The sequence below is a fragment of the Coptis chinensis genome, chromosome 6, assembly GCF_015680905.1.
Source record: "Coptis chinensis isolate HL-2020 chromosome 6, ASM1568090v1, whole genome shotgun sequence".
In the NCBI taxonomy this organism is placed as follows: domain Eukaryota; kingdom Viridiplantae; phylum Streptophyta; class Magnoliopsida; order Ranunculales; family Ranunculaceae; genus Coptis; species Coptis chinensis.
In genome coordinates this window covers 36,723,808-36,795,896 of record NC_141461.1, presented here as the reverse complement: position 1 = coordinate 36,795,896, position 72,089 = coordinate 36,723,808, and the positions used below count along the sequence as shown (strand labels likewise).

Genomic DNA, 72,089 nt, shown 5'->3' with positions numbered 1-72,089 from the left:
TTCAGAAATCAGGTGGTGGCCCACACTTACGATGCATTACCCCCGCAAGCGTGGTCGATTGATTTTTGCGAAATCCACGAAGGCTTAATGTGGAAATCACGCCGGTGACGCTCGTTTAGCCCACAAGGCCATCTCTCAAGGATATTTCGCCCCGGATGCGGTCGATGCTAAAGCATACGCCCTCAAATGTCTCAAATGCCAAACGTTCGGCCACAATATCATCCAACCCGCTCATGAATCGACAAGATAGCGAGCCCGCGGGCCATTTCACATGTGGGGCATGGACATCATGGGACCATTCATTCCACAGGAGAGTCGCGGCTTCCGCTTTGTCCTAGCTGCCACCGACTACTTCACCAAGTGGGTCGAGGCCATTCCTCGCCCCACGTCAAAGAGTCCCATCGTCGAAACTTCATCCGGACTCACATTATCACCAGATTTGGTTTACCACATACACTAGTAATGGACAACGGCCCTCAATTCAAAGGCCGAGCAGTACCAAAAGAGTTCCTAGCCAAGTGGAAGATCATTCATGCGTTCTCTACTCCGCGATGATTTAAAGAGTAACGCCAACTGCGAAGCCGATAACAAAGCAATCTTGGAAAATTTGAAGAAAAAGATTGAAAAGAATAAGAGCCAATGGCCAAACCGGTTGGAAAACATTCTATGGGCTCACCGCACCACGGCTTCGCTCCAAGACCGGGCGAAGTCGCCATTCTCCTTATGTTATGGGCATGGCCGTAATTCCCACCGGTGACCGTCACTACAACTCGAAAACTTGTTGAGTCGGGTATAACGACTCCGTGTTATCCGAGGCGTCGACTGTTGGAAGAAAAGCGAGACTTAGCTGAAAGAGTCGATCTTACCCGGCAAACTCGAAGAACTCCTACAATAAGCGAAGTTCATCCTAGGTTTTTCAACACGGAGACCTAGTGCTCAAAAGACGCGGGACGATTCCAAGTTAGCCCCACATGGGAAGGCCCCTACATCGTGGAACGCGTCGTTGGCAATGGAGCATCTTGGATAAGAACCCAAGAGGGGAAGATGTTGCCTCGACCTTGGAATACTTATCTACCGAAAAAATTTATCGATGGCGTCATTCATGTTGTAAATCTTTTGTTGTCATTAATGTAAGACAAGTTTTTGTCTTCGACCGATACTATCTACTCCAGTTAGTTGTATTGAGTAAACGGGCTACTTAGCCTCTCCATTCTTGTAACGTCGAGGACCTATATTTCTAGGATCGACTAAAAGCAGAACGTATTAAGCGTATTTTCGGAGCTCACGGGCTACATAGCCTCAATTCTTGTAACGCCGAGGACCTATATTTCTAGGATCGACTAAAGCGAGAACGCTCAAATCTCGGAGAGCTCACGGGCTACATAGCCTCTCCAATTCTTGTAACGTCGAGGGACCTATATTTCTAGGATCGACTAAAGCGAGAAGAACATACAAAGCGAAAACTCGGAGCTCGCGGGCTACATAGCCTCTCCAATTCTTGTAACGTCGAGAACCTATATTTCTAGGATCGACTAACGCGAGAACGCTCTCGAGAGCATGACTCTCGGGAGCTCACACACGTGTCAAGGAAGGCTGTCTTTTTCGACTTCGAATACCATTTAACGATTCCTTTCCAACCGCTATGATTACGTCGCGTGCACAACACATAAAAATTTCTTTCCGCCCGTTTCCAACTTCGGCATCCCAAACAACGCCTCTCCATAGCTCGCTTCATGCTTCACCCAAGTATCGCATGAACCCAAACCATTCTATCGAGAGGGGCTGTGTAGGGGAGCAATATCCCCACTAAGGAACATTGCGGGGCGAAGCATTTGCGACCTCAACGCATCGACCTCCAAGACCGATGCGTGGAGCAACTCCTTACAAGTAGGTGTGTTTTGCGGGACGAAGCAAAAAAGCGACCTCAACGCGCACCGACCTCCAAGACCGATCTTCGGCGATCTTACAAGTAGGTGGTACGAACGAAGATACTTCAGTACGAACACTTGGCCAGAGATAGAACGCGCCCCACCAGATGTAATCATTGCCAAAATCTTATTTGCATTTCCCACCACCGGGAAATAGGGACTACCGCACCAACTCCCAATCAGAGTATGACTCACACCAAAACCACTCCAGCACTCATTCACGATCTCTACCCTACATTTGTACACAAAGGGTACACGTGTCTCAAGGATCTCCACCCCGAAATCCTATAAATACCATCATACTGGAACTACGCCGGACTGATTCTTCTCTCCCCAACAAAAGGAAGAACAAGAGAAGATACGTAGGCAGTTCGCTCACAGCGACCTCGGTCCCATCCAAAGTCCAAACCCATCTCGACCTCTTCTACTATAATCAGGAGAAAACCAAAACGCTCCTTTACATTCACCATGATTTTTGTACATTCTCTAGAAACACCTCTTGACAAAGCAACATACATCTGTCCATGACTGAAGACAGGTTTCGGGAGATAAATACCAACATGTTTGATTTTCTGGCCTTGTGCTTTGTTTATAGTCAAAGCAAAGCTCAGCCGTACTGGAAATTGCTTCCTTATCAGCTGAAAAGGCAAGTTTAAATCTTTCAAGGTTTTCAATGGAATGCGAGGTATAAATTCCTTTCTGCCAGCAGCATGTCCGGTTACGATTTCTGCATAAATATGGTTTGCGTCAAATCCCAGACAGACTAACCTGGTCCTATTGCACATTCCATACCCAGGATTTATATTTCTAAGCAACATAATAGGTGCACCAATCTTAAGCCACAACTCATGAGCTGGCAGATCTCCTGGAGAAATATTATTTAACAACTCTTGTTGGTACAAATTGTGAAAATCATCCTCGACCGAATCAAATGAATAAAATACTACTTCCTGTCCGGGTAAGAATTTGAGAACACGATCATTCAATCTATTAACATGGCTATTCAAAGGTGTCAATAAAGTTCTATCCACAATGTAATTCAAATCTCTTGCATTGTCGCATAGATTTGGGAAGACTGCGTCAATCAATCTGTCAATGGAATCTTCATTTTCCCAAGGGATAACCATATCATCGGGAACTCTGATCATATCATTTTCTACGTAGGGTTCTTCAGCATTTCCAGTCTTCAGTAGATAAGCAGAATAAGAAGGATAAGATTTTGCACGCATGTTTTCTTTCAAGCAAAAAATTTTTCACCTAGTTCCATAAGTTTGATCGACTTAACAATGCATGCATTAACTGTTTGTGTCCTTGTACCACGAGGAATTATTGGTAGTGTCTGCCTGAAATCTCCTCCAATAACCTTAACTTTTCCGCCAAAAGGAAGTGTCTGATCGAAGAAGTCAGGAAAAGTTTTGTCTAAAGCTTCAAAAGTGTAGCGATGAGTCATTGTGATTTCATCCCAAATAATAACTCTAGCTTTTTCTATGAGTTTAGCTAAATCTGTTCCTTTACTGATTGAACATATAGAATTAGGTTTTGGAGAAAGTGGAAGTTTGAATCTAGAATGAGCTGTTCTTCCTCCGGGTAATATGGTGGCTGCGATCCCTGATGTTGCTGTTGCAAGAGCAATTCCCCCGTCTTTCCTAATAGAAGCCAGTATTGCACGATACACAGGTATGTCATTCCAGTACCCCCAGGCCCATCGACAAAGAAAATTCCATTTTTTTTTTTCTTCTATGACTTGTAAAATAGCTCTGTAATCACTTAACTGTTCTTGATTCAAGTGATCAATAGACAATAAATCTTCATGTGGCACTACAACAAATAGTTCATTTTGTAAGAGTTCAGAAAAGTCATACTCTAGAAGGAATTCCTTTTTTAAAGGAGGAAGATCATACTTAGATAGTACCCGGTTTTGTAGTACTAAGAGTTTACTTATATCATTGAGAACCTGATTGTGCAATACTTCAACACGTGTAGTGTTCGAACTCGGGTAATCCTAAGACATCGCCATGACAAACCCATCCCACAATCTGCGCACACCTGTTGGTTGACAGTAAACTAAAATAGTAACAAATAAACATCTCAAAGCATATGGCATTTTGACTCTAGAAGCTTCTTCAAGGCATACTCGATAACTATCATCATTTTCTAAGAGTCCAAGTCTTTCAATAGCTTCTTTGAAAGTTTTGCATCTCTCACCATTAACATAAAGCATATCATGGAAAGATGTGGGACCCCTAACATGATTCAGAAGAACCCTGAGGAAAAATGCGTCACCTTCCGAAGGATGAATGGTATATATTCTTCTAATAACTTTCAATGTTAATAATCGACGAACCCAAGTCCTTTCTTTTGCAAGCCACCGGTAATATTCAGGTAGTTCTCTATGTAATAATTGCCTTGCTTCAGGATCATCTCTGTTTAACTTGAAAAATTTTGTTAGCATAGTTCTAGAATTGAGCTCATCTGCAACTACATTGGAGACAGACTGATGACTGTAGTATCGAACCTATTGCCTGTTCGGCAAGTGAATGTGTAGTCTTTCAATAGATGGATAAATCTTACTCAATGCAAATTTATAAATTCTCCACAAAGCCTCAGGTGCACAAATCCATCTTCCATCAACAAAGTGTTGTATCTCATCAAACTCAGGTCCATGATGCACTTCTGGAGATACACAGTCTAGCCCTTTGTAAACATACTTGTAGAGATACTTAACAGATGAAATGCTGCTGCAAACTTCAACATTAATATGACAATTATATTTGCTCAGCAACCAAGGGTTATATGGAACGACCCAACTATTGTTGGCAACTTTTTTAGATCTCCCACCAAGAGGGACAGAATGGCCGTCATAATGCCTTTGATATATTGGGTAGGTATCATTCCCTTGAGTTATAACAAGTGCAAAAGGCTTGGGATAGTTTCTTTTGCATTTTCCAATTTCATACATGGAGTGCTTCTGTATTCTACTCCACATGGACCATGTATCATATGTTCAAGAACAATACGATATAATTCTGGTTCTTCATCTTCATAAGGTATTTCAGCCCTAACTATCTTGTCATAGTCATCAGGCCCCTTCAACTTGTCTTCTTCATTGAAAATAAGCAGCATGTGAGCATGTGGCAACCCCTATTTTCTGGAACTCAATAACATGCACATGAGCGACGACTTTTCCCAGCACACCAACTTCATAGATATCCTTCTTTAATTCCTCTAACTTTTCACGAAAGACACGCGTGGTTAAATGTGAGCTATCCTATGAAGTTTGACCAGGTTTTAGTCTAGAAACAATCTCGTCCCATCCAGGGTTGCACGTCATAGTGAGAAATATGTCAAACTTTCCGTATTTGTGGACCAACGCCATTGACTCCTAGTATCGCTGATACATATCATGCGAACTACCATTGTAAGAAGATGGCAAAACAAATTTTTGACCAACATTTCCTGTAATTGTAAGAAAATGTAAATGTCATGATTGCAGATAAGCAAAGTATGTCAAAACATGTTTATAACTCAATCAATATTACCTGCATTGTTTTCACCAACAAGCAGCACATCTTGAAGTCCTTGATAGATTTTAGCTCTAAGGGTGTCTTGGTTTTTTCTAATCCAACGCAATCTACTACTATCAATTTTTATGTAGTTGTCAACGATGTATTGTTGAAGCAAACAACCACCTCTAAGAAAAAGAGAGTTATCATGCTACCTAATCTACAAATTATATAGATAAATAATTATAACAATATCAAATACAAAATGATATTTTAAAGGCATCAGCAAATTAAGGGAATGCATAAGCAGAGTAAAACATTGGAAAAATAGTAACTCTATTATGGTATAACAAAGCATATTATCTGCAACCGTATACACTAAGATCAAGTATGCTCACGCAACTTTAACAAATAATAAGATAACATAAGATAACAACTTTAACAAATAATAAGATAACAACTTTAACAAATACTAAGATCAAGGGCTCGGGAAACAAAGGTAAAAACAAAAGATGAGTACTATGAGGTTTAAATGATTTGAATAAAGCAAAGGCTCTTAACGCCTTCAAAATTAAAAATAAATTATCTTGCTTCTGTTTCTTGGAAACTAAAGTTAGACAGGATAATTTTTGAGTATAAGCAATGTCTGCTGCCCTTCTTGGAAGTTTGAGCACAATTACACTAGTGATGTTTCTGGGCACATTTGGCTCTCTTGGGATTCTTCAGTCTTAGCTGTTCATAAGATTTTGGAGAGTGCTCAATTCATACATGCTCATGTCACTATTCTTGCTACATCACAAGTCTTTCACCTCACTACTGTGTATGGAAGCAACAACAGAACTGAAAGGTTGATTCTCTGGGAAGACCTTATTAACCTTCATAATTCCTTCTCTGGTCCTTGGTGTGTGGCTGGTGACTTTAACAATGTCCTTTTCTCTCATGAAAGGATTAGCTCAGAGTTGGTCTATCCTAGGGAAACTACTCCCTTTGCAAATTGCCTAAACTCTGTAAGTCTTTATGATCACAAATCTAGTGGTTGTTTTTATACTTGGACTAACAATGGTGATGGTATCTTGAGAAAATGGTCTAAGATTGACAGGTGTCTCATCAATTCTTTGTGGACTTCTATGTTTCCTTCTTCTGGAGTGGAATTCTTACCACAGGGACTATCTGATCATTCACCTATTGTCATTGCTATCTCAAATTCTTACACTTGCAGGCCCCTTTTCAAATTCTGTAATTATTGGCTTGTTAATCCTTCTTTCAAGGAAACTCTCATCAACTGCTGGTTTATTAGTCACGACAACCCATCTTTCATGCTCTTCAAGAAACTTAAGCTTTTAAAGTCTGCCCTCAAGGGTTGGCCTAGGCTCAGTTCCTCAAATCTTCAAAAACTGGTGGAATCTACCAGAGCAAATCTAGAAGATATCCAAATGTAACTGCAATTGAGCTCTCTTGATTCACATCTTTCTAATCTAGAAAGAATAAGAAGAACTGAATTATGTGATCTTATGCTCATGGAAGAATACGATCTTATGCAGAGAACTAACACAGATTGGCTCTCCTTTGGTGATAAATGCAATGCATTCTTTAACAATTCTGTTAAGGAAAAAAAGACCAGGAATAATATATGGTCTATCTTGGACTCACAAGGTGTTCAACAAGATGGTAAATCTAAAGTAGCACTTGCTTTCATCTCCTTCTATAAAGACCTTTTAGGTATATCTACCTCTTCTACTTGCACCCCTCAGATTCTAGAGCAACTCAAACTTCAAGTGATATCTTCTGATATTGCTAACAGATTGATCATGGATATAAATGACTTAGAAATCAAGGAAGCACTGTTCTCTATGGATGACAACAAAACTCCTAGACCTGATGGCTTTAATTCTTTCTTCTTCAAGAAAACTTGGGATATTGTGGGCGAGGATTTCTCTCTTGCAGTTAAGCATATGTTGAACCATAAATCCATTCAAAAAGGTACCAACTCTATACTTCTATGCTTAATTCCAAAAAATCTTGCACCTTCGAGGGTCGATGAATTTAGACCCATAGCTTGTTGTAATATTATATACAAATATGTTGCCAAGATACTAACAAACAGGATTGAGAAGTGTATGCCTCTCTTAATCTCTAGGGGCTCAGTCTGCCTTTGTACTAGGCAGAAATATCCAAGATATCCTCATTCTTGCTCATGAACTTATACGAGGCTATTCTAGAAAACATGGTACTAGGAACTGTGCAATTAAGATTGACATCAAAAAAGCTTTTGATTCAATAAATTAGGAGGCCATGGGTATGATTCTTCAGAGATTTGGCTTCCCTCCTCTCTTTATAGAATGGCTTACTATGTGCTTTACCACTCCATCTTATTCCATCATCATTAATGGTTCTTTTGAAGGATTCTTTGAAGGTAAAAAAGGGCTGAGACAGGGAGACCCTATATCACCATATCTATTTGTCCTTGTAATGGAGGTGCTCTCTGATCTTCTCAATCAAGCTCTCTATGCTAGACATATTCACCCTCATTCAAAATGCAAGAGTATGGGTATATCACACCTATTTTTTGCTAATGATGCACTTCTTTTTTGCAAAGGAGACATGGCTTATATTCTTGCAATTAAAGATATCCTCTTTCAATTCTCCCTTGTTACATGATTAAATATCAACACAACAAAAACTTCTCTGTTGTTTGGCAGCATGTCTCATGAAGTTGGTTTGGACTTGGCAAATGGAATGGGAATCTCCTTTATATGTCCACATCTTACCTACCTAGGGCTTCCTCTAACTTCTTCAAGGTTAGGTATAAGAGATTGTCTTCTTTTGGTGGAGAGATTAACTTCTAGAATTTCAAATTGGAAGAATAAAACCCTATCTAGAGCAGGAAAACTTGAACTAATCTAGTCTGTTCTCTCATCCTTCCAAGTCTACTGGTCTAAAACTTTTGTTCTGCCAAAGAAAGTTTTAGACAATGTATCTAAGATATACAATCGTTTTTTATGGTCGGGTCTTAATATGACAAGAAAAATGCATCATGCCAGTCATGAAGTCTTGAGGTTTGCAAAAGACCAAGGGAGTCTAGGTATGAAAGATGCAAGAACATGGAATAGAGCTCCTTATTGTGGCTTGGTCTTCAGAATTGCTGCGATAGAGAATTCTTTGTAGGCCAAGTGGACATGGAGTCAACAGATTAAGAAGCATTTCTTCTGGACCATGAAAATCCCTACTAGCTGCTTTTGGGTGTGGAGAGGGATACTGAAGTATAGAACCACAACTCGGAAATTTATTTGTTATATCATTACAGATAGATATAACACTTTTTCTGGCATGACCCTTGGTGTTCAACTCAACCATTTTGGGAATCAACTGAAGCTAGAAATATCTTTAATTTTCCAGAAGATGTAATGGTCAGTGAAATTCTTAATCATGGAAACTGGTCCTCTCTTATTACTTCTCTCACTGATAGTTCCTTAAAAAAACTTATCATGGGCACTGAAGTGAATCAATATATATCTTAAAAAAGATGAAGTAATCTGGACACCAAGTATGTCACACCCCGAATTTCGACAGAATTCGGAAAAAACATTATTTGTCCCCGACTCTTCGATCTCCGAGGTGTGACGCACTCTCCACTTCCAAAACCCATAAACAGCTTTTTAAAAATACGGATAATTAAAACCAATAAAATTTCAATTATACATAAGTCCTCTTCATTACAAAAATTCCCAATTAAGATTAGGTTACAAATCTCTTTTCAATAACTCTTTAATTAAAATATACAAATGAGAATACAAAAACATTGTCTAGACTGAAAAGCTATATCACCTCAAAGGAAAAACAAAACGTATCCGGAGATGTAATGCTAATGCAAACCACAAGCTTATGACCAACCTTCTTCAACACTAAACTTGTCAAAACTTATCAACTATGTTCATTGAATGAACACACCCGATAAACAAACATGCAAATCGGTCAAGACATTATAAACAATCTTTGGTGTGAGTAGCCCTAAAATACAAATATACTTATACATATATATACATAATCCATAATGGCAGTTAGTTCCTCCACCGAGGCCTTTAACTTTTAACGACTAATACAACATCCTTAAGTTCAATAATCTAGGCGTGTAGTTCCTCCACCGAGGCTTTTAACTTCCCACTAACCACACAACAAACTATACACATCATAAATAAGGCATGTAGTTCCTCTATCGAAGCTTTTAGGTTCTAACTAAACAAATAACCAACCAAACATATTACCATGGGCTTTCTTTGTGTGTCCCTAAAATCACGTCAGTATCTATGTCTTACCTAGTTTCCCCTAAAAACGCTTGAACATGTACATCCACATGCCTCCCCTTACATAATGAGCCACTCCGTGCGTAACTACTACCCGGCGGGATGCCGCGCAGTAAATCCTCACACGGAAGCCGGATCTATGTAATAATCGCCACTATTCGGCATAAAATATTTGCATCATCGTTCTATTTTTTCTTAACGGAATAATCAAGCCACTTATTATTCGGCTACGCCAGAGGGCCGCCCGAAGGCCATTCAGATTAAGCAAACGCCCGGAAGGGCCAATCACATGAGTTGTGGTAGTCGGGTTCTAGGATTTTTCGTTATGTAATTTATTCAGGTGTCATCGTTAATGACTCATAAACATTCCACTATATCAATGCGGTCAATTACCTTATTGCACTAAGCCATAATATATAGAAACCTCTCAATTATATCTCATAACCAAAATTCATTCTTTCCGCGTGCCAATATATTATTGCACTTACGCCACAATCCAGGTGGGCAAATATTCACCGATACTATATTAGCATCTCACCTATAAAATAATAGAGTGTATATACATTTCTCCAAGATATTGCATTAATATAAATATCCCAGCATATTATCTCATGTCACAATGCTTCAACGTATCACATACATTTTTATTATAACGTATTAGGAATATAATATCTCATAATATCTCAATATCGTCACGTGTCAAAAATACACAACATCAAGGTCAAATCTTTCTTAGATAATGACCACCAAATTATACAAGCTTCCACAGCATTTTATTACTATATGTGTCCATATAATATACACATAAAAGCGTAGACAAATAAAAATCCACAAGTCCACAATCAAAGCCCAATATATATACTTTTTTACACACTACTCACGTTAAATCTAAATTAGATAATGACAAACCAAGTTATACAATCTCAACAATATTTTATTACTATATTTATCCATATAATCAAATATGTGAAAAACTGGAAAAGTCAACATTCCCAGTCAACAGTCAAAGTCAACGGTCAACGGTCAAAGTCAACGGTCAAAGGTCAACACATCATGGTCAAGGTCAAACTCAACATGTCATAGTCAAAGTCAAAGTCAAACTGTCCTGGTCAAAGTCAACAGGTCCTGGTCAAAGTCAATTCATCATTGTCAAAGTCAAACTGTCATTTCCGTGTTCGACAAGTCCAGGGTCATAGCCATGGTTCATGGCTAAGGTCAAAGTCAACCGTCAAAGTCAACGGTCGATGGTCAAAGTCAAACTGTCGTTCCGGATTCGACAAGTTCAGGTCATAGCCATGGTTCATGGCTAAGGTCAAAGTCAACCGTCAAAGTCAACGGTCGATGGTCAAAGTCAAACTGTCGTTTCCGGATTCGACAAGTCCAGGGTCATAGCCATGGTTCATGGCTAAGGTCAAAGTCAACCGTCAAAGTCAACGGTCGATGGTCAAAGTCAAACTGTCGTTTCCGGATTCGACAAGTCCAGGGTCATAGCCATGGTTCATGGCTAAGGTCAAAGTCAACCGTCGAAGTCAACGGTCGATGGTGAAAAGTCAAAGTGCGTTTAAAGGTGTTCGAAAAGGTTCATGGTCCCAGCCATGGTTCATGGCTAAGGTCAAAGTGTGGCTCTCGTGGGCTCATGACCAAGGTGATGGTTCGGACCTAACCGCCAAGCCCAAACCTTATAACCGAAAGTCCAAACATTTAAAGACCCATTAGATCTATTTTAAGTCCAATGGGTCGCCCCAAGCAATATTAGAAACGGCCCAAAACTTATAATTGGCCGCCCAAAAGCAGTTAAGTGGATTGGATTCCAAAAACTTTAATATAAACCGTCCACAAACAAAAAATTTAAAAAGAATTGGTCCAACACAAAACCGATGTGGTCCGCCCACTTAAAAAAAAAATAAGATCGGCCCAAACAAAATAACCAAGGCCCAAAACTAAAAAAAAAAGGAACTGGCCCAAGTAGCTAATTAAAAGGCCCAATCATGGTCAAATGATTCTCCTCCACCACCACCAAAATCGACCGCCACCACCTCTCACACAACCACCAATCTAACCAAGCGGTTTTACTCTAAATCCAAAACCAAACAACATTTGTAAACACAAAAACCCCAAATCCTACAATCCAACCCTCACCAAAACTAGATCTAGGAATCAATCCCGCCGCCATTAATGGCTTCTCCAAGCTTTCACAGCCCCTATTCACCCACTCAAACACACCCCTCTTCAACTAACCTTTGGGGTGTAATCAACACCCAACCCAACCTCCAAGCCCCTCAATTCGCCGACGCCATTGACGTCTCCTCCAAGTTCCAACAGCCCACCCAATCATCAAACCAACCATCCACATCCAATTCAAGATACCCAACACTTCAACAATAGGAGTTTACAACCCAAACAAGGAGTTAAATTATACCAACGATTTACGTGGTCGACGCCATTATCGTCTGTCGAAGCTTCGACAGAGCTCGAAAAGCCCGACATCAACCAACGAATTTCAACCAACAACACGCAAAAACGATCTTCAAACCATACAACAAACAACAACGACAGTCGATCATAGAGGTTTATTGGCGAAGTTATCGATCCGCCATTAAAACCTCCGAGTTCGAAGCGGTTTTACCCAATTAACAAAGTTACGGCGGTTTAATAACAAAATTCAAATTTAACAAAGTTTAATAAAACAGATGTACACGGAAAACGATAAATCTGGTGAAATAGCAAAATAGCTACTCACGACATGAAGAATGAACCGTCAGCTCCACATTTCTAGAAATTCAGCTTCTATCTCTGCCTCCATTTTCATTATTTTATTATTCTCTAAACCCTATTTTCTAGAAAAATGTGTTTATATACTTGGGTCCGAAACCCAACTAACACCGACTCGGGCCCAGAAACCAGGCCCACGTGTCTCAAATCCGGTCCAGCGAATTTTGAAAATAAATAATTAAAATAATTAATTAAATAGATAAAAAACGTATTTTTAAAATACGGGCGTTACAAAGTAGCTCTGGAGACTTCTCTGTAAAATTTGCTTATGCAGTTTTGAGAAAAGTTAGGCCTAAGGTAAAATGGTTCAGAGTAGTATGGGGCAAACTCTCTATTCCTAAGCACTCATTTACCTTGTGGCAACTTCTTTCCAACTGCCTTCCTACTCAAGACAGGTTGATTCTTAAGAAAGTCTTGCATCACTCTGAATGTAGTTTATGTGGCAATTCCCCTGAGCACTCAAAGCATTTGTTTTTTTACTGCCATTACTCTAAACAAGTATGGGCTAATGTCAAAAACAATCTTGGACTCGGTAGTCAATGATAAGATCCCAAAACTATAGTTTTAACCCCTTAATAGTATTACATTTAGACCAATTATGCTTATAATAAATAAGAGTTAGTACTGTTTACGTGCTTTTGTATATTTCAGGTATTGGAGTAAAATATGTGAAGAAATATGTTACTTTTTCAAGAGAAAGGAGCAAAGGTTGGTTGCTAAGAAGTTCTATGATTAAAGCCCAAGTTTCAAGGAGAAAAAGCTTTTTTAAAGTCCAGTCAAAGCTGAAAAGTCAAAGTCAACGCGGGCAAAAATAAAGCATAAAAGTCAATAAAACTTCCGCAGGACGTATCTTTAGACTCCAAAGCCCATGTACGAAATTGTAAACCTAGCCCTCTCCTATATAAAGAGGACTAAGGCAAAACTCTAACTCTCTCACCCTTTAGTTAATTAGCTATAACCAATTAGATAATAAATTAGTTTTCTTCTTTAGTTTTAAACCTAATTATTGTTTTCTAACCTAGACACCATTAATAAAGACAAGATTATTTATATTGTTTCAATTATGTCTTATGTCTTATTCTTTTAATTATGATAGTCTCATGATTCAAAGGGGTTTGATTGAAGCTTTGATGAAGACTTGATGTGTTAATATAGAATAGTTGTACTAAAATATTCCACTCTAGAAGGTAGTTAATTCACCATGAGAATGAGTTTCAATTGCCTCACATTCTATTTATTAGTTGGTAGAGATACCATGAATAATTATGGATTAAAAAAACCTAACCTTTATGTGAAAATAGAAAGATTATGATTGCAACAAATCCATACTAGCATATTAAGAATTAATCAAGGTGGAATCAAATCCCCCTAATCTCTTCTTCTCATTCACATCTTATTATTAAATTGTCATAGTATAATTAGAATATATTAATTAGTTAATTTCACCATATTAGTATAATTAAACAATTGCTTTCATTGATATTTTAGAATTGTTTAAGTTAGGGATAATTATTACTTCTAAGCAACTAGGAGTGGAACGAATTCTGACTCCCGTTATTGCATGATAATTGAGAGTAGAACTTCGATAACAAATAGATTAAACCATGTTTTTACTTCTTCTTAGCATAATTAGTTAAGTAGGAGTAAAAGCGTGTTTTTACGTTTATCAAATGGCGCCGCTGCCATCTTAGTTTTGTTAGATTAGTTTCCCTTTGTGTTTTCAATTCTACCAATATCCCATTTCACCCACCCACCCGATTGTTTGGTTCTAACTGTGGTTGTTTTTTTTTTTAGAAAAATTATTTCGAAACAGTACCTTGAGCATGCCCGCGCCCTTGTGTACTCTAAATTTGAGTGCGCCCACCCTCTTGTTATTGGATTTTTTTTGAACAAGATATCTTGGCGCTTCAGCGCCTGGTTTACTCTATACTGCTTGGCGTGCACGTGCCTTCCAAGAAAGCCCAATTTACAGGTTAGTCACAAGCTCTCGTTGTTCAAGTTATTTTTACTATTCAGTGTTCTGAACTTCTTCAATACACTGAGATCACGTATCAAAGACGCTATTCACACGCGTAGCAAGGAGGCATTCAAGTACTCCTTCTTTCACTCCTCGTCTCTTCTGTCAGAAGAGTTTTAATTCTAGTATATCAGGTTGTTGTTTGACTGCTGTTAGTGTCTCTTTCATATTGGCCTTAGCCTTGCATGAGATTAAGGTCCAATAAGAGCAAACCATCTAACGTTATCTATCGGAAACGTCAACGCACACGCCTATCTAGAATACCACACACTACACCTGCAACAATGGTTGAAGAAACAGAGACTCCTCTCTTTGATTTTTACAAAGCCCTAAATGAAATCCCTAAGTCATGCATCATTATTGCAGACCTAGTGGGGGATTTTCGAATTCCCCCAAATATATTTAATTTGTTACCAGTTTTTCATGGGTTAGACCACAAGAAGCCTTATCAGCATATGTGTAGGATAGAACAAGTTCTTACCATATTTCATCATCCTACCGTAGGTTCGGAACAAATTAAATTAGGGTGTTTCCTTTCACCCTAGCCGATAAGGCGGCATCTTGGTTAATTGCCCAAATGCCTAATTCTGTGGACTCATGGGACAAACTTGTTCAATTGTTCATGTAACAGTTTTACCCACCACTGAAGACAGATGAAATGCCTCAAATTATTCATTTCTTCTGCCAGAATCCTCATGAATCTTTTTCAGAGGTCTGGAATCGTTTCACTGATCTTCTCATTGAATGCCCGCATCATAACCTTGCGAAAGACACGCTTGTTCGTGCCTTTTTCAAAGGGCTTTTATATCATCATAAAGAGGTGCTTGATATAATGAATGGTGGTAGTTTCCTTAGTAAAGAAGCCTCAGAGGCTTATAGGTTTTTAGAAGATCAATATAAGCATAATAATAACTGGGGGGTAATGACATCCCCCGCTCCGCTAATTCTTCTTCCACAGTTAAGCCTGCCAGTATGTTTAAGGTTAAATCTAATCCCGAGCTTAGAACTCTAATCGAATCCCTCATAAAAAAGGTAGAAGCCATTTTTATTCAATATAAGCCTACTCCTGTCATGAACATCAACTCTCTTCCATGTAATTTCTGTTACAGCCTTGAGCATACCGACTCCTATTGTCTTCTTGTCTATGAACAACTATCATAACTACCATCACAGCCGGACAATGTTTGCTCCATTAATAGCTAATCTAACGCACCTTGGAGACAAAATCCCAACTTCGGTTGGTGAAATAATCAACAAGTTACACCTCTGGGGTTTAATAATCAAAATATTAGGCTAACAAATAATTACAACCAAGCTCTACCAAGACAAGGACAAGGACAAGGGAATTATAATAATTACAATAATTATAATAATAACAATAGAGGTATCGTACCGGTTAATAATAACTATCACAACCCACCTAATAAGTGCTCAAAAGGTACAATTTAACCCTCGATTATGTCTCTCGTTTAGCTATCTTAGTGGACTAATATTGTTTGTAAGTTATATTTTATAATTCTACAGGTGAAAGAGAGAGTTTTGTGGGATATTAGAGAAAAAGGGGTAAAATGGAGTAATTCGGAGCATTAAGGATCACATGGGAATCCCGTGGACAATCATGGAGAAAGCCAAGGCCAAAGGATTCGTTGCTAGGACCAAAGCCCACAAAAGAGGATAGAAGGATAGAGCAAAAGAGACAAAATAGACTTCTACGTCTGGGAGGCATGGATCGCGCATCTGCGTCTGGGAGGCATGGATCGCGCATCCAGACGCATTGGTCGCGTCTGAGACGCATGGATCGCGCGTCCAGATGCATTAAACAACATTGTAGCCAATTCCTTCTCAGTTTTGGAGACGAAGTTGGACTCTGAAAGAAGTCTATTTGTATTAGGAAACAAATGGCGGTTTGGAATGCTTCTAGAACTCATTGTAACCCCTATAAATAGAGGACCTAAGTGCCTCATGTTTTTTGCCAATTCACTTATATTCTTGTCTCCATAACTTGAGGCAGAGAGAGATTAATAATAAAAGATTCGGTTTTAACTAGCCTAGTCTTAATAAATTAGTATTTTCTAGTCTTATATTCTACGACTCTTCTTCTTCTCGTTCTTCGTGTTCTTCCTTCTTTATGGAAGGCTAATCTTCTCCTTCAAGGGAGGAGATGAAGCCGTGCTTAAGGTTTAATGATTCTTCCGGGTTCATGGTGTTCTTCAATCTTAGTTAGTTCTTTATGTTTTAGTTATTAGTTCCATTGCCCACACCAGGGGATGGAAGTATAGAATAGGGTTTATGTTTTACAATATTAATATCATGCTAGTGTTCTTTATTTTTCTTCTAGTAGTATAGTTCTTTAGAGTTAAGGAAGTATTCTTTGTGTTGCCTTAGAAGGGGTAGCTCAGGGAGTGGCTGCCTAGGGGAAGTATTCTTTGTGTTTGCCTTAAGTGGTGATTCATTGAATGGCCGTCCTATTAAGAAGTACTCCTTGATGTTGCTCTCGATAATGCATTGAATTGCTGTTCGAGCTTACATAAAAGGAAAGAAAATATTAATAGCATAAACATATGAACAACCTTAAGTAGAGTTAATTATTAACGATGTTTCGTCTAAGAGGGCATCGACACTCGTTCGATTGCCTAATTGTAGTCTACTTATAAGAACAGCCATGAAGTAGAAGGTCATAGATTAAAAGTATTGGTGGATTCTAATCTCTTGAATTCCCTCTCTTATAAATTTTCAATAGTTTAGTTAATTTAGTTTAGTTTAGCATTAGAATCTAAAATCTCTACAATCATAGTTTTTAATCCTTTAAACCCCCTTTCCAGTCCTGTCCTTCACATAACATACACTTAAAAGTGGAACGATACCCTACTCATCCTTTACTTATTAAGGGATAATTGTGTTTTGATACGCTTCTATTTTGTTCAACGACCATCATCCATCTACATCATCCGTCTACATCATCTATCTACATCATCTATCTATATCATCCATATCTCATCTCACACACAAAAGGAGGCAAGGTCACCACCCTTTAATAATCAACATGAGATAGTTCTTGTCACACCACTTGTGGCTACTACACCTTCACAATCGGATCATTTTGAAGCCTACATGCAAGCTAACCAACAGATTTTACAATCCATTAATCATTCCTTACAACAGTTAACCCAAGAGAAAGCCCAACCAAAAGGTGTGTTTTCAGGTCAAGCTATACCAAATCATAAAATGCCAAACACAGCCTTTGAAGTAACCGGTAATACTTGTAATAAAAATTTAAATGTAGGTGAATTAAATTTCATCACCACTCTCCGTTCTGGTAGAGTGGTTGATAACGCCATAACTATGCCCATTAATACACCACTAGTGGTTGTTGAAAATGATAAATTACTAGATACTGATATAGAAACTGAAGATCCTACTCCTGTAGAGGTACCAGTTAAACCACAACCCAAGAGAAAAGAGACCAAGGTTAAAACTCCTATTGATCAATATGCTAAATATAGAGATAAACTACCATTTCCCCATAGACTAGCCATGTTAAACAAGGATACAAATTTTGACGAGAATAGGGAAGTTTTTAAAAATCTAACGATATACCTATCTTTTCTTGAAGCTATTAAAAAATTACCACAACATGTTAAGTTTCTAAAAGATTTATGCACTACTAGGCAGAAAACAAATACATTCCAAAAGACACCTTTTTAACTGAACAGTTTCCAACTCTATCTGAACATAATGGAATCATTAAGTACAAGGACCCTGGTTGTCCTACTGTATAATACACCTTAAGGGATACCCACATGACGACTGCATTATTAGACCTGGGGGCGAGTGTTAACTTACTCCCTTATTATCTATATAAATAAATAGATCTACAAGAGATGCAACCAACTAAAATGACATTGCAATTAGCTGATCGTTCTATTAAGTATCCTAAGAGTGTGGTTGAAAATGTGCTTGTTAAAGTTCAAGATTTTTACTATCCAGCCTATTTCGTTATTCTCGGCACAGAAGTCGCTAACGACTCTATTCCGATCATCTTAGGGTATCTTTTCTTGGCAACTACCAACGCGCTCATAAACTGCCACGATGGTTCGATGTCCATGTCCTTTGGCCATCTTTCTATTGAGGTAAATGTTTTCAAAATGATTCAACAGTTACCCGATACGACTATCGATGAAGAAGTTAGCATGATCGAGAGCTTAGTTCAAGATTATTTCAACAAAATGTTTCCTGATAATCAGATGCACCAATCCCTTTCTTTCGGAAGTTCCGACTCCGACGCTTTCGTCCCCACACTAGTAGATACCCCTCTTATGGATCAAGACAAAGATCACAATTTTGACTCCTTGGATAAGATTGATGACTTTCTCAAAGATGCAGATGAATACCATAATTATGTGGTTGCAACCAATGTAGATGAGGAATTCGACGAGTTCCTAAGAGCCTGTGATGATCCCCCCTCTCAAGAACTACCTAGCGCACCACCTGACCATTACCCACCTTGAGCTAATTCCTCATAAAATCCAATCATTTACCACCGCCTCGATTCCCCTCCCTCCACCTTTTCAAAGGAACCCTGAGAGTACACTTAATCTTTTTGCTTCTCATGTGCTTTATGACTTCCTAAACCCATCTGGTAAGGACATAATATCCAAAAAAGAGCCACCTGACATCTTCATTTTCAGATGTGTGATAATACCAACCCATACCACCAATGAGTTTTATGTTAAACCCACATTCTCATTTTTTCCATTCCTTCCTTTTAAAAATTATCCATATCCCACATATCTTCCACAACCATCCATATTTTCACGATCATTCACTTGGCTACCCTTTCGTTGGAGAAAAAAGAAGACATTGCATGCTAAGTTAGGTTTTAGATCATTCAACATTCACTCTCATTCCGCTATGCCACGTCATATGAAATCTTGGTGCCTAATTCTGTTTAGATTTGCAGTCCGTGTTAATTATTTATGGACAGACCCGCAACTCTTTAGATTGTTGATATATGGAAAACTACATGTGAATACTTGTTTTAGATAAAGTCTTGAGTATCTGACTATAAAAGACTTATTTTATTCTTCGGTGTACTCCTTTTCAATCTTATATTATGGAAGTGCACCATTAAGGTAACCGGACCCTCTCTTTGGAGTGTGTGGCTGAAGTACGGATCCTAAGTCCAAACCCAACATAATTCAAGCTTTCCTCTCTTGCATGTTTTCTCGTTTTTGAGTTATGTTTCTCTATGGAGTGATTACGTCCTTATTTCTTTATTATTTTCTTTTATATTAAGCTTTATTCATAAAAAGTAAAAAATATATATATTTAAATCCGATAAATATTAGTTTAGTAAGTCTCAGGAATCTGACTTTAAAAGACCCACGTTTTAAAACAAATTTTCTAAACCCTGTTTTCAAAAATTTGTTGGGGGGTGGGGTGTTTGGTATTTCCATTCTTGATCACTCAACTTCATATTCTTATTCCATCCTCATCTCGTGTCTAGTTCGTTGGTTGTATTATGTTTAGAAAATTTTCCTGTTTTTAGTAGAATTTTTATTTCGAGTTGTTTAGTTAAGTAGTTAATATTGGATTATGTATTTGGTTGTTATTTAAATTTCAAGTTAGTTTAATTTTTGTTCGAGCATGCTATCTATTTTTCATGAATCCCACCTTCCCGACTTGTTTGGGGGTGGCATTATTTTTTTAGCATTGTATTTTACCCTATCCACTTGCTTTTGGAAATTATTATTGCAAGGTTTTAGAAATATGGTTTATGTGAGCATGTTGCTACTGTGGCATATCTATTGTTGTTTGGTGCAACCTAAATGAATAAAGGAATTGAGATTGCTATTTTGATAGGCTGTTAAAACCATCTAGAATTGCTACTGAGCATATGCTCTCAGCTATTTCTATTTTGGTTTTTAGAAGCTTTTTCTTATTCCATCTTTTTCCTTATCAATTTGGGCACCTTGGGGACCTTTGTTTAAGAAACTTGGGTTATATAAATACATGTGATGCTCTAAACTTCACACAACACCTCTAACTTCATACCACATACAAAGACTGAAGGCCAAGACGCCCTCTCTTGTTTTTATGGCGCCCATGCCCAAGGACCTGGAATGCAGAGTTAAAGTTGAGCACGTCCGCGCCCTTCCATAGGCTATTTTGAGCTCGCGCCCTGACCTCAACACACCTCCTAGTTTTGTTTTCTGGTGTTTTCCACACTCACTTCCAGGAGTTCATTAGTGTATTTGTTTGCTATGAAATCTCCTCAAATCATACCAGAGCAGTCCTTTGAAGAATTGCTCGAGAGCGACACCTATGCATACTGGTTCCGCGACTTGATTGTGCAGGCAGGATGGCAACCTCTAATGGTAAGTGCTGATGAAACTTATTCTCCTACACTTACTGCTTATTTCTATGATCATTGTAAGTTCTTTTATCGACCGGATGTGGAACAAGTGTTCTCTGTCACCATTGATGATGTAACAATTGGACTGTCTATGCCTACTAAAATCCAAAACTCATGGGGTTATATGGCTGATAACATATATATCTACAACTATAAGTATTTGTATGAGACCTATGGGGAGGGGATTTTTCGTATAAAAGACCAAGGGTAATATAACGTAGCCCTTGGTAGCTTGTCCCTTAACATAGGCACTATTATGTTCTTTATCATGTTGAATATCTTAGGGGAATGGCGTTTTTCTTCTGTGAATAACACCACTTGTGACGTCTTCCTTGCTCTAGTTGAGGGACGTATGCTCTATGACCTTCCCCAGACCTTAGTGTCTAGTTTAGAACGAACCCATATTATGAAGCATAAGTACCTAGCTTCTTATGCCTGTTTTAGTTTATCGCATAATGCTATTTTTCTTTCCTAAGTTCTGTACCCGTTTCACGGACTGGGTTGAGGTTGACATTGTGAGACCCACCAATTGCATTATACGCTCTTTCCGTATGATGATTTGGCCGGGGTGGAGGCTACAACTAATTGAGTTGCACCTTACACCCCATCCGACCAAGTGGCGCTTAACAGGTTAGCAAAGGTAGATGATAAATGGGGTGAGGCCTGGCAAATTATCATGGATTGGCAGGATGCAAAGGAACCTCACTTCTTTATAGAAGAGGAGGACAACGCTTAAATGATGGATATGAGGTAAGTTTTACTTTTTGTTAGTGTCTGTTTATGTCTTAAGCAATTTAATTTTTGTTATTCCCATAACGGGTGAAACTCATATAGAGTTGCGTCTGTTTTTCTTTACCTATATTAGTATATTCTAAATTTATTTTGCATGTGTTCTAAAATTTTCACGTGTTTCCATGGTATTTTCTATCCTTCTTATTTCTATACTTTGAGGACAAAGCATGTTTTTGTTTGGAGTGGCATAGAAATACGTATAAATTAAGACACCTATTAGGATATATATAATATGCACTTGCTTTCTAGTAAAAAAAAATAAAAAAATATATAAATAAAAAGTATTTATATTATGCACTTAGGAATATTGGTATTGTTACCTTCTCCATGATGATATTAGTCTAGAAGTTTCACTTTAGCTTTTAAATTAGAATAGCTTTTAGAAACTTAGGTTAATATGTAGGTAATAGGTATTGCATCTTTCCATAGATATATTGCATAAGCATCTATGTTTGTATTGGCAGTAAGTTTCTGAAATCTAGGCTAGAGTACTTATTCTACAAATCCTGTGAGAATATAGCATTAAAGCCTTATATGAGTGAAATATTTGAGTAATGACACAAGGGAGAAGTAAATTCCAAATAGAGAAATCACACGTCCACTTGCTTGATCACTATACCATATCCTAAGCGAGAATTTAGGTCTTTTTTGGATCGATATAGCCAGAAATTCAAACTTATATGAAATTATTTTCTGCTAGTCGCCCCTCTGAGCCTTTATTTAGCCTTTTCATAAACCACAAATCCTTTTACCCTTTTATAAGAAACAAAACAAAATAAAAATCAACCTACCCATTTTTGAATGAGTCTGAGAATAAAGATGAAATGAAGAAAATAAAAGAGAAAGACGTGTGGAAAACCAAGAATTTGTTAGTTGCTTCAAATAAGAAAAGAAAAGAAAGTTTCCATCCAAAGAAAAGAAAAAAAAAATAAATAAAATAAAATAAAAAGTTAGAACTCCAAAAACATAATCAAATGAGTCAAAACCAAAAGAAAAAAAAATGGCTAAGGATGGAAACAAAGTGTAGAAGCAAAGTAAGAACAAGGTTTTCTCTAGTTACATATTTTGAAGACTCTATTATCTCAAACTTATCCTTTTAAATATCTATTTCCTTCCTTCTTAAACCATCACCTAATCCCCGCAAAACCTAATAAAGACCTCTAGCTCAATTAAGAATAGGTTAGTGTGATAGTAAGTGGCAGATGTGTTTGATCAACTTCGGCTTCCTTCTACATCATTAAGTTTGTAAGGTAAAGTGTGCCCATTGCGCACTGGAGTGAGCAAAACTTGAGTGGAAAATTCAGAGTATTTTTGTCTTGACATATTTGTGAGGACTTACTTAAGGACTTATTTTAAAGTTTCAGAAATGGACCTGTTATTGCATTTCATAGCATAGTTCATTATATATATGTTTATCCGTAGATGATTGATTATTATGCACGTATTAGCTTAGGTTTCCAATTGATTATTCTATATTCATTGCTAGTGAGATGTATAGATATCTGAAAATAAATAAGGAAATATTAATTTTATTTCTTATTCGTTGTAGTCTAGATGAAGTTTGTGAGTACCTTCTCTGGAAAACTCTCACGAGGCTATAACTCGTCCACTAGGGAATTCCTAGTGGTTTAAGGTCTTATTGCATATGGTCAATGCAATTGCACTCAGCGAAACAAGATTAGTTAGAACTCTATTTTTGGTCACTTATTTTAATTTCTCATATTTGCATGAGGACAAGCAAAATACTGTTTGGGGGTGGTTTGATTAGAGCCCAAAATTATAGTTTTAACCCCTTAATAATATTATATTTAGACCAATTATGCTTATAATAAATAAAAGTTAGAACTGTTTACGTGTTTTTGTGTATTTTAGATATTGGAGTCAAATATGTGAAGAAATATGTCACTTTTGCAAAAGAAATGAGCAAAGTTTGGTTCCTAAGAAATTCTATGATTAAAGCCCAAGTTTTAAGAAAAAAAAAACATTTTTAAAGCTCAGTCAAAGCTGAAAGGTCAAAGTCAACACGGGCAGAAATAGAGTATAAAATTATGGTCAATGTAATCGCACTCGGTGAAACAAGATTAGTTAGAACTCTATTTTTGGTCACTTATTTTAATTTCTCATATTTGCTTGAGGACAAGCAAAATACTGTTTGGGGGTGGTTTGATAAAAGCCCAAAAATGTAGTTTTAACCCCTTAATAATATTATATTTAAACTAATTATGCTTATAATAAATAAGAATCAGTATTGTTTACGTGCTTTTGTGTATTTCAGGTATTGGAGTCAAATATGTGAAGAAATATATCACTTTTGCAAGAGAAAGGAGCAAAGGTTGGTTGTTAAGAAGTTCTATGATTAAAGCCCAAGTTTCAAAAAAAAAAAACATTTTTAAAGCCCAGTCAAAGCTGAAAAGTCAAAGTCAACACGGGCATAAATAGAGCATAAAAGTCAACAGAATTTCCGTAGGCCGTATCTTTGGACTCAGACCTCGGAATTGGGCCTATTATATGTCAAAATGACTGGCTCGGAAAGAGCTTTCTAATGGTTTAAGTCTTGACCCAATCAGAGGACTAAAAGTGTAATAAAATACTATTGCAGTAATTTCTAATAGAGAAACCCTTTTTGGACTTAAGTAATTAGGTTTTGGGCTTGATTTAATGGCTCAAAATATAGCTCCAAAGCCCATGTATGAAATTGTAAACCTAGCCCTCTCCTATATAAAGAGGACTAAGACAAAACTCTAACTCTCTCACCCTTTAGTTAATTAGCTATAACCAATTAGATAATAAATTAGTTTTCTTTTTTAGTTTTAAACCTAATTATTGTTTTCTAGTCTAGAGATTATTAATAAAGACAAGATTATTTATATTGTTTCAATTATGTCTTATGTCTTATTCTTATTCTTTTAATTATGATAGTCTCATGATTCAAAGGGGTTTGATTGAAGCTTTGATGTAGACTTGATGTGTTAATGTAGAATAGTTGTAGTAAAATATTCCACTCTAGAAGGTAGTTAATTCACCATGAGAATGGGTTTCAATTGCCTCACATACTAATTATTAGTTGGTAGAGATGCCATGAATAATTAGAGAATAAAAAGACCTAACATTTATGTGAAAACAGAAAGATTAGGATTGCAACAAATCTACACTAACATATTAAGAATTAATCAAGGTGGAATCAAATCCCCCTAATCTCTTATTCTCATTCACATCTTATTACTAAATTGTCACAGTATAATTAGAATATATTAATTAGTTAATTTCACCATATTAGTATAATTAAATAATTGCTCTCATTGATATTCTAGAACTGTCTAAGTTAGGGATAATTATTACGTCTAAGCAACTAGGAGTGAAACGAATTCTGACTCCCATTATTGCATGATAATTGAGAGTAGAACTTTGATAACAAACAGATTAAACCATGTTTTTACTTCTTCTAGTATAATTAATTAAGTAGGAGTAAATGCGTGTTTTTACGTTTATCAATCATGTTATGGACTCTACTATTGAATGGTTTTCTATCTTCAGGCTTTGTAGACAAAATTCCACATGTGTAGATATCTATAAAGCTTTTGTTGGAGCTAATGTTCATGAATTATGGTGTGAAAGGAATAGACGAAAGAAGAAGAATCTTACTCTCTCTGCCCAACAGTTAAGCACAAAGATCATGTCCTTAATGAAGACTTATCTTCAGAAAAACTGGACAGAAGTTAAGGATACCTATAATCTCTGAGCTCTTGTAACAAGGTTGGGACTGGAAATCAACTTCAAAACTCATGAACATTTATGGTGCAATTGGAATATAGCTGATGAGGATTCTTACATGCTCAACACAGACGGTTCAGTTCAGGACTCTGGAAATGGTTATGGAGGTATGATCAGAGACTCTATGGGTAATGTTACTCGAGCATATGCAGGTAGCTCAACCAAGCACTCAGTAATCTATCAAGAGATTCAAGCTATAGCAGTTGGCCTTAAACATGCCCAAGATCTTGGCATTGATAAGCTGGAAGTTAACTCTGACTCCCTTGGTGCTATCAACATTTTAAATGGATTAGAGAGAAGTCCTTAGTACTGTTCTAATATGGTAGCGTTTATTAGAACTCTTAAAAGTGCTTTTGTGAAATGTAATTTCAGTCATGTCTTTAGAGAAGGAAATCAGGCAGCAGATTATCTTTCTAAGTTGTATAGATCATCAGATGATGGGGTCATTTACTTTTCGCTTCCTCTTGATCCAAAGTTACACCATATTGTAGAGGAAGACAGAAAAGGAACAATGTACTTGCGAGTTTCTTAATACAGGTTGAGGTCTGCCATAACCTTTAAAAAAAAATTTAAAAAGATAACATAATCACTTAAAGTAAACAAATTGTGAGTGTGTAAAATAAAATTAAGTATGGCAAAGCAATCAGCATGTATGTGATTCCGTATGGATAAAGTAAAATAATTTCTTAGAGGAGGTCAATAGAAGGTTTGCAAAATGTGTAGACTTTAAAATAGTTGTAAAAAAGAGCTTTTGACCTAAAGCATATAAGAATAAAATTCACGGCATGTCACACTGTTTCCATTATTGCTCTTGGTATTAAGATCCCACCCATAGCTCTGGTAACAATAAAGGGTATTGCAAAGGATCATAGTATCCCGTTGTTTCCGGCACTGGGATCAACTATCCATGCATGCCTTGAACAATGATCTCCCTCCCACTATTAATTTCTTCATCAGCTGCGCCAAGTACCACCGCAGCAACTTGGGATGCACTTGGAAGAGAGTACTGCCATTGATGAGGGGATTGATCCTTGATAATCAATCTATATTGTGCTATGTCATCGCGATATCCAATTTGTCTCAGCACTCCAACAAAACAATTAACATCCAATGCACGCTTGATTTTCTGAACAATTTCCAAATTTAGTCCATCATTCTCGGACAGACGATGATGTAATTCATGCTCAGTATCATATATATACATCTGCAGAAATCTAGGTTTGCTTCCTTCAATAGGAGTAAGGCTTCCAATTCTATGGTACACACCACCTTGAGCACGAAATGTATAAACTCCTTGTTCTTCATTGGCCAAATCCTTATCAAATTGCACACCCATCGACGTGAACGAAAAGACATGATTGTAAGAGCGGATTTGACGTCGAAAATCACAACCAATAGGTGTTTGGTCCTCAAAAAGTGCTAAGATTTCTGGTGGGGATGAGATCTGAGTAAGTACGATCTTTCCAGATTTACAACAAAAATCAGATGTCTCTCGACTAAACAAAACGGCCAAGCAAAATCTATAGGTCCTTGTATTTGCCAGATGAAACGCAACAAACGTGCTTGAGTCTCTGAAATTCCTCACACAGTTTCGATGTCTACGCATAAAAGTGTTGGCTGGAGTCTGTTGAACCCGACTATAAGTTTCTGAAATTTGAGAAGTAATATTCTGATCTCGATCTCGCAACTTCACCGACTGCACTTGTCTGTCTTTGTTCGTCTCTCAGATGTCTTCTTCTTGAACGTTTTTTTAACATTTTGTGCATTTATTCTCTCAGCATCCATAAGTAGTCTTCAAACTATGTATCTTTCATGGGATTGTTCTCTCATTTGTTCAATAGAGCAATCCATTTTGTCACATTCAAATTTAATGTAAGTCCAAATTAAAAAAAAAAAATGTAATAACGAATTCATGGAAGTTGTAGAAAATGAATCCATGAATTCATGGAAATCGCAAATATAATCCTAAACATGATCACAAACAGCAAGATGGGGAAAAGAGAAGAAGAGCGCACCCGGAGATAACAATTTTTCAATTGTTTAACCTCTCTTTAAGCTGACAGATGCACCAATGAAGCACCGATGAAGCGACTTAATAGAATGATGAGATGAAGCAGTTTTGTTTTGGGAGAGTTATAAACCGTTTTATTTTAAGAGGTAATTTTTTTTTTTTTAAGCAGATTATTGAAGTGAAAGGGTGCGATGTCGGTTTGGGAGAAGAAGAGTGATTGAACTTTTATTTTTTATTTTTTGGTAATATAGATCAGATAAGCGAATTTGGGAGTAAGTTTTCAAAATATAATGTGTATTTTTTTTAGCCAAACTTGTTGAACAAAAAAAAACAGTTTTTGTGGGGAGTTCGCTTTCTTATTAGAATAAATGTTTATTTGGGCTTATTTCACGGGTTTTAAAATAGAAAACGGGCCCGTAGGACAAAATTGCGTTTTAATTTCGCAAATAATTAAGGCTCCCGGACAAACCGGGTTGACCACTACTGAAAGACGATATTACCCCTATTTAAGTTTTTATCAGTTAAATCAAAATCAAAATGTTGTGGCTATTGGGGAAAACTCCCATGTGATTTTTCAAGCACACTCACATTTTATGTTAGGACTAACATGAAAATTTTAATTTATTTCATGTTGTACACATGTATAGTGGTGTTTGCATGTTTGTTGAACACATGCATATTGGTGTGTGCATGTGTGGTAGTAGTGTTTGCATGTTTGTTACACACATCCATAATGGTGTGTGCATGCATGGTATACACATGCATAGTAGTGTTTGCATGTTTGTTATGCACATGTATACACATATATAGTATTTGCATATGTGTTATACACATGCATAATGATGTTTGCATGTGTGTTATACACATACATAATGGTGTGTGCATGTTGGTATGCACATGTATAGTGGTGTTTGCATGTATATTGTATATATGCATAATGATGTGTGCATGTGTGTTGTACACATGCATAGTGGTATTTGCATGTGTAGCGGACTACTACTCCAAACTTAAAAATATCATCAACGATAACAATATCAAAATTGAGATAAATCACACAATTGATTAACACAAGATTTGAGGATTTGAAAAAGAAATTCAATTGTTGTTCAATTATTTGTTGAACCAGTGCCGAAATCGACCCAATTATTTTTCAATTATCAATAATCTGTAATTGGAAAATGAGAAGAGTGTTTGTCATAAAGAGTGTTATCAGACCCAGTCACCCAGCCGCCGGATGCTTTGACCCGGTCACCAAACCGGGTTGGGTCACATAGTAGATCATTTAAGCAGTTGGCCCAGGCCAAACCCAGTTAACTCGTCTAGTTTTCTAACTTTAGAAATTATAAAATTTTAATTTGTTGGTACTAAGACTTGAACCTAGGGTGACTATTAAACAAGCTAGGATCTCTACCATTATACCACAATAGCTTTTATTGCTAGTTATTAACTATATAAGAAATATAAATAACATCTAATAGTAAACTAGTAAAGAAACATTTTAATTTTGAAAAACATAACCTGTATAGACTCGAACCTTGGTTTATTAGAAAATGAAATGGTTCTAAGACCACCTGGGCCACTAATGAAGTTGTGAAAATGTATGTATTAAGTGAATTATATAATATTTTCAACTTAAGTATTGACCCACTGGTCAAACCGATAACCCAGTGACCCAGTTTCTTTGCCAGGTCAGTATCCGGGCTGGGTCTAATAACTATGCATAAGAGAATAAGATGTTTTCTTATAGCTTAAATCACTAATCACAATACACAAATCAACTAACTCAAAGATGGAAATAACTAGATCTCAAAAAAATTTACAAGTTTCTAGTTGGAGTTTTTTTTTTTGCTAGATGGAGAAGAAGATAAATGTTTTCTCATATCTTAAATCACTAATCACAAGTTCACAACACACAAATCAACTAGCTCAAAGATGGAAACAATTAGATCTCAAAAGTATTTCACAAGTTTCTAGTTTGAGTTTTTTTTTGCTAGATGGAGAAGAAGGTCATAATTGGTATTAATAAAAAATAATTTGCTGATGTCAACCCGAAAATGTCCTTATAGCAAAATTATTAGTGATAGATGCTGATGTTAGCCCGTTTTTGTCCTAAAACCATAATTATTGATCAATCATGCCTAAAACAGAAATTATTGGTCAATTTATGTGTTTGGGCCTAAATTTGTTGTTTTAAAATATATTCTCAGTTGGAAAACCCACCAATTTGGGGATTTTGTTCCTCTTTCTTGGGTCTCTAAAAATCTAACGTGGGCTTGAGTTTTAAAGGCTTGCACTGGTGATGCCCTAATATGATTTTTTTTTCATTGCCCTTAATCTCTGGCTAGCTTGAACCAGCTGCATTATGGCAATCCTACTTCTCATTCCTCAACGCTTCTTCTCATACTTTATTGGCAACATACTAATACTGGTTTTCCTCTTTGCAACCATTCTCTCTTTTTCCATTTTTCATACACCAGTGTTCGTGATTCCGAACGAAACTTTGGAATTCCGCCCAATATTTTGGTTTTTCAAAAAACCGGAATTCCAAATATAGAGTCGAAATTTTGATTATTTCAAAATCAGTCGAAATTTCAAATATAAAGTGGTTGAAATTTGATGAATTTTGGTTTTTGTATTTGTCGGAATTCCGAGAATTCTGAAATCCCGAACTATGCGTACACCACAAATTCGAAACAAAATTCAATATGTGGTACAAACAAAATAAAATGAAATGTATGTAGAGCATAGTTCGGGATTTCAAATCCAAAAACCGAAATTCATTAAATTTCGACCCTATCACATTCGGAATTTTAGATGATTTTGAAATTTTAGATATTTTGATTCTATATTTGGAATTTTGGTATTTTGAAAAACTGAAATATTAGGCGGAATTCCAAAGTTTCGTTGGGAATCACAAACACTGATGTAGACTGTAGAGTACTCATGTACCTTTGACTTGTCCTCGTCACAAAATCCAAACATAGGTGAACTTGAGTCAAATAAATGAGTATCCATATCACAATATTGTCTCGTTCACAGACCCTTCAGTCAGTCCCTTGACTTCCTTCACATGCCTATCTGTCTCATTCATAGTCTTAATCCTCGTTCCTCACTCTGTTTCCACTTGTACTCATACTTAAACTACCATCTTAGCAAAACGCCAATACTAGTTTTCCATTTTTGTGTAACACCAATGGCATGCTCTCTTTCTCTGTATTACAAAAGTACATTCTGTGTAATGCTTCCAAAACTGGTCTCTGATAAAGATAAAAGAAAAGGGCGGGAAGGTGTTGGACTGAAATGGCTGCCTTCTTTTTGGCATTTGGGTTGTGCGTGAGTTCTGCTTCTGTTCTGCTCAAATAATCTTGCAGTTTTCTTGAAATGAGGAGAGTGCGGAAAGAGAAGATGCATGAAGAGACAGAGAGTAGAAATATAAGGCTGGGAAAAGGGAAGTTTAACTTCAATGTGTTGGAGAATTTAGAGGTTCAAGAAAATAAACCTCCATTTTCAGGTAATATGCTACTCATAATCATAACCCTCTTTTTCTTTTGTCAATTAAATTTGCCCCAATGCTTCCTTGAGTATAATAACATTTGAGACATTGACTGATTAGTGTTTGTTCATGTGACTGATTTGGATGTATCTTTTATGGCTTCTTTGCTTGACTAGTCTTCTTTATTTAGATTCATTTGCATTGGGTTTATGCTTTTACTAAAATAAGTTTTTCTGCAATTGCTGCCTTGACTGGTTAAGTCGTGTGAATGTGATTATAGAAGAAGGTGTGGTTTTTTTCCCCTCTATTTGACTATTGTTCAGGAATTAGCTTCTAGAGATGATAGACTTATGGGATTAAATAATTAGGATGATATTTAAAGTTTAGAAAAAGGTTTTTAGTGATGTATGTGAATGTCCATGTATCTTTTTTTTTTTTTTTTCAAATTGTTGTTTTTTGTACCCTTCTTCAAGCCGTTTATATGATAACATATTTCCTCCATGCCTGCTTGAAAGATTTTTTTTTTTTTTGATGAAAAATTCCTTGGAATTTACTTACTTATTTCAACATTACTCAAACCCTTCCAACATGTGTGGGAAGGGGAGGAGAGGATCTATAAATCCTCTGGAAGATTGATAATTACTGCTCTATCCAAATTAATAAGATTGAAAAGCTAAGCAAGCAAAAATATAAGCTACACTGGTACACTCACTCTTTTCATGTCTATTCAGTATTCATGCTTCCGAAATTATAGTTTTGAAGTATGTGTGTAATTTGTAATCCACATCAGTTTCTGTATTAAGTAGTTTGGTCCATATTTTACTGTTATAGTTCTTAACCTTTTACTTGCTTTGTATTCTGTCTGCGTTTGATGCTTTCTCATAATTAAAATGTTTCTCAATCTTCAACCAGCTGTTCTGCAAGTGCCTGCATGTCAAATGGGAACAAACTTGCAAATTGCGTTGACTCCATATGTGTCACAAGCAGGCCCATTCTCTGGTTTTCAAGGCTCTTATAAACGAATCACTGTTCCAAGTGAGAAGGTTTGAGTTTCTTATAAATTTCCATCCCAAATGTAATGGTTGTATATAGCAGCTTATTTTCTACATCTTTTTAGCATGTTACTGGTTGAGGTATATGCTCATATCTTGAAATCTTCTAACAGGCTGGTATGATTATTGGGACGGGTGGAAAAAATATAAGACGCTTTGAAAATATATCAGGAGCAAGGATCCATGTAGTAGATAGGTGTTTGCGTCCTTATCCTGAAACAAGAGAAGTGGACTTGACTGGCACGCCACAACAAGTTAGTAGGGCAGAACAACTTATCAAGGCTTACATTCCACAGGTTCTTTCGCTTTTAAATTGAAATATCATTGATAGTACAGTCGTTTATGGAGAAAGAGAAAATATGATACTGGTGTTTACATGTTGTATGTGGACTTAGGCTCCAACTGATACAACCATTATTACGGTTACTTAGGAAGACTATAATGTGTTTACTAGGTGTCTAAGTAGAACTTTAAATTGAAAGTATCGAAAGGCAATTTTTTTATTATCCTATAGAGTTAACACCTAGACTTGACAGTTGTGATGATAACAGCCTTGAGTCATGCACTTGGCCTGTTAAGGCAGAAGCTTAGTGTACTGTAAACTTGAGACCCAAGCCTCTGCAGATTGAGGCTAGTCTTTTCAAACACTAAATGTTTAGGTGTCATTGTTGCTTCATCATACTTCCTTTTAGTGCTCGGTGGTATCATTAGTTATTCTTGTTGACCAAGTTTTCTATAACATTGCTTGCAAAGTAAAGGAATGCTTGTTTCTAATTTCTTATTCATTTTGCTTTTCTTTAGGATGCGATGGTTAGTAAGAATTTCAGTTGCAATTCTCCTTCTCGTCATGCTGAGAGGTTTATCATGGTTGATGGTTTTAAAGTCAAGGAGAAGTATGCTGAATTATATAGGGCCATTAAAGCAGAAAATGGCGATATTAGACGTCCTTCCATTTTGGATGCTTCAGAGATGGCAGTGGTGTGGCTAATTTCAGACATTCTATTGATTGTTCATGCCATGTGTCAAATGCCTATGCTGCATGTGACTTTGGATGTTTTTGAAGATTGGAACATTAAGATATGTCTTGCTGAGCATTTGGGTTATAACGTTGCATGGCTGCGTGAACATTATGAAAACCTGAAAAAGGAATTTGAAAGAAATAGGATTAGCGATACTAGAGTTTCTGATTTAGAGGTTGAAGATGATAGCTCTGAATCTCTTGACCAAGTAATATCTCTGTTTGAGTTGCGTGTTGAAGATGCGAAAGAAAACTTGTCGGTATTACAATCTGAAAGTGATGCAATATGTGCATGGGTAGAGAAGGAAAAGCAGGAAAAAGACGGTGTGCGACATTTGAGTTTGCTCAATGGGGTCTTTAGGTTTTTGAATTGCTTATTAAGCTCTAAAATTTGTTTCTTCTGTGTTCTTGTTGTTGCTATGTTTATGATGTTGCCCTAGCAATGTGGTGATGTCTGTGCTTGCTAATGGAGCGAGCAGGCAACTTGATTATGAAGCATTATTTTGTTGGGTACCTAGTGTAGTAGCAGGATAGGTTTAGAATTATGGTATGCTTGGGAAGGTATTGGTATAGACATTGTCCTATGAAACAGATGTGGACAAAATTTTTGTGATCCCTTTGTTAAAATGAAAGATGATTTTGATTAGATGATATGAGATGTGTCAATTTGGTTATTTGTATATCGATCCTATCGTTCTTGACTCTATAAAAGCGGGTAAAAATGAGTCAATTTCAGAGTTGTATAGTCTAAAGAGTAAAGAGTAGTCTATTCTAAAACATTTGACCATGCAAAACAACAAAAGGGAAAGTGTGGGCGGGAAGAGAAGATAAGACAACTTGTTGACTAATTAACAGAAACATCCTCAAAACTCTTAAAATATTGCTGGGTTTCTGTACTTGTGAAATTTACATGGGGAAGGTTACATTGAATTGGATCACGTATTCACGTACCTACAGCATTTACTTCTCTTCCTCTATTTCAACTCAAAAAATTTAAGGAGGTTTAAGTCAAATCATGATTGTCATTAAAATTCAAGAAATCGTGGTTGTTCACCTTTTTTGTTAGAAAAAGGTAGAAGCAAGTTATCATTATAACGCGGCAACGCGTTAACTGCGCCGAAACTTGCATTGCCAACTAAGAAGAAACAAGTGGGGAACAGTTTAATTGAAATAATCACTACAGTTGGAATTGAGTATAGTAAACTTTATTCATCACCTTTTCTGTGTTATATATGCCACCTTTTGTTTCAACAGTTTTGTCAAGAAATAAGATTGTATCTTTGAGAGGTTAAAATGAGTCAAGGACTACATTTGCTATACTGGGTATTTGGAATTTTGGTTTGTCTGAATGTTTCTTTGGTGAAAGCAGATGATCCTTATAGATATTATACATGGACTGTTACTTATGGTACACTTGCTCCTCTTGGTATTCCTCAACAGGTTAATTTTCTATGCCATTTTTTGTTAAAATTTGCGTTTTGAGATGTTAGTTTTTCACTTTTTCTTATTTTTGGGAGTTTGTTTGGTTTTGTAGGTTATACTTATCAATGGGCAGTTTCCGGGTCCTCAACTTGAAGTCGTGACGAACGACAATATTATACTGAATCTCATCAATAAACTAGATGAGCCCTTTTTGTTAACTTGGTGAGTTTTTCTATGCTTCTTTACGTGTAGAAATTTTCCAAGTTATCTGTGGGCTTTACATGGCTATAAGCTTTTCACTTTCTGTTTTGAGTCATAGGCTATTACACTGAATAGTTTCTGAACTGATTCAGTATCCTGTATGTATGTTGTCATTCACATTGGAAAGACCACTAAACAATTTAATGTTCTTGGTAATTTGATCTTTTAACTATATGCACTTAAGAACTTTTGCTTATTTAGTTCATTTTGGTGGGAAACTAGGAATGGCATTAAGCAAAGGAAAAATTCATGGCAAGATGGAGTATTGGGGACTAATTGCCCGATTCCTCCAAACTCAAACTACACATACAAATTCCAGACAAAGGATCAGATTGGAACATACACATATTTCCCCTCAACTGCAATGCATAAAGCTGGTGGTGGATATGGAGGTCTGAATGTCTACAAGAGAGCCCCAATTCCACTTCCATACCCTTTTCCTGATGGAGATTTCACTTTACTGATAGGTGATTGGTACAAGACCAGCCATAAGGTAATTAGAGCTTATCAGTTCCCCAAAGTTTGGTTGTTTATTAAATTTTGCATTTTAGCTGCATTACTTAATACAAAATTGTAAGGTTTTGCAGCGGAATAACTATTTGTCTGTTGGTGTATATAAGTTTTGTGATGGCTTCTTGTCGAAATTTCCGGTTTGATTCACTCCCACCCAATATGTTTGATGAAAAGATGCTTTACAATTTCTATCAAGAGTTCTCCATTATTTAGCATGTGGTGGTTTAGGTGAATCAAACAAACCAACTAGGCTCCACAGCATAATCTCTACATAGCTTGAATAGGTTATAAAAACTTACCAGCTAGCTAGGAGGAGAACTGTGTTTTGTCAGAAGACTTATTTTAGTGATACTTATCAATCTCCTTTGTTATTTATTTACGCATTGACTGGATCATAATAGTACTGCAGGTAAGCTTATATTCTAATGCATTTGCTGTTCTCAGGTGCTACAGAAGTCTTTGGATTCAGGGAACGCTCTTCCCTTCCCGGATGCTGTTCTAATTAATGGCCAGACTCATTCTTCATTCAATGGAGACCAAGGTACGCACCATGCTTTAATATTCTTTGAGGTACTTGAATATAATAAATTATCTTGCAACAGTCGAAAATTTAGTTAAGTTCACGTTTAAATTCTGTTTTCCTGTATGATTGATGTTTACTTTTTATTCAGGAAAAACTTACATGTTCAGGATCTCAAATGTGGGTTTGTCAACTTCAATTAACTTTAGAATTCAGGGCCATAAGATGAAGCTGGTTGAAGTTGAAGGTTCACACACCATTCAGAATCTCTATGATTCTCTTGACATACACGTGGGACAATCAGCAGCTGTACTAGTTACCTTAAATCAGCCTCCCAAAGACTACTACATTGTCGCCTCCACACGGTTCACAAAACATGTTCTTACTGCAACATCAGTTTTGCATTACACAAATTCTCACACTCCTGTCTCTGGTCCATTACCAGTTGGTCCGACTTACGAACTACACTGGTCCATGCAACAAGCTAGAACCTTAAGGTACATTTTTCCGAGGACTTCACCATGACAAAGTGAACAAGATAATTTGGATGACATTGAACTTGATGTTCTTAGTACATCTCTGCTTGTGTTTCATTTTAATAGTGTGTTCCAGCCTGTTGCAATTTGGTAGTTTATATTTACTTGAAGAAACTTGTGCATCATTGACCCTAAGTTCTATACTTCAAATGATAATTCTGACTATATTCTTCTTTTACTTTTTCCAAAGATGGAATTTGACAGCAAATGCAGCCCGGCCGAATCCTCAAGGCTCTTTCCACTATGGGAAGATAATACCAACAAGGACTATTGTTTTGGCCAACTCAGCCCCACTGATAAATGGGAAGCAACGTTATGCTGTTAATAGGGTATCCTATGTCAATGCTGATACTCCTCTGAAGCTTGCTGATTATTTCAATATCCCTGGTGTTTACAGTATAAGCAGTGTTCAAGGACCATCTGAAGGTCCTCCTTTAGTAGCTACCTCGGTCATGCCTGCTTTTCACCACGACTTTATTGAGTTTGTCTTTCAAAACAATGAAAAAGAGATCCAGTCTTGGCATCTTGATGGTTATGATTTCTGGATTGTCGGGTAAACCTCTTATCATTTTAATTGTAAATAGGTTTTTACTTACCGATTTCAGTTTGATGATACTCTGTTAATGGATACAGTTATGGTAGCCGTCAGTGGTCAAAATCCTGTAGGAGAAGCTACAATCTAATCGACACTCTAACTAGACACACAGTTCAGGTAACTAAAAATGGAGTTTAGATGGATTTCTTTGGTAACTAAATTGGTCATATACTCATATCTGAAAGACCATTTCTTTCTTGCATATGCTGGTGTTAATGGCTGTTACTTACTATTGAAGTGTATGTTCAACAGGTTTATCCGAATTCATGGACTGCCATATTAGTTTCTTTGGACAACCAAGGTATGTGGAATATACGATCAGCAGCGTGGGCAAGGCAGTACATGGGACAGCAATTTTATCTGAGGGTCTGGGACCGAGTACAAAACCTTGCCAATGAATATGGCATTCCTTCAAATGCTCTCCTTTGTGGAAAAGCCATGGGCAAGCATGCTTAGAAAGATTAACAGTCATGTATTTTTAAATTTTTGTCACGAGAGTGTGACTGCGATATTAAAAAAAAAAAAAACAGAATACTTGAAGAGAGAATGGGAAAGTAATCAAGTGTTGTAGTGTTATTCCCAGTCCTAATGACCATCAAGTACCTTTTTTAGTTGGATGGGTGGTTACATTTCTTAAAGTCCTGGGCAGAGTATATAAAATGGTTCTTGTTGGTTGAAGTTGACTACTCTTTCAAATTTATAACTGGCAAAAGGTTGAATGATTATTAAGAACTATGAGAATAACTTAAGCAAATAAGAGTGGTTGAATTATTATGAGGGTCTCAATGTCAGCATATATAATGCTAATTCTTCACTTGAATCTGTATGCCCCAGTATTTTTCGATTACTTTCAGTGTTTCACCAGAATGCCCTCTCGTAACTCATTAGTCATGCTTGTTTATTTTCAACAGCTTAAGATAAAAAGGAATCAGAAAGGAGCAAATAAAGCATTATTCTGCTCTTCATTATGATTAGCTTGTAATTATCATGTCAACATACAATCATGATGTGCACTGGAGTAGTTGAGACGTTGCCTTTTGTTGAAATCTCTTGTGTATTTCTAAATACTAGTGTGTGTGCAAAGTGGAGGAGATGAACAAAAGGTGTTCTCTCCACTTTAGTGAATAGTAGATAGTCCCACATTAGTTATCTACCACATCGAGGTCAGGGTCGGGATTGGGTTTGGGCTTATTGTTGTAGTAGTGGTTTGACCAATTGCCTAAATTTGTTTTGCTTTTTTCTTGAGCAGCAAGTTTCGGTGTTCTATTAGGAGTTGGTCTCTCTTCCTTATCTGCTTAGGAAACCGACCTAACCTCTATAAAAGGATTGTGAGTCCATAAATGGATGCACTTCAATAGAAACCCATCTCAAATAAACAGAAACTCGCACCTGCCCTATTCTTCTTCTCTTCTTTCTGTAGCCGCCAGAAAGAGTTATATTGCTGTTCTAGAAAGTAGTTTGTTCTAATGCAAAGTTAAACTATTGTACACCATTGAATCCTGTGAGAAAAACGCCACTGCTGCCTTTCTGAACTACTGGAAAGGGTGAAATCTTTCCTTAAGGACGGTTTTAATACGCTTACTTTGGTGGTTCCCTCATTCATCGATGTCCTTGTTCATCGTTCCTTACGTTTCTACTATAGTTACTGTTTACATACAACTATTCTAACAATCTTAAGGAAAGAATTTCGTAGTAGAACAAAGGAGAGTGCTTTAATACGGCAATCAAAAGATAAGTCTTTTACTTTGAGTTATTGTTTGTGTTATTGGGTTATAACTTTAGAATTTTTTTGATAAGTTCATTTTGATAGGGAAACCAATTAAAGATTGAATATTTATTGATCTTCTGTGGTTTATCAAACCCTATATGGTTGTAGACTTTTCTCCTACGTTTGTGGGAGTCAAATATGAGATTTCTATCAAGAAAAACATCAAAGTTCGTCTTTTTGACAGCTGTATCGCTCGTTACGGAAATTGCTGTAACTTTCAGCTCAGAGCTTGGTTTTGCAATCTGCTTTTTGTGTTGGATAGCTGATTCAAAGAGTTTTCCAGTGGTATAAGACTTGATACCCAATTCATCCTGAGCTGGTTCAGAATTATAGTTCTTTTGAACTGTTTTTCTAGAAGGAAGAGAATATGGTAATCCGGTTTTTCAATCAGTTAGGTATCGTATTATTTCACTCTTTGCAATTATTTTGGTTTGATTATATGGTGATATTCTTGCCTTGAGTTGCATGCTAGTTTTTCTTAGGAGGGAAATTGTCACATCCCGAATTTCTAAACAATTACAAAGTGAATATTTGAAATATAAATATCTCAAACATCACTATGTTCAATTGTCTAAAAACCCAGGCTATGACGGGATGGATACAACTCATGCCAAAACCGAAATATCTCCAAAATTTCTCAACCATCACTTTATTAAAAGACTATCTTACGTCCAAAAATCATCAATATAAAACTCTAAGAATAATAGGTCTTCAACATCGTATTCTCATGTCATATGAATATGAAACTACGTTATTACATACTTCCAAAAAGATCAGACCTAATAAAATAAACTCCCGGACTGCTCCAGACACAAATCCAAATCAAACGTTGTGGTTCCACTTTCTTCCACCTATGTTCCCAAGAACACACCCATGTTGCCAAAACAAAGCAAACATAAGTCAGCAAAATGGAATTTGCTGGTATAAGTAGACTAACAACATAAAAACAATTCCATACTTTAATTATCCAAACCACACTTTATATGTACCCATAACTTAATCATTCTCAGCGTGGAAGACAGGTAGTTCCGTCATTTCAACCGGCATAGTTTTTTCCCAAGCAAGACTTCCATTCTATTAACTCATTATAATAACTCATCTTAATAACTTAGTAATTGAATTAAATCTTACCGATATCCACTTCTGTATAAGGGTAGGACAACGTCCCTGCACAAAATATTATTAAGTCCTACCCTTTTGTAAACGGAAGTTAGAAATTCTAAACAACATATGTAGATATCCTATAAGTATTCAACTGCAAGTCCAAGCACACCCGCACCATCAAATCAATTTCTCTTATTAATTAATTAATTACTTTTCTTATACACCCACCCTTTAGTACCTATGTACCTTAGGTCATTCCCGCCACATTCAATGAATACCCGGGTCATTCATGACACAGTCAATGAATACTCAGTTATAACGCTAACGGGCCATTTATGGCACATTCAATAAATGCCCACCTATCACATGACATCTTCAGTCATAAAATCTCATTTCCAAAACTTGAGGCGTGGAGAGATTCAAAAAGGGTGTGGTAAATTTGTTTACGCATTATTGAATTTTATTGTATATATTATCTCAGAGAACGGAGGAGTATCTTGTTTCAGGTATTATTGTTTACGCGTTATTAATTAGATTGATGTCTAAGTGTCATAGCGTCGTATTTCATAAAAGACTGAAATATCACATAGTAGTTAATACACATACACACGTATATATATAAAGGTCTTAGCCTAAAGCCAAGCCCGCTAATAGCCCTAGACTTATCCTACTGGACCTAATCCTAGCAAACAGTCAAAAATCAAACCTGGTTCACTAGTCAAAGGGTTGACTGGTCAATAGCAGTCAACCAGTCTAAACTTATCTAACCGCAAAAACCCAAAGACTAAGGCCCATAGTCTTTAACCTTTCCAAGCCCAACTAAAAACTTAAGACCACATGCCATATTTCGGCCCAAGCCCAACAAAAAAAAAGAAATGAACAGGGCGTTGTCTTCTTCTTCTTCTTCTTCCTCACAGCTCGTCACCTCCATCGATTTGGCCAGCCCAAACCACCAACCTAACTCCAATATAAACCCCACGGTTTCACTCACAAAAACCCCAATTTGCCGATACCCTCACATCTCAATACCCTCACACTTCACAACTCGCGCTCGACCCGCCATTAACGACCCTGTCGAAGCTTAACAGCACCAAACAACAATCAAATCTACCCATCATCCCCCGGCAACAACAACCCATCTATTCTTCACCAGACAACAACCAACAACCAAGAAAAATACCACCACAACCACCATTCAATTCAATCGACAGCAACAAATCAAAGATATAAACTTCATCAGGCATCAATACAAAACAGTTTACACTCACAACAATCAATAAGTTTTGATTCAAGATAAGAACAATTAAATATTTCATTCAATGGAAACTCGATTCCATTCATGGTTAAACAAAAAGATAAAGTCTTCAACTTTCCATCGATATCAGATGACGAGGTTACAGTATATCTGTTCCTCTGCGTTAACAACCTTGTTTTTCTTTGTTGTACCATTTAGTTCAAAACAATAACATGCGTATACAACCAAATTTCCAACCTTTACAGTCGACAGAAATAAAACGATGATTCAGTAGTCAACAAAAATTTAAAAGGACATGTTCAGACTACTCACTGTTTGTAAACCGAACAGCCAGATTTCCGAAAGCGGAAAAACCCCGAAAGACCAAAGTCGACTATCGTGTGAAAAAGACGATCTTCCTCGTTCGAAAATTTTTCTTTTTACTCTCAAATAGCAACCACTCACTGATGTTACTCTCCCTTTCGTCTCTTTTTTTTTTGTGTAAACTCTCTGTGTTTTTCCAAAAACTCTACGTGAGAATCTTCTTTTTATTTTTTATTTAAAATCCCCCACCAAAAAACAATGATGAAAGTTATCTATTTACCTACGGGGCTTTTATCCTTAACTAATTGTTATCATATATTTTGTTTTACCTATTATTATTATTATTATACTAGGAAAAATAAAAGAAAAAGACGGGGTGTTATAGAAATCCCTAAGCTTAAACTTTTTTAATAACCTAGTCAACAAATTATACGTGTTTATCACTAAGATATTAATTGGTTGGACTAGAAGTAATTTGATATTAACTTTCTTTGTACATATGTAGATGGTCTAAGAGAGACCTTAAGATAGTTAATATCAACCACACTCAAATCTTTGATAATAATTATAATGTATTCAATGCATAATTGATTACCTCTATTGAGTGTACGTGTTGTTAGACGATGGTTATAATTGTACTATTGTAAAAATACATGTTAGATGAAGTAACTTGTAGCTTATATCCAATATAGTATATGTTAAAGTTGTGTAGTATGCTAGTTTTGGATATTAATCATCGTGGATTTACTTTGAACTTGATGATAGTTTATTGGTAAATTTTTCTAGTTGAAGACATTAATGGGTTGAGCCATTAGATGTTGTGGTAGTACTTGAGGTCTTGTTGATAGGGTATTCTATCTTACTTGAGCTCATGTAAAAATAGGAGGTGGGGTCCTCAATTGTTTTGCATATTCAATGGCTAGATTTGCTTAAATATCATATATTTTTTGTTGTAAGGGGTACAGTTAAAGTTTACTTTTTCTGAACCTATGATATGATATTAACTATGTTTGGCATGAATGCATTATTTAACATTGGCATGAAGCTTAATTTTATCATATATTATTAAGTAATGAGCATCGTTGTCCACGAGAGGAAATAATATGGGAAACAATCAATATCCTTCTAAACCTAATTTAGTCAAGGAGATGTAAGGTTATGGATTGTCTTCTTAGACAATATCCTCTAGTGACTATTTTAGACAAGGAGATGTAATGCTTGTAGATTGTCTTATTAGGCATTATCCTCTTATGACTATGAATAAATAGCCAAGGTTATGTACAAGTACGTGGATTGTCTCACTATGTAAATTGAAATGTTGAATAATGAAAAGAAGAATGATAATGATATTATTTTGGGTAAAACTCTTTTCATCTAATTCTTCTATTATTTAAAATTCATTTGAATCACTTGTGGATTTCCTTTCATATAGATAGCATGAACATAATAAAACTATGTTTAATATGATCCATAATCATAGACTTGAGTAGAGTATATTCTTGTCATAAGAGTGCATATTATTGTTGGTGTTTCTTTTAGTGTTTGTAGCGGTATAATGTGTTTTGCATGTAAGCTTGATTAGGTTGAGTAACCATTGAACTGTGGGGAAGTGGTGACCCATATGCATGACACTGTTTTACCATAGTTCATCTCACAAGATAATTGGAAAGACATTGAACTACAAAGTATGGAAAGGTCTTGGGCCTATCCAAAAATGTTTTAAAATGTGGGGAGTGTCTTGCCAAAGCTATTGTGAATGAATCTAAAGAAATATTTTTGAGACCTAGAACTATCTAGTAGATGTTCATTGGTGAAACTCATAATAGTGATGTTTGTTTTAGTTGTCATGCATGATAACAATCTTGTAGATACCACACTATTATTGAATGTCTTATATGCTAATTTTATTTTGAGGATGTGCTTTATGTAAAATTGGCATAGAGTGGTTGGATGTTCATAATGAATTACATAAGAGGATCCTATAATTTCTGAACAAGAAATTTGGAAGACTATCAGTGAGTATATCCACCATTCACAGTGATGATGTTTATATGTTTCTTGAGAAAGATTCATTAACCTATAAGGAAGTTGTCTGTCTATGAGAAGTGTCATTTTTTAAGGATACAACCCTCTAAACTGGACTCTTGTTTTATTGGGGAATCTATAGGTTGAATTGGATCTTCAAGAGAAAACTAAAACGTGATAGTTGTATTGCAAAATACAAAGCTAATAATAATAGCCAAGGGGTTTCAATCAGAGACAAGATTTATACTACTTTGAAATCTTGCTCATGTAACTAGAATTTCTTCTACAGAATTCTAAAGACTCTAGTTGAGTAGTTGTGCGAGAACTACAATACCAAGTAGTACCAGGTGATGAGCTGAAGGTATACAATTTAGTTAAATCTTTGTATGAGTTGATTCAAGCGCCTATAAATGGCATGAGCAATTCAACAACATATTAGTGTCATATGAATGTCAAAGTACCGTTGTTGATAAAGAGGTGTACTTTCTTTAGAGTAAAGCAAGACATATGTGTTAATCTCTCTTTGTTTAGATGATTTAATATCATGAGTGCTAGCATTGAGAATGTGTATGAGACAAAAATTCCTATTTGAAACACATAATAGACCGTCATTGGAAAAGATAGTTCATTATGTTGTTAAACTCATTTATGTAACTGCTATATTCAGTTGTCAAGATGCTGACGTTTGAATATGGTTGAAAGCCACAGCGTACCTTAAACCAGACCAGCCGGATGGTATAAAGGAATTTCGGGCACTACAGAATTGAATGATTGGTGAATATAGGAATTATAACTCATGTTGGTCTCATTATGTTATTTTCGCACTTAGTAGAAATATTTTCATTGAAAAGTATGGGTATTACGTTAGTAAGACTGTGTCAATACTTCTTGTGGCAGATCTCCATCTTATGAAAAATAATCTATTTGTGTTTTCTCATACTAAATATGTCAATATCATTGGTAGCTTATTGTACTTGATGGATTATATTTGTGAGACATGACATTGCCTACGTTAATGGCATACTGAGTTAATAACCCATTGTTCTTAAAAGAAACATTGGATGCATATTGTCAAATTATCCAAGTACTATAGCGGAGCCATTGATTATGGACTTATATTTAGTAGTTTTCCATCATTGTTGAAAGGGTAATGTGTTGAGAATTCCAGTATAATATGCCTTTTTTGTCAGCTGAAATGATGCACCTATTATACTATTATGCACAATTTCATTAACCATAATTCCGTGAACTAAAAAAGGAAAAGAAAACTCATTTCAAATATGAAATACCCCTCTTAATTAAGCAAATATTCGAATTAGTATTGCAACTAAATTGAGACTTCGTTTGTGCTAAAATTGATCTTCAATGAAGCAACTAGAGTACTTCCATTACATAGTAAACAATTGTGTTTTCTCAAATCACGATTTTGTCTTTAATCCATATTATAAGATAATTCAATTAAATATATCAAGTCAATTCTACAACACCGTAAGCCTATCTTTAGGAGGATTCATCTTTAAGCCAAATAAATCAGTCTTCTGACTTTTTGCACCATCTTTTCTATTGGACCAATTTAATCATAATTTTTTCCGGCGACCCATGCCATGCATTTGTATATATATTTGATACTGTATTCAAACATAATATGCCTAGCTGGATAATCTTATGTGTAAAAGTGCATTTATGATATGGATCCGTTCTCAGGTCCTACTTTCCTGCTTCCCTGCATTCTTCATGTGTCTCTCAAGTCTCCTTCCGTCTCACGAAGAATCTATGGATTCAAATTTAGCTGAACTTTCCAATTAACTGCAGATTAATTTATTAGGGTACCCAATATTTATTATTTGAGTTTGGACTTTGGACTTTATTAGTCTCGAAGTCAACTAAGGATTTTGCTTCTCTGTCCGTAATTTTTTTGTGTCAATTATACGGATTCACTACAAAGTAGGCCCGTGCATACGCACCGGCTCTTTTGAAAACATGTTCAACAATCATAACTATATACATATAGAAATTTTCTAACAAATCGTGATTCCCGTTTTAGTCGCTAACATATTGTAATTTCATAACAAATCGTTTTAATTAAGTTTTAAAAACCCGTTTTAATTTTCTAACAAATTGTTTTAATTAAGTTTTATAAACCCATTTTTTAACTCCATTTTAATAGTTGACTTAATTTAGAAATATGATTTCCGTTTTAATAGGAGAATGATTTTCGTTTTAATTAGATATGCTATATTTTTCCTTTTCAATAGGGAAGGAATTCCAGCATTTTAATAGGAAAAAGATGTCCGTTTTAATTAGAAGTATTATAATTTCTTTTTTTTAATAGAGAATGAATTTCTGTTTTAATAGGAAATTGATTTCCGTTTTAATTAGAAGTGTCTAATAAATAGGAAAGGAATTCCCGTTTTAATAGGAGATGATGTGGAATTTTAATAGAGCTCAAAAAATACCCTTTGTGAGAGCTTTAATATTAAGATATAGATAGATGTGAGCTTAGCTTTCATGGTTAATTGTTTGCCTACATGCCATTTTGTTATATAAATCAACTGCTTCATTGTTATACACTCTTTCTCATTTACTATCTTCTCCACTCTCTATTATTACTACTACCAGCCTAGTACTACATATACCATAATACCATATAGAATTTGCCAAATGAGTGAAATAAAAGCAATGTGGGGACATTTAGTTTTTACCCTTTTGGCTTGCATTAGTGTTTTAGTTGTAAAAGCAGAAGACCCATACAAATTTTTTATCATCACCTATGGTACAGTTGCAGCTCTTGGTGTTCCACAATAGGTAATTGGTTCCAGATCAATCCTGGTAGTTGGATCTGTTGGAGTTATCCCTCACATGAGGAAGAGGAGAGAAATTAGTTGACGTCTGCGTGGAGAAGCCTAAGCGCGCACGCGCTCAGATTGGCCTAAACACCAAGCCCGCCCGCCCTCATGTTATTGGATTTTTGGTTCGAGGAAAAATCAAAAAGCGCGCGTGCACTCGATTTTGCATTGACAAGGGCGCACCTGCGCTAATATCTAATTTCGTAGTTTTCCGTTTTGCTACAGTAACCCACGAAATTGTGGGTTACTATAAAAACCAGAAATAAGGTTTTAGAAAACCTAACACAAGAAGAAAGTCTGAAAAAACCCAATTTTGAAAGCAATCAAGATTGAGAGAAAACATTTACAGAGAGAAAAACCTATAAAGAGATAGGAGTGATCTAGTAAGGTGAGAGACTGAAATGAGTGATTGTAATCTTCCTTCCCACTTTATACAAGGATTAGCTCTTGTAGAAGTAGGCATCATAGGCCGAACCACGGTACATTTTTGTGTTATGGTATGCTTGTTCTTCTCTTTACATTATTATTTATTGATGATAGTTGTTTAGAGAGTTGGGCATACTAGCTAGGTTGTAGTGGATATTTAGAATTTGTCTGGAGTAAAAGTGTTTCATATGACAAGTTATATGTGTAGTTGGGATCGATTGGTATCGGTATTAACCCCAACAAGTGGTATCAGAGCCAGGTTAGATTAACCTAGGGTGTTATCCAAACCTAACCTAGAAGGTGTTTGAACAAATTCCTGAGAGGAGGTTTGAGTTGAAAATAACTTGTAGAGATGGACCATTCCGTGAACACTCGCATGACTAGTCTGAATAAAAAGAACTACACCATTTGGAAAGCCAAGATGGAAGACTTGCTCTATTGCAAGGACTTGGCACAACCCATTGAGAATGGAGGAGAAAAACTGGAATTGATTGCTGTCGCAGAGTGGAGCAAGCTTGACAGAAAAGCAATTGGGTACATTTGACAGTGGATTGATGACAATGTCTTTCACCATGTATCCCAAGAGACTACATCTTTTGGCTTGTGGAAGAAACTCGGAGACCTCTATGAGAGGAAGTCGGGAGGAAATAAAGTGTTGCTCGTTAAGAAGTTTGCCAACACGAAGTACCAAGAAGGTTCTTCAATGTTTGAGCATCTTAATGAAGTACAGAATACCATCAATCAGTTGCATTTGATGAAGATTAATATGGGAGACAAAGTTGAGGCTTTGTTTCTATTAAACTCTCTACCCAAAAGTTGGGAGACGTTAGCGTTTCTCTACACGGATCAGCTAAGGATGGAATCATTATTTCCATGGAGATGGCTACCGCATCTTTCTTGAATGAGGAGACTAAAAGGAGTTCAAGAAACAGCTCCTCTCACTCAGAGATTCTTGTCACAGAGAAACGGGGGAGAGGTAGGAGCATAAAACCATCTCATTCTAGAGGTGATGACAGAAGCAAATCTAGGGGTGAAGCTAGAACTCCTAAAGCAGAGAGGCAATGTTACTACTGTGCCACCAAGGGTCACTTCAGGTATGAGTGCAGAACTCTGAAGAGGGATGAGAAGAATAACTGTGTACATGAAGACATGGTAAAAAGGAACGGAAACTCAGGTAGAGATACTACCGCACTAATCGATGATAGACTAGTGAGAATTGTGTCAGATTGTGGTGAGTGTTGTCTTAGTACCTCATGCCAAAATACAGAGTGGGTGATAGATACAAGAGCATCCTATCACGTTTCAACACATAGGGGGTTCTTCACTACCTACAGATGTGGTGAATATGGTGAAGTGAAGATGGGCAACAATGTAGTCTAGAAGATTGCAGGCATTGGGGATGTTCTTATAGAAACCAATGTCGAATACACCTTGACACTCAAGGATGTAAGACATGTCCCTGACATTCGGCTAAGCCTAATTTCCGCTGGGAAGTTAGATGATGATGGCTTTCTAAACTCATTTGGTAACGGGGTATGGAAACTAAGCAAAGGTTCCATTGTAGCAGCCAAAGGGAAGAAAACTTGCTCTCTTTACAAGACACAGGCTAGTTTGTGTAAAGTAGAAGTAAATGTGGCAGAAGAAGAAGATTCCTCTGAACTATGACACAAGAGACTGTGTCATATGAGCAAAAAAAGCATGGAAGTTCTTGCCAAGCAAAAGGCCTTGCCAGACATCAAAGGTACACATTTAAATAGATGTACTCACTGTTTGGTAGGAAAGTAACACAGGGTGTCTTTCCAAAGATTCCCGTCTCACAGAAAAGACAATGTCCTTGAGCTAGTTCACACTGACTTATGTGGTCCTATGAAAGTAAAGTCCCACATGGGAGCTTTGTACTTCTTGACTCTCATTGATGATGTGTCAAGAAAGATATGGACATATAGTCTGAAGACCAAGGATGAAGTACTTGGCGTGTTCAAGATTTTTCATAGCATGGTGGAAAGAGAGACAGGGAAGCCTTTGAAGTATATTCACTCAGATAATGGGGGAGTACATAGGGCTGTTTTAAGAGTATTGCAATAGTCATGGGATTCGTCATGAGCAGGCTGTTCCCAAGACACCACAACAGAATGGTATAGCCGAGAGAATGAATCATACCATTGTAGAGAGGATGAGATGCATGCTGTCTCACTCTAAGTTACCTAGAAATTACTGGGTAGAAGCAATGCGTACAGCCGTGCATGTGATCAATATATCGCCATCAAAGTCTTTGAATAGTGATTATCTAGAGAGAGTATGGTCAGGCAGAGATGTTGATTATGGATACTTGAGAGTATTTGGGTGCAGGGCATTTGTTCATATTCCCAAGGATGAGAGATCCAAGCTTGATGACAAAGCCAAGCAGTGTATTTTTCTGGGTTATGGGGATATATGAGAAGTTTGGCTACAAACTCTATGATCCGATTAATAAGAAGGTAATCCGAAATCAAGATGTTGTGTTCTTGGAAGACCAAGTCATAGCAAACTTTGAGGAGGGTGAGAAGCTACAAGCTTTCACTAATGATCTTGTTGATTCAGAACCAGAAGTTCCTACTGTGGAACGTGCAGAAGGCATTGAGAATACAGATAACCATGGGTTTGAAACTCATGATGATGATCTTATTGCTCATGATGGGATAGAACCTATTAATATAGAAGATACAGATGAAGTACATGAACCACCACCTGAGCAAACAAAAGTGCATCCTCCTTAGCCACAGGAAGATTGGGTAAAGAGGTCTGACAGAGAGAGACAAGCTTCAATCTGGTATCCACCACATACGTATGTTTTACTATCTGATGGTGGAGAACCTATGTACTATCAAGAGGCTCTTGAAGGTACAGACAAAGAGAAGTGGTTAAAGGCCATGCATGATGAAATAGATTCTTTGCATAAGAATCACACTTATGACTTAGTTGAGAAACCGAAAGGAAGAAAAATTCTCAAGAATAAGTGGATCTACAAAGTCAAGCATGCGGAGAATAATCCACACCCAAGGCACAAAGTTGATCTTGTTGTGAAGGGATTCGGTCAAAAGAAAGAGATTGACTTTGATGAAATTTTCCCTCCTGTAGTGAAGATGACTTCTATCCGGGTGGTATTAGGTCTGACCACAAGTATGAACTTGGAGGTTGAGCAGCTAGATGTTAAGACAACTTTTTTTCATGGAGACCTTGAAAAAGATGTCTACATGGACCAGCCAGAGGGGTTTGAGGTCAAAGACAAAGAGCACCCAGTATGCAAGTTGATAAAGAGCTTGTATGGGTTGAAGCAGGCACCGAGACAGTGGTACATAAAGTTTGATTCTTTTATGGCGAAACAAGGATACAAGAAGTTTACTTTCGATCATTGTGTGTTTGTTCAGAAATTTCTAGATAGGGATTTCATAGTGCTCTTGTTGTATGTGGATGATATGTTGATAGTTGGCTCGAACATCAACAAGATATCCAAGCTGAAGAAAGACTTGAGTAAGTCCTTTGAGATGAAGAATTTGGGTCAAGCAAAGTAGATACTTGGGATACGGATCACTCGTGACAAAAAGAGTGGAAAGTTGTGGCTTTCTCAGGAAAGCTACATTGAGAAGGTGTTAAAGAGATTCAACATGGATCGCCGGTCGGGGTTATCCGTTTGGTGGGCGGCCCGCATGACCAAAGAGACGTGTCCAAAGGGTGAGCATAAGCAGAGTCAGATGGAAAAGATTCTTTATGCATCCGCAGTAGGCAGCTTAATGTATTCAATGGTGTGTACAAGATCGGATATTGCTTTCGCTGTTGGTGTTGTAAGCCGATTTCTGTCAAATCCGGGTAAAGAGCATTGGGAAGGTGTTAAGTGGATATTGAGATATCTCAAGGGCACTTCCAAATCGTGTTTGTGTTTTGGTGGAAGTAAGCCTTTACTTGAAGGCTACACTGATGCAGACATGGTAGGTGATGTTGACTTGATGAAGTCCACCTACGGTTATCTGGTTACTTTTGCAGGGGGAGCAGTTTTTTGGCAATCTAAGTTGCAAAAGTGTGTTGCCCTCTCCACTACAGAAGTCCAGTATATTGTAGCCACTGAGTGTTGCAAAGAGATGCTATGGATGAAAAGGTTCTTCGATGAATTAAGGGCTAAAGCATAAACAGTTTGTAGTTCTATGTGACAGTCAGAGCGTCATCCATTTGAGCAAGAATCCGAGTTTTCATTATAGATCCAATCACCTACATGTATGTTATCATTGGATTAGAGAAGTACTCAAAGACAAGCATTTATGTATTGAGAAGATCTATACCGACAAGAACGGGTCGGATATGATGACCAAAGTCTTACCGAAAGGTAAGTTTAATGTTTGTTGTGCTACCGTCGGAATGGTAACACACTCCTCCTGTTGATTTGGAAATTGCATGGAGGTATCCCCCCTCACTGTTCGGATTGTTGGAGTTATCCCTCACATGAGGAAGAAGAGAGAAATCGGTTGATGTCTGCGTGGAGAAGCCTGAGCGCGCACGCGCTCAGATTGCCTAAGCACCAAGCGCGCCCTCCCTCATGTTACTGGATTTTTGGTTCGAGGAAAAATCAGAGGGCGCGCCCGCGCTCATGTCTAATTTCATAGTTTTCTGTTTTGCTACAGTAACCCCGCAAAATTGTGGGTTACTATAAAAACCAGAAGTGTAAGGTTTTGGAAAACCTAACACAAGAAGAAAGTCTGAAGAAACCCAATTTTGAGAGCAATCAAGATTGAGAGAAAACATTTACAGAGAAAAAAACCTGTAAAGAGAGAGGAGTGATCTAGTAAGGTAAGAGACTGAAAGGGGTGATTGTAATCTTCCTTCCCACTTTATAAAAGGATTAGCTCTTGTGGAAGTAGGCATCATTGGCCGAACCACGGTACATCTTTGTGTTGTGGTATGTTTGTTTTTCTCTTTACATTATTATTTGTTGTTGATAGTTGTTTAGAGAGTTGGGCATACTAGCTAGGTTGTAGTGGATATTTAGAATTTGTCTGGAGTAGAAGTGTTTCATATTACAAATTATCTGTGTAATGGGGATCGATTGGTATCGATATTAACCCCAAAAGGATCATGAGCTCATCTAGCATTTCATTCTTTCATTCTTTCAAGTGATGTTAGATGTTGAAACCAGTATGTCACTCATATAAATCATATCCACTCAGTCAGCCAAAGTTGGGTTATTTCCATGGGTTTAATTCACAACAGAAATTGAAATTGCTTTACGATTTCATTCTCCTAGATGTCCAATATATTTGCTTACTTGCTATGTGTATAGTCTTAGTAACATGTGCTCTCAATTTTCTATGTTCAAGCCATGGTTTCTTATTCTGCTACATGCATTTGTGCTTTCATTAAGTTGCCGATAGACATTTGCGTGAATTTTCAATGTTAAAATTAGAACAAGAGTTGAGGAGTTATGTATTGTTAGTGTAATTGTTCATGTTGTTGACTCATGCAGGATTTAGTAATTTAACAAATTAACATGGATTAGGCTATTACTTGGGTGATCTTGGACATACCCAACAAAACACTCCCGTACCCCAAATTTAAAATAAATAAATAAAATGACTTTAAACACATTTAGCTTCCTAAATTATCTTTCTTTTTTATTAGGCGTACCCAAAATATTTATTGACCAAACAATTTACCACTATATATTGATGAGTAAAAACATAATATTACACCAAACCAAATATATGAAAGCAAAAGGAAAACATAAGAACAGTATAGTGCTAAATATTGTCATCTTCTACAATCATCTTCATCATCAAATGATTCAAATCCATGTCAAGGATTTAAGAAGTAGGCTTACATAAAAAAATTGGCGAGAATTTAGTTAGGCTTTAGCTTCGTGCGACATTCATGCCCAAATTCTTAATGAACGATCTTTGAAGATTGAAGATCGTATAAATTACTGAATGAACAACTCAACGGCTCACACCAGTCACACATATGTACGTAGTTGAGACTTCAGACTTGAGAGCCTGAGCTAACTGGATAGGCCTTATTACTGTTTGTTTGAATTAAGGGTCATTGAATTTTAGAGTTTCAAAGATCTCTTTTAAATTTTTATCAGCAACTTTCATGGATCTTGATCACTTAAATACTTGCATGTGACTGCCTTTTGTAATTTAGTGCCTCATTAAGACTCTGTCTCCTCACTATGGGAAAACGCATGCCTACACGGCTACACCCTTTTCTGATACTTTAAACTCTAATCAGAAATTAAGTACGGTATAAGTGCTGCTTAAATTTCTTACTTGTGTTGTGGCTCGTCAGCTTGTGGCGTCGGCTTTCGTTCCTCGAATCTCCACTGAATGTTCTTTCACTTTAAGACCTAAAAGTCGGTAACCATAAAAAAAAAAAATCGATCTTTCCATAGGCCTCCATGTCCAATTGTCTATTTTTAAAGGTGGCAATCGGTGCTTCAACCAACAATACTTGGCAAAAGCGATACCCTCCATTACACTAACTGAAAAACAATCAAATACTTCCAAACACTTTTAAAGATAGAATATCATCTCCACAAACTTATACATCACTTGCCTAAAAACCTCCAAATTTTTTTGACACCACCGCAAACTCCTTATTACAACAAAACTGGAAATCCGAGAGCTTTTTTAAAGCGGATGAAAACTCAACATATTGAACTTTAAATAAATGCACAAGGGAGCACATTACCAAGTGGGAAATCTGAGAATTTTATTAATGGAACTGTAAAGCTGAAGCAACAATATTAATATGGTCATCCTCCCCTGACTAACCCAACCAATGCGGTACCCCCATACCAGCCACCTCACAGCTTCAATATTTGGTGTATATATCTTATATTTACAATCTCTTCTACCAGCCATCTATCCTCTATCTCTCGTAAATACAGACACACAACTGCAGCCATTATAATTGTACATCTTCTCAATGAGAAAGGTGGTATACAATAATGAGCCCAATCTATGAACAAGATAAACAAAATTGAAGGAGAATGGCTGGAGAGTATAAATGTTTTGAACCCAGAGAGACCATCAAAATGGAAAGAATAAATAAAAACTGCAAAAGAAACTAAGATGTCTCGCTGGGTTTTGCTTGCTCTGGGCTCTATGATATTATTATATAGTCGATTATGGGAGGACAACTTTTATCATTGTATGAATGTTTGTGTATGATCTATGGCCTTTCATGAACGTCCCCTTTGGTTGAGAGGTGGGGCAGTGTAAAGATAGCACTGCAATGCCTAGAGATCGCTTCCCCTAAAGACTGTAATGCCTCACTGAGTTCTCCAACACCTGACGACTTGCTCAATTTGTCGTCTATAATGCGATTATGAACACGAAAAACAAAAGTAACTCAAACATCCCCTCCAGAAGGATTTCTAGTATATACAGGCGACATGATATTTTTAAGCGCTATTAATACTACCTAACTGCGAGGGCAAGGCAAGGAAAAGACAATTAAGCCAAGACTATAGGAGATGGAAAAGATCGTTATGATATATAAACCTCATCATGCATGATGTTGAGTGAGGGACCAAATGACCAATTTATATGCATGATGCTATGGCTGCTTTTCGACAAGAAAATCCATAATCATACTGAAGACTGAAGACTGAAGAAGACATCAAGCCTATGAATTCATTTTCTACCATAATATACAAACGATGTTCCCTGACAAGAAAATTTACAATCTAGTTAGTGGTGCTACAACTTGATCCATTTAACCTCAAGTTGATCTAGCTTGAAAATGAGGAGTCGATCAGTGAGGTGATACAATGATTCACATACAAAGTCCCTCACTCTTTTTATTAATAGCAAGTCAACAAAGTGTTGATTTCTCATAGTAAAGAAAACTGAAAAAACAGAGATTGTTCAAGAATCAATTCATACCACGGTATCTTGCTTTGATGTCTATCAATAGAGTTTCTCAATGTCACCGACTCTTTTTCCAACGCGGTCTATATAAGAAAATACATATTCAAGTTGCAAGAGGGTATATCCTAACAACCTACGCCATGAAAGCAGGCTCGTCAAAACTTACAATGTACTCTGTACTTGGATTTTCCATGTCATTGTTAAAACTCCACCTTTTTGGACCATCTTGCAAAAGATGTGCACATTTTTCATCTAAACAAGTATCCTCAATAACACCTAAAAAGCTTTGTCCGATATCATAAAAACTTAAAGATAACCTGAAATTGAGCAATGATTAATTCATATGAACAAACGGCAGAAAAGATTTGAATAAATTGAATCCAAGCGTTGAAACCATGGGCAGCAGGAAGAAATAAAGAAGAGGAGATATTGATTCATTTGCTTTGAATTAACTATGTACAATAGAAATTTAAAACAGTATAACAAACTAACCACTCATTCTTGGCTATGCGGAGTCATTTCCTTTGGTTTGTGAATAAACATATATGATTTAGTCATAGTAATTTCTGATTCAGGAATACCTTTCTCCAAAGCCAATTTATTCCGAGTTATAGCCACTGAAGATCTTCCGACATAAAGGCATAGTTTGTTGCTATAGCCACTGTGTTTGCAAGGCCAAAGTGTTTTTTTTTCCGCCTAAAGATGGACGGGGGGAAGAAGATGGGCATAAAGAAACTTTCCCTAACAAAAATGGAAAAAGGGGTACCAAAACATACTTGTGTTATTTTTTGTTTTCATTTTTTTTTAATTCTCTGTTCCTATTAGAAATACTCCAAATTTATTTGGGATATATTATTGGATTTAGACAGTTATTGGGGTATGACAAAAATTTATGTTAGTTATAGGTGCAGGAGTGTTTTGTTGGGTATGTCCAAGATCACCCTATTACTTAGCAATTTCTACACGTGAATCTCTATTTATTATTATGTGTGGACGGTGGATACTAGTCTTGAATTTATGCAAAAGTTCTCAGCTATTTGCCCCAGCCCCCAAGTATAGTTCTCAGTTCTGGGCTTTGGAGACATAATAGCAAGTCTAATGGAGGACTGCTAAATAGAACTGCTAAAGTGCTGCCACTGTGCCACATAGGAATTTTGGCATGTTTTAGCTTGCCAGCCAAATTTGGCTAGCCAAAAATCTTAAAATTATTCCAATGGTCTTTCTTAACTTTGAGGTGCTAAAGGGATATGGAAGGTACACTTTCTGCCATCCGTCCATTAGTTGCAAATATAAGTCGATTTTTTTTTTGACAAATGGCACAATTTCTACCGTCTATCGAAATTTAACACACAGACGGCAGAAATTGTGTCGTCTGTCTCCTAGAACTTATTATGGTAGCTACTAGACAAGACCACATATTTAACTCGATTTATCACACCAGCTAAATTTAAGAGTCTTCTAAACAGCTCCATTGGAATGACATTTTGGTGTTTGGGATGTTATATGGCTTTTAGCACCCCATTGGACTTGCTCTAAGGTTTGTCGGCCTCTCAGCCATTTACCCATTTCTACTTGAACGTCATCCTTATACTTAAGAAGCCCATTACAAGTTAGTGGGTTTAAATCAGAAGTAACGCGGGTATTCTTGAGCGAAGCTTGGGCTCTAATCAAGCCTATTGGGACTCTGCACTTTCTATCAATCAAAATTTGTCCTAGCATTTCTTTGGATGAGATGTTTTGAAAGAGAAATTTTTGTGTTTGCAGCCTTGCAGGTGTTACAGCAAACCTTAGACTCAGGAAATTCTCTCTTCCCTGATGGCATCCTTATAAATAGTAGTCCACATTTTTCTTCCTCCATTGGTGATCAAGGTAACAATATATGATGAACTAATGAGTCATTTCTGGATGCAAAATGTTCGATCACCTTTGAAGACAAAATGTTTAAAATGTACATGCACCTGAAGAGTTAGCATGTTGAATTGTTTCAGGTAAAACCTACATGTTCAGGATATCAAATGTTGGCTTATCAACCTCTTTCAACTTTAGGAATCAGGGCCATAAACTGAAGCTGGTCAAAATTGAAGGGTCTCATACCCTTCAGGAAATGTATGAGTCCCTGGATATACGTGTTGGCCAATCCATGGCTGTCCTAGTCACCTTAAATCAAGCACCCAAAAGACTATTATATTGTCGCTTCTTCGCGCTTCACCAAGCGTGTCCCCCTTGCCATACTGCGGTTCTCTAATTCTAAGATCTCAGCTTCGGAACCATTACCAATTGGTCCTATTTGCCAAATTCACTGGTCCATGAAACAAGCTAGAACATATAGGTAAAATTGCTAACATGATTCATTTTCTGCCCGAGTGAAAAAATGCCAATATCTACTTAGTTGTTAAGCAAAATGATGACATGTTGGCACTTGAAAGCTAATAAGTATGCCATGATATGATATTCTTGCAGATGGAACTTGACTGCAAACGCAGACGGGCCTAATCCTCAAGGATCATATCATTACGGGTTGATGAAGACAATGAGGACATCTGTATTAAATGCTACTCTTCACGACTTTCTGGAAATTATTTTCCAAAACAATGAGAATGCCATCCAATCATGGCTAAGACTTCTGGGTTGTTGGGTGGGCCAATTGTGCATTATGGGCCTTATGTACAGTGATTAGTTATAGTTTCTTTGGACTATTAAAATTTTTTGGGTTAAATAAGTTATTATTACCCTCCATAAAGATGACAATGTTTTTTTATTGAAAATAAAACATTAATTAGATGAAAAAATATTAGGATCTCCCCTAAATAAAAAAAAAAGTCAAAGTGGGTTAACCCGAATTTTTTTTGTGTGTATTTAGGGGAGATCCTAATTTCCCATCTAATTAGGAAGGAAATTATAATTGGCTCATCTATGGGTAATACTAGTTCACCCTTCTTTTAATAAAGGACAATGTTATTTTAATTGAAAAAATTTATGGTATGTGTATTTATAAATGAAGTATGAAACAGGCGGTTAGGGCTTGGTTAGGGTCGGGCCTAGGGGCCACTACAACACATAAACCAAGTTATATAGAAATTTTTTACTAGATGATGAGAAATTAGGATCTCCCTAAAAACAAAAAAAAAGGTCAAAGTGGGTTGGCCCGAACCGATTGGTTTGGAATCATGACGATGGATCATGACCACAAGGCACTAAAGAAAAACTAATATCGAACAGGAATAGAAATGAAAATCAAAACACTCATTGACATGACATGGATACTAATACATGGGATTGGGAGAGGTTAAATGAATTTTGGCCTGTAGAATATGTGGAGAGAATTGTTTCCATACCTTTAACACCAAATGAGAAGGATACTTTGATCCGAAATGGGAGGATAATGGCTAATACTCGATGAAGTCCGTGATATGATGGTTGCATTGAGTTGATTACAAAGAATGAGATATTTTGGATCGGGATAACAATTTTTATAAAACAGGTTTGGAAGATGAAAGTCTCATTCAAACAAAGATTTTTCTTATGGCAATGCTTGCAAGGTGTCGGCCCCAACAAATGGATATTTTGGCATCTCATCATTTTCAAGTTTATCCGAATGCACCATGTGTGACGGCTTTCTGAAACTCAAACTCATGTTTTCTTTGAGTGTTCCTTTTCTAGAGCTATTTGGTGTGGAACAAATTTTAGTGGACTCGTTGATCGAGGAATATGAATGTTGGCGCTTTTAAGGACCCGATTCTCGAGTTTATTAAAATACATCGTGACAATGCAAAACGGGAAGTGCAGACGCTTTATATTTTGTTGGGGTTTTGTGGATTATTTGGATCGCGAGAAATGATACAAGGTTTCAAGGTAAGCGTCTGCATCCATCTCGATACATCAGCAGAGCCTTGAAACACATACATTTGGTTATGGAAGTCATGTTCGTCGAAGCATAAGGAAAAAATGATTGTTTATATTAAATGGTTTCCACCAAATGAAGGCATGGTTAAACTGAATACAGATGGGGCTTCGATTGGGAATCCAGGACATGCAGGGGGAGGATGTATTCTCAGGGATTCTGCGGGCCGTTTTATAATGGGAGCTTCGATACCAATTTTCTTCGCAGAACCAGCAATGAGGCGGAATTTGTAGCTCTATTATATGGACTTCAAATTGTGGTAGAAGCGGGATATATGAAGGTGGAGGTAGAAACAGATTCTCAATTGCTATATAAGGTTTTAAAGGATGAGAACTTGAACTGTCATTGGTTACTAGCTCGAATTATTTCTCAGATTAAGATAGTGCTGAGTAACTTCCAAGAAGTGCACTTCCGGTTGGGTTTATCGGGGAAGCAAATGGTGCAGCAGACGCTTAGCATCGCGATGCGGCTGTGGATCAAGTAAAGAACTTTTCGTTTGTCACGGCAATCAACCGCATACACCTTTCACTGGACACGCTTTCGAGACCATCTTTCCTTCCGCCTTTCTCGTCTGTGTGGTGGCATCAGCCGCCAATGGTTGTAAATATGAAAGTTCTTTATGATGTCTTAAGATTATGTAAAGTACGTTTGGTCTAATAAAAGATTAAATCTTAACAAAAAAAAAAAAAAAACCAAAGCAGGCGCTCTAAAAAGCACTATCAAAAAAAAATACAGCACACTTCTCTTTTCTCTATCCAGGTTTTAAGAAAAATCTCCCTGCCAGGTAAATGGTTCAATAAAACACCCTTCAAAACGAACCAACCCATGAAACCACCCTGTTTTCAGAAAAAACATGATAAAGACAAAAATACCCCTATAATGTCTTCTTCTTTCCTCTCTTTTCAATTTTCAACATGAGAATTCCAGTTTTTGCGTTTGGCAGAGAAATCACTTCAAAATAACACAAAATGCAAAAATATTAACATCATTCATTTCATGACAAAAATAAATTACAAAAGTGGTAGCTGTCTCATGAAAGTTGTAGATCCGGTTTTTACGAGACGATTTTGGGATCGAAAACCATTTGAAGATGATATCATTTGAAAAAACTTGTTCAAGTCGTGATTTCGAAATGCAAAAATTCATATATCAAAAAGATAAAATAGACTTTCAAAAAAACACTTTGTAAAACAAAATTTAATAGAAAAACAGTATGTAAAAATAAATTTGCATAGTAGAATTTATATGCAAAAACAAAATTACATAGTGATTGGATTTGCATGGAAAAATCACTATGTAAAAATAAATTTGCATACTCAAATTTGTACGCAAAAACAATTTTACATAGTGACGGGAGCCAATTTGTTCAGAATAGATGAAGAAGAAAAATAGAAAAATCAATATGTAAAAATAAATTTTCATAGAAAATCACTACGTAAAAATAAAATTGCATAGTGAAATTTCTATGCAAAAACATATTTACATATTGATGGGATTTGCAAAGAAACATCATTATGTAAAAAAAAAATTGCATACTAAAATTTGTATACAAAAAACAATTTACATAGTGATGGAAAATGTTCAAAATAGATCGAAGAAGGAGAAGAAGAAGAATAAATAAAACAAATACCAGAGACACCGACTAACAAGGGAATAAGTGATTATTTCATTTACTCATCATGAAACTTTGTTTCTTCATTGTTTGAACTGATTTCTTCATTGTCGAACTGATTTCTTCATCGTCGAACCTGATTTCCTCATTATCGAACCTTATTCCCTTAATTTCCAAGTTGAATCGTGTTATCGAATTGAATCAATGTTTGAATCATGTTATTGAAGTTGAATAAGTGTTTTTCCTTTGAAATAGCGATGAATATGTGATGTTTATCTAAAAGGGTAAAAAAGGAAGCAAAAAAATTTGGGAAAATAAAAAACAACCGTGATTTTTTCTCAACTGAAAAAACGGGGAGGTTATTTGATGAGATAGTATAAAACAGGGAGGTTAAGAGGTAAGTGCCGATGGGAGGGTGTTTTTATACAACCATAATAGAACGAGGGGGCTGAGGCCCATTTCTTGTTTCTCTATCTCTCAGTCTAATAATAGTTTCCGACCAAATCTCCCCATCTATGTCTAATGATAGTTTAATTGAGGTAATTTTAGTATCAATTTAACTAAGATAATTTGTCTCTCTCTTCCTAAATTATAAAAGATGCTTTTGTGCTTTAAATTTCTTATTCAGCTGCAAGTTTTGATTTTTTTTTTGCAATTAATTCATGTAGTTTTATTATTTGCAAGTGAAGATGATATGACTGAAAATGAACAAGTTGAATGAGGTGATGCATGTGAAGACAATATGACAAAATGAACAAGTTGAATGGGGTGATGTATGTGAAGATGATGAACCTCACAGTGGTGTTATTGGTGATGAAGTCTATGAAATTGAAAAAGACATGAATATATATTCTCCATGTGAAGGAATGGAGTTTGATTCCCTCGAAAAAGCATGTGTTTTACAATAATTACACTGGTCACATTGGTTTTAGTATTCGAAAGAACACCGTGAATAGATCAAGAGTAACCAGAGAAATTAATAGTTGATGTTGATGTTGTATGAGTATATTTTTTCAAAAGAGTCTTAGTGATTCAATATGACAATTGTAATATTTTGCCTAGTGAATTAAATTTCTCTTAATTATCCGATTTGCCAACGCAAACATGCTTTCGGTGTGGAAAAGAAATTCTGTCAGAGTTAAGGATACTTATGCAAGCTGAGTTCTGTCTGATTTTTGTATATGACTAGTAGAAAGAAGTTGAGCTATTTCTGTCTGTTACCTATTTCTGATCTTTGTAACAGTTCACAACTAATGGTTTTCAGTTAATGATCTTTGGGATTATGTTTCCACTTAATGGTTTCTAAATTCTAATGTGAATATGCTATTTTTAGTTCCTTGTCCTGGTTGTTTCTTGCAGCTCTTGAGATAGTTTGTAGCTTTCTATTCTTTGACTCGTTTTTAGCACACACATTATTCACATTATGTTTCTTTGTAACTCTGACAACACAAAGAATTGGAGTTGCTTCTTAGAGGAGGCCTTCCAAACTTGCGGTTAGCACACATTATTCACATGGTGTTTTTCTGCAACTCTGACAACACAAAGAATTGGAGTTGGTCCTTAGAGGAAGCCTTTCAAACTTGCGGTTAGGCAGCCTCTCAAAAAGAGTCCCCCTATACTCCTGGTTAGACAGCCTTTCAAAAAGAATTCCCTTATACTCCTTATAGAGTCTGATTTCCACTTTCATCTATTATCTTTGGATATATACTTAAAACATTCAATTTCAGCACAACAACGTGCACTAGCTAAGTTGTTAAAATTTACTCTATATGTAGGGACGTAGTACATCCAGACTTAGTGTTCGCATTGGAAGTTTTAAATAATAAAAATCTAACACTAGAATATCGAATGGATTAAAAAGTTGGATAATATCCAAATTTGGTTAATGAAGATTGTTCAACGACCCAGCAAATTTTGTTTGTAATACAAATACATAAAGACTTAACATCTGAACATACAATATCCAATAAGTTTTCTCGAGCACAAGCGTAACCACCTTCGGATATATAACCTCTGTCATATTAGAAGAGTTCATAGAAAATTGGTTTATGGTGACTCGTAACATGTCTTCTACTCTCCCAAATTCGCGTCTAGCAGCTATGCCCGCAATTCTCAGCTGCAACAACACTTCTCAGCTGATAAACTCCCAGTTTGATCAATGTTTCTTGAAAATTCCCAATGAACTGCAAAAGATAGGCCAAGTGAGATCAAAATCTCATAATCCACAAGCTATATGTACTATTACAGTATCACATAAGAACATTTTTCTTGCAATGCTAAAGTCATAGCAAGTATAGAACAGGAAAGGGCGCGCTATCCACAATATGGCACTATCCACAACAGGAAAGGGCCCATTCCTAATTGTATATAAAACTACCTAACTTTTAGCCACATTTGGGATGGGCTCAACAGGAAAAGGCGCGCTATCCACAATATGGCGCAAAATGGTGTAGCAAATACAATAGAGTGATATAGCATGTAGCTGATAGGATAATTGCTGACAATCACTCCATTAAATTTTCCGATACTTGGTTCTATCAGTTAGGCCGAGGATTGATTTTTGGAGTAATATCGTTCTCATAACTCATAAGAAGAGTTCATATCACAGCTTCAATTAAGGGCTATCAACTGTAATTGCAGAGGTACCTGTACCTGTACCTGTGCAAATTCATATATTCATAAATTGAATGCTCTATAGTGGCATACATTTATGTTAACTCTGGTGCTGAAAATACATTGCTAGAAAATGAACCAAACTTCATAGACATAACTGAATAACGTTAATCATATTTTCTACAGCAGGGTTTGTGTCTAATGAAGTGGTTTTTGGAAATCCTAATAATATCTGCTTACTAGTGACACAAAAAGGCAATGATTGTTAATTAGAAACACAAACAACAATTGTAGGCCAACTCGCAATAAATAAAAAAATAGAAGCCATACCCATGCAGTGATCTTACATAAGATGGATGATTGATGGGCCCAAAAATGCAGCGACTTTCTGAGCATGTTGTCCTTCACACCTATATATACTTTTCATTTCTTTCTTTGCTCCTCTTGCCTCTCGCCTCTCCTCCTTTACAGCAGCCTGCACAAGAAGAATTTCAATATTGATAATACTCAGCCTCAAAAGGAATCCGCCTGAATCACAGTTTTATAGCTCTTACAAATGATGATCAACATGAGCAGTAAAACTAAGTTAACTCTCTTTGCAGTGTCAGAAGGCTGACACTCAGGTAAAGAGAACTAATAATACACAATGCAAGTTAGCTCAAAGTACGATTTCTAAGCTATTACTTCAGTCCCCAAGTTCCTCCCATCAAATTGAACTGAAACTTTTATGAAACATCTTTATGCACTGAATATGAACTCTACTTTTGCCTTATAAGTAATCCTTTAAGCTTCACTATATAGCTTGAGAACAATCTAACTTGAGAAACAAAACCTTTTGAGGAAAACCAGTAAAGGAATTTTCAGTTTTTTTATGAATTTCAGGGATACACTTTTTATTTTTATTTTTATTTTTGTTCGGTAAAGATGAAATCTCATTAAATATGAAAAGAAAGTAGGCCGAGAAAGCCTACTATTACAAAGAAACAAAATAAAACTAAAAACATAGCCACAAGAGGCTAACCTAAGAACTACAAATTTATTCTACTTCTAAATACAAAAATCTATCCTATCTCACCACAAAATACTCAAAAGGGATACTCCTAAACTCTTTAAAAATCTTAGACCACTGAAATAATAGAGCCTTAATAGATATGATAAGCTCCTACTTAGATGCGGAAACACCTTCAAAGTGTCGATGATTTCGCTCAATCCAAATACCCCACAGAATAGCAAATGGTAATAAACTCCAAAGACGATTGCCTGATGAGGTAAAATGACCATGACCCCAACCCTTCAACAAATCCACCACTCGCCCAGGACTCACCCAATAAAAACAAGACTTTAAATAGAAAGAAAACCAAATGTTCCAAGAAAAAGGACACCCTAACAAAACATGATTTACAGATTCACTATCTTTCCTACACAATTGACAATAGTTAACAATAATTTTTTTACGCTTCCGAAGATTATCAATGGTAAGAATACGCTCTAAGGAGACTGTCCAAGCAAAGAAAGAAATCTTGGTAGGGACTTTAGCTCCCCATATGACTAGACTGGGAAAAGAGAGAATAGTAGCACAACGATTATGAGAATTTGACCAAGTAGGAATGCTGAAATAAAAAGACTTAACATAAAAAGTACCTTTCTTGCTCGGGTACCACACTCTCTTATCACAGTTTTGCGTCACAGAAGGTAGCGTATCAAGCCTAGCCATAAGAGAAGCTAACACATCAATCTCCCAGTCATTCAGAGCTCTGCGAAGACCTAGGTTCCACGATATGCCAACCTCAGTTCTGACCATGCAATCTGTAACCGGTTTACCTTTGAAGCTAGACAAGCCAAACAACAAGGGATAACCGTTAGCAAGTGAACCCCCTTCTAACCAACTATCTTCCCAAAACAGAATCTTGTCACCAAGCCCTAACTTATACCGGACACCTTTCAAAAACATAGAAAAAACATTAAGGATTTCTCTCCAAACCCCACAACCATAAGAGATACAAACCGAACTACTATCCCATCTTAAATGAGTTTCCCCGAAGCGGGACACAATCACTCTTCTCCACAAACTCTAACGTTCCTCTCCAAATCGCCACAATCACTTATCCAGCAAAGCTTGATTAAAACTACTCATGTCTTGAAGACCTAAACCCCCATTCTTCTTAGCCAAACAACACAACTCCCACCTTACCAAATGATAGTGATGTTGCTCGTCCAAATCGTCCCAAAGAAAGTTCCTCATAATTTCTTCAATCCTATTCGCAACACCTTTGGGAATGACGAAAAGAGACAAAATAGACAGGGAGACTAGCTAAGGTGCTTTTAATGAGGACTAACCACCACCCTTTTGATAAATATCTACACTTCCAACTTGCCAATTTCTTTTGAACTCTTTCAATGACCGGGTCCCAAATGAACTTAGCCCGTGAATTTGTTCCAAGAGGCAACCCCAAGTAAGTACAAGGGAAGAAATCAGCTTGACACCCCAAGGCCATAGCTAATTCACCGAGACCAGAAACATTGCCTACACCATAAATCTTATTCTTAGACAAGTTCACCTGCAAACTAGAGGTGAGAGATGCGAACCCTATCATGCCCAACACTAAAGCCATCAATAACCCCCAAGGAATTCACTCTAGAAATCATCCTACCTAAGACTTCCACAACCAAGATAAAAAGAAGAGGAGAAATCGGATCTCCCTACCTGATCCCTTTAGAACTCTTAAAAAGCCAGCTAGGGAACCATTAACAAGTACAGAAAAAGACACTGTAGAGATACATTTCCGAACCCATTTTCTCCACTTCACACCAAACCCCGTCCTCCTCAAAATATAATCCAAAAACTTTCAGTTAACATGGTCATAAGCCTTGGTTAAATCTATTTTACACACGACTCCTGAGCTATCACCTCTCCGCCTATCAACAATTGCCTCATTCGCAATAAGGATACCGTCTAGAATTTGCCTATCATGAATAAACGTTCCTTGTTCTTGAGATATCACTTTGTGCAGAACCTTTTTAAGCCTTAGGGCCATAGACTTGGAAATAATCTTGTAAGCACTCCGAACTAGACTTATGGGCCTCAAATCACTTATATTGTCGGCATCAGCCACTTTGGAAATTAACGTAATGAAAGTGTTATTTAGATGGTGAGCTAAAAATCCGGTGTCAAAAAAATCCTCGACCATACTCATAAAATCAACACGAATGGTCTCCCAACACCTCTTATAGAACTCAATGGGGAACCCATCAGGCCTAGGGGCTCTATCTCCTGCCAAACTCTCGATGGCTTCCCAAATCTCTTTCTCTCCAAACGGGTTTTCTAGCATCTCCTTGTCCAAACCAGAGATATCATCCAGAGGTATAGCATCCACGAAAGGTCTTACATCTGAAGACTCAGAATATAGTCTAGTATAAAAATCCACAATACCATCTCTGAGGTTTTCCTCCCCTCTCTCATCTCTGCCTTCAATCCATAAATTTTCCAAGTAGTTCACTCTATTCCTAGCCTTAGCCATCTGGTGGAAAAACTTTGTACATTTTTCATCTTCAATTGTCACTCTGATCTTAGCCTTTTGTCTCCAAAAGATTTCCTCTCTCCTTGTAGAACGTACAAAGTCAGCTCTAAGATCTTTCCTTAAGTTCCTTTCCTCATCCGAAAGAAAATCAACCTCCTCTTTGAGGTCAAGCTCCCTAATATCAGCAAGAACTTCCTCTTTCCATCTGTCCATCCTTCCAAAAACCTCCTTGTTCCACACTTTAATTTTTTCTTTTAAAACTTTCAATTTTTTAGAAAAAATCACCCCCGGTCTGCCTTCGAAAGAAAAAAAAGTCCACCATTCCTTGATATTCTCCTCAAAACTAGGATCATCAAACCACATTAATTCCAATCTAAACAGAGAAGGTCTGTGCGAACCGCACTCACTATCCAGTATATTAGGATGATGGTCAGAAACTGGACTAGAGACAATAGATTGGGAGAGTCTAGGCCAACTCTCCTCCCAGTCTATGTTTACAAGAAAACGATCAAGCTTAGATAAAGTCGGGTTGTCATGCCTATCAGACCAAGTATACCGACCGCTTTTGAGAGGAATGTCCAATAACTCACACCGACCAACAAACTCATCAAAAAGCCTCATGTTAGTGTCAATCCTACACCCTCCTTTCCTATCGCTTGAGAATCTCATCACATTGAAGTCACCTGCAATGCACCAGGAGAAACCACTACCAAAAGCAAAAGTATCATCCAACTTTGCCCAAAATTCAATCAGATCCCCTCCACCTGAAGGCCCATACACCCCAGTAATCACTTTGTGCATTTGCTCACCTGGCGACAACTAATAGTAAGCGGTGAAAGACCCATCAGCGTGTCCAAACACTTGAACTTTACTACTATCCCACAAAATACACACCCCTCTAGAAGTCCCAATAGAAGGAAGAAAATGCCACCCAACATCCAAAATCCCCCAAATATCCGCAACCAGAACGCTAGTTATCTCTTCCAGCTTAGTCTTTTGAAGAATTACCACACTTGCTCTCAATTTCCTTATACAATCCTTAACTGAAGGTTTTTTCTGATCTCTTCCCAAACCTCTCACATTCCAACATAGGATTTTATGATTCATGAGTTCACCTTAGTTTTCCCTCTTAATACTACTATCAGAATTCTCGTCACCGTAATTAATAGACGAAGTCAATCTCTTAAGTTCCTTAGCAAGTTTATTCTTTCCTTCCCTAGTATCCTCTTCAAAAAACTAGATTAACACCCACTCGATGAAATCAGTCCTCTGTCCGGGCTCAATTCTCCGGCTCCCTTACACATTATCGAGCTCAAAAGTTTAGCTGCTTCGCCTCTCCTATCTGCAAAGGACAACCCAACCACTTTCACAATTTCTTCCAAGTTCTTTACCAACCAATTCACTGTAACCATCTCGCTATGAACATCTGGTGAATCCTCAAGGAACAACTGGTCATGCATGGCATCACTCATGGTGTTTCCCTCATCTAGCTTTTACAACAACGGAGGACAATTCCCGATTACTATTCTGGACAACCAAAGTGAGAGGCAGTTCTTTGGAACCATAATTCTGTTGTGAACACTGAAGCTCTAGGAATTTTGAAGTGCTAGCGGCACCCAATGGCTCAAGTGATAACTGATTTCCCACTGTGTGCATCTGAGTGTGATAGGAAAGAGGATACCCAGGCAAGTAGCACCTCCCCTGCGAGACATCAAACAAGACATTAGAAACTAAACCAGACGAGCCAAAAACTTCGAAACTATTAGACAGAGCAAAGATGGGTAGCACAGGAAGAGTGAAATTAAAAGACTTATGGATCTCGGAACCATCTAGCGGAGAATGAATAAGAGTTGGAAGTTGTGGTCTATTTGTTGTCTCTTCTATCCGATCACCAATCAGAGCTTGGTCATTCTCCCAAGAACTCTCTAATGCGTCAACAGTAAGCACCTCTTGCTGTAAGTTCTGCGATCTTAGATTTTCCTGTTCACGCCCTGCTGAAGCTGGTGGGATTATCTCCAACGTATCCAAGTTGTCAGCACCTACAGGCCCAAATGAGTTAGATGTGTTTGGGCCAACATTTAGAAGGTCTGTTATCCCAACAGGAATTGCTTCTATTATAGATTGGGCCATCCAATCATCCATGATAGTATTTGAATGGGGTAAGGCTTGACTAATAGGCCCATCGGTGGTAAAGAAACCCAACTCCTTTATACATCCTAACTCTGGCCCAAGTCCAGTCTCATAGTTCTTAAGTAAAGTCCAATTACTCTCCACCACACAATCGCAAGTACCCATATTGCCCCTCATTTGAAATTCAAAAGAGACACACCTGTCCTCAGAGGTACAGACGGGGTCAGAGTTCCCACCAACTCTTCCTCAGAAAACGGTGCTTTATGCTTGTATTTCTCCAGAAACCAGAGTGGTTTGAACCTCAACAGGAATCATAGTGTGTGTTTGTTAAATTTTAACTCATGGAAAGGAAAGGAAATAAAATGGGTGGTCCACTATGGAATGGAATGGAATGGAATGGAAAGGAAATAATTTTAAATGGTATGTGTTTCTCTGGGGAAAGGAAAGTAAAAACTATGGAAAGGAATAATCATGTTTGTTTGCAAAAGCTATGGAAAGGAATAATTGTATTGTTGAGTGGAGTGTATTAGTAGTAAGTTCCTATTTATCTATTTCCTTTCCTTTCCTTTCCACAAAAATTTCAGGGGTTAGCTAAAGACACAAAACCTTTTCCATTTGTTTCCATATGGGAAAAGCCCATTTCCTTTCCATGGGTAAACAACGCCTTAAAAACTATGGAAAAGGTGGACCACTCTTATTTTCCTTTCCTTTCCATAGTATTTCCTTTCCTTTCCATCATAACAAACACACCCATAGTATTCTCATTAACAGCTGTCTTCTCTACATCAATATCTCCCACCTCGAGATTGGTGTCTGCAACTTAAACCTCTGAGATTTCCTCATCACAATCGCTAGGAACTTGCTGAGTGCAGTCTCTCATCCAATTGGGCCTACCAGAATTTTTGCCATAAAAACTTATCACTTTTGCCGGAGGAGCCAACACAACGTCAACTACCCATCTTCAACCAATAATACCGTCTCTTACACAATCTTCTTTAATAACCAGATCTATGCTCAAATGGTAAATTTGTTTATTCCAGAACAGTTTCAAAGCACTAGGGATCTCTGTAGGAATTTTACCCACACACACATAAAGAAGAGAGGCCTTGGGTTGACTCTTATCCTTAATCTCATATTCAACAAACCCCCCTAGCAACTTGCCCACTTTCTGGATAACCCCTGGAATCCAAAGCTTTTCTGGAATCCCCCATAACAAGTGGTGGTACTGGAATAGCTGAAATATTATCCGGCACAAGCTGATTATGCATGAATGAAGATGCTAGAAGTTATGGGAACTCTGAACAGTACGAAACTCCCTTGCCATTCACTTTACATTTATTACTCAGAAAATTAGCCAATTCATGCCACCCCTTAACCATCTTTCTCTGGCACCACCACAATCCTGTTTCTTTTGCTAGGAGTGAACTCTGTGAGTCTGAAACACCTACCAGCCTTGTTGGATATTATCTCACCCAAGAAGGTTCGACGTAGCTGATTTGTTATCTTCCATCTTCGTTGGTTCTGGAAACCTAGTCGAGCACCATCCTTAAGCGACTCACAAAGCCATATCACCACCTGCTCTGTTAGAATAATAATTTCTCTTCTACCTGATTTCATCTCCAGAAGCCTGAACCTCTTTAAGGCACCCTTACTCACATCATCAACAAAAAGGTCTTGGATTCAATTGTCAAACCTTCCATGATTAAGGATACATAAACAGAAAAGAACTATCTGGATCTAGAGTTTCAATGAAAAGTATGAATCATTGAAGAGGACTTACACTTACAATCATGTTTGATATTAAATTTATCATAGTGCAAGATATACATTTTTAATAAGAAGAAATAACAAACATAAATAAACACACCTCCCAAATTTCCTGGAACAGCTGCAAGTTTTAGACAGATCGCCTTTAGCTGTGAACAGTGGTGTTGCTCTGCTAGGGCTAGCGTCGTTGCCACCATCTTCGTAGATACCTCTTCACATAATTTTGCTTCAAAGGTGCAAGCAAGCTAATGTTCTGATGTCTTCTGATCATAATCGTTCAGAAGTCAAATAGCCATTTGTTAAAAATCAAACTTCAAAAGTAAGCATATATAAGAACAACGAAAATAATCAGAAGGCTTAATATTCACTAGATGTTTACCTTCCGTTGTTTCTTTTCCTCCTTTGATTCCACACCCTGTCTTCAGCTTATCAAATCTTGACCCCCGAGCTTCTTTGAATCAAGAGAATAAACGATTTGAAAATCAAAGTTTGTTAATTTGGAGCGAAAGAAGCAGCCTTGATGATAGGATTATTTTGGGGTGGAAATTTTACCGGGGAAATGAGAGAGAAACGAGAAGAGAAGAATTTGTTTATTTTCTCGCGATTTCTTGGTGTTATTTCATTTTTTTATTTTCTGCCACGTTCATTCCATTCCAGTCAATAAGAGATGAATTTGCAAATTTTTTTTTGTGGCTGGGGCATGTGGTGTAGTCGCGCCAATCCAGCCAATAAGATGACTTCGCAATTTTTTTTTGTGCTAGGTCATGTGGTGTAGTCGCGCCCTTCTTTTAACTTGTTGTCTCTGAAATTCAGCTATAGGTCTAAGCAGTGTACTCCTGCCATGAGAAAGCACTACAATCTGTTTGATGCCACTACAAGATACACTGTACAGGTAAGTGAAGAATAGCCTGCACCTTATTGCCCTATGGACTAAAGGGTCTCGATGATCAAATAGGGATATCTGTAGATATTCTTCATTCTACATACATCGATAGTCTAGCAAGCAAACTTGGATAATTCGTATCTCATTGAATATTGTTCAATTCATATTCTGCTTGTAGGTCTACCATAATTCTTGGACAGCAATTTTGGTGCCATTGGACAATAAAGGAATGTGGAACTTACAGTCTGCAATATGGCCTAGACAACAAGTTTCATTGAACTTTGTGTTTGGTTCGCAAAAATCCAACGAACTATAAAACTTATAAAACTCACGCGAAAGTAGAACGAACTTTGAATTTCGTTTCTAAAAATATTGCAAATTTTTTATTTTATTTCAATTGATACATTTTGTCAAATTGAACAAACAGCATGGCTATGTGTACTGTTAAAAAATAAATAAAGGCTACTAATAACAATGTGATGTCCAGGGCTTCGATAAACCATTATTGCTTGATCTTTTTGCTTTCGATATCTTTGGTTTTTTAGCGTTAGAACCTATAGAACTTCTCAAGAGATTGCAGAAGGTCATGACTAATAATGTGATGTCTAGATGGTTCGAATGAATATGTATTAAGAAGGATTGAATTTGTTATTCAGAACGGACTTTAAAAAAATAAAAATAAAACTAACTAAAATTAACTTTTTTAACATCGTGGCAACCACAAATCAAGACTATTGGGGAAACAGGTGAACTACCAAGGTTTAATCTGGTGGTGGAGAATGGGGTGACGATCTGCCCTAAGAAATCTTAAAAGAAGGAAGTAATGAATGGAGCAACATATAGGTGTGTTTTTTCACAGAAAGAATTGCTGTTTTTCAGGGAGAGTTTTGCAAGGCAATGAAACTTGACAGGTCATCTGACATTGCAACTGATGAGAACTTTTACTACTTCAAGTTCTCAAATGATGAGGATAGACAGACCACAATGGAGGCAGGACCGGAGATCATTGCTGGGAGAATATTTGTGATTAAGACATGGTGCAAAAAAATTAAAAACAGAGGATCAGATCAGTTCCATTCCTATGTGGGTGAGATTACATGCCTCTCCTAGATGGTCATGG

The 72,089-nt window shown here is 36.9% G+C and overlaps 3 protein-coding genes and 1 long non-coding RNA gene across 5 annotated transcripts; all 4 read left to right on the top strand.

The window, feature by feature from the left end:
• The first annotated feature begins 25,557 nt into the window (after nucleotides 1-25,557).
• Nucleotides 25,558-26,031, top strand: LOC147492807 (uncharacterized). Its single transcript, XM_086567648.1, has 2 exons — nucleotides 25,558-25,805; nucleotides 25,872-26,031. Exons 1-2 carry the CDS (start codon nucleotides 25,558-25,560, stop codon nucleotides 26,029-26,031), a joined length of 408 nt encoding a protein of 135 aa, XP_086423774.1.
• A 4,747-nt stretch (nucleotides 26,032-30,778) lies between these two features.
• Nucleotides 30,779-33,724, top strand: LOC147492806 (uncharacterized). Its single transcript, XM_086566006.1, has 4 exons — nucleotides 30,779-31,021; nucleotides 31,916-32,046; nucleotides 32,169-32,351; nucleotides 32,857-33,724. The coding sequence occupies exons 1-4, from the start codon at nucleotides 30,892-30,894 to the stop codon at nucleotides 33,511-33,513; spliced, it is 1,101 nt and encodes a 366-aa protein (XP_086422132.1). The 5' UTR covers nucleotides 30,779-30,891; the 3' UTR covers nucleotides 33,514-33,724.
• Nucleotides 33,725-34,078: 354 nt separating this feature from the next.
• LOC147492805 (L-ascorbate oxidase homolog) lies at nucleotides 34,079-37,598 on the top strand. Of its 2 annotated transcripts, XM_086566004.1 has the most exons (9): nucleotides 34,231-34,513; nucleotides 34,608-34,717; nucleotides 34,979-35,249; nucleotides 35,344-35,406; nucleotides 35,714-35,810; nucleotides 35,941-36,286; nucleotides 36,516-36,878; nucleotides 36,959-37,037; nucleotides 37,173-37,598. In XM_086566004.1, exons 1-9 carry the CDS (start codon nucleotides 34,367-34,369, stop codon nucleotides 37,374-37,376), a joined length of 1,680 nt encoding a protein of 559 aa, XP_086422130.1. In that variant the 5' UTR covers nucleotides 34,231-34,366; the 3' UTR covers nucleotides 37,377-37,598. The 2 variants fall into 2 exon arrangements, with proteins under 2 accessions (XP_086422131.1, XP_086422130.1); XM_086566005.1 differs by lacking the exon at nucleotides 35,344-35,406 and having other exon boundaries at nucleotides 34,079-34,513.
• A 22,863-nt stretch (nucleotides 37,599-60,461) lies between these two features.
• Nucleotides 60,462-61,142, top strand: LOC147492804 (uncharacterized). The gene is made up of 2 exons (XR_015198784.1): nucleotides 60,462-60,597; nucleotides 60,727-61,142. It is a non-coding gene; the product is annotated as an uncharacterized LOC147492804 (long non-coding RNA).
• Nucleotides 61,143-72,089: the final 10,947 nt, after the last annotated feature.

Bases quoted from the DNA above. Each gene is read 5' to 3' on its own strand.
- LOC147492806 (XM_086566006.1), top strand. From the start codon at position 30,892: ATGAGGAGAGTGCGGAAAGAGAAGATGCATGAAGAGACAGAGAGTAGA. The intron at 31,022-31,915 runs GTAATATGCTAC...ATCTTCAACCAG, and splicing joins AAATAAACCTCCATTTTCAG to CTGTTCTGCAAGTGCCTGCA. The intron at 32,047-32,168 runs GTTTGAGTTTCT...ATCTTCTAACAG, and splicing joins TCACTGTTCCAAGTGAGAAG to GCTGGTATGATTATTGGGAC.
- LOC147492805 (XM_086566004.1), top strand. From the start codon at position 34,367: ATGAGTCAAGGACTACATTTGCTATACTGGGTATTTGGAATTTTGGTT. The intron at 35,250-35,343 runs GTAATTAGAGCT...AAGGTTTTGCAG, and splicing joins GGTACAAGACCAGCCATAAG to CGGAATAACTATTTGTCTGT. The intron at 37,038-37,172 runs GTAACTAAAAAT...TATGTTCAACAG, and splicing joins TAACTAGACACACAGTTCAG to GTTTATCCGAATTCATGGAC.
- LOC147492807 (XM_086567648.1), top strand. From the start codon at position 25,558: ATGCTCAACACAGACGGTTCAGTTCAGGACTCTGGAAATGGTTATGGA. The intron at 25,806-25,871 runs GTACTGTTCTAA...ATGTAATTTCAG, and splicing joins GGATTAGAGAGAAGTCCTTA to TCATGTCTTTAGAGAAGGAA.